The 72,089-nt window shown below is 36.0% G+C and overlaps 2 protein-coding genes across 4 annotated transcripts; one reads left to right on the forward strand and one right to left on the reverse strand.

The window, feature by feature from the left end:
• Window positions 1-19,695: 19,695 nt before the first annotated feature.
• Window positions 19,696-24,315, forward strand: LOC110869239 (cyclic nucleotide-gated ion channel 1). Of its 3 annotated transcripts, XM_035975456.1 has the most exons (9): window positions 19,702-19,824; window positions 19,971-19,984; window positions 20,444-20,584; window positions 20,811-21,357; window positions 21,456-21,668; window positions 22,578-22,882; window positions 22,969-23,080; window positions 23,167-23,403; window positions 23,475-24,315. In XM_035975456.1, the coding sequence occupies exons 3-9, from the start codon at window positions 20,565-20,567 to the stop codon at window positions 24,168-24,170; spliced, it is 2,130 nt and encodes a 709-aa protein (XP_035831349.1). In that variant the 5' UTR covers window positions 19,702-19,824; window positions 19,971-19,984; window positions 20,444-20,564; the 3' UTR covers window positions 24,171-24,315. The 3 variants fall into 3 exon arrangements, with proteins under 3 accessions (XP_035831347.1, XP_035831349.1, XP_035831348.1); XM_035975454.1 differs by lacking the exon at window positions 19,971-19,984 and having other exon boundaries at window positions 19,696-19,824; XM_035975455.1 differs by lacking the exon at window positions 19,971-19,984 and having other exon boundaries at window positions 19,702-19,828.
• A 273-nt stretch (window positions 24,316-24,588) lies between these two features.
• Window positions 24,589-27,130, reverse strand: LOC110869238. Its single transcript, XM_022118527.2, has 4 exons — window positions 26,865-27,130; window positions 25,609-26,136; window positions 25,045-25,167; window positions 24,589-24,957 (listed from the first exon to the last, which is right to left on the reverse strand). Exons 1-4 carry the CDS (start codon window positions 26,967-26,969, stop codon window positions 24,868-24,870), a joined length of 846 nt encoding a protein of 281 aa, XP_021974219.1. The 5' UTR covers window positions 26,970-27,130; the 3' UTR covers window positions 24,589-24,867.
• Window positions 27,131-72,089: the final 44,959 nt, after the last annotated feature.

The following is a 72,089-nucleotide window of genomic DNA, read 5'->3' on the forward strand; positions in this document are numbered from 1 at the left end:
CTCTCAATACCCAATTTTCCAATGCTCGTTCATACCATTAACGAGTTCCATGCCCGTAACGGGATATTAACAAAACCCGATTTGTGCACTTCTAACAAAGTGTTTGAAATAGTGTCCTCAAATGTTAATAGTCAAGTCCTATTGTGAACAGACATTCAAAGACCAAAAGGCATATGGCCCAATGATATTGAAGTGTTGACATAGTGTCCATCTCAAATGGTATAGATCAAGGCCCATCGTGAACAAATGATATAAATTTAGATTGCTTAAAAAACATAATCTAATCTAATCTAATCTAATATTAATAAAAGAAAACATTTAATGTCACATGACATTCTTTTCATTCATTTAGAAATAATAATGCCACATATCATTTAATACTCCAATTTTAAAATTTTTATTTATATTTTTTAATTTAACCCTTTTATTAATATTAGATGTGGCATAGGATTCTTTTATTAATATTAGATATATATTATTGATTAGTTTTATTTAGATACTCAAAATATTTAAGATATTTGCAATGAACAAATAACAAAATATTCTAAATTAGTATTAGCGATAAAAACATTAATATAAATTATATTATTGTAAATGTAATATGTTTAAACATTATAAATATTAATTATATAGTTTTTCTTTCTTCGTATTTTTATGCGAATAGCATTCTCTCTTAATTAAATATAATATTAGTTAAATATAATTAATATAATAATTAGTTCTACAATAATTCTAATAGGTATCTAATATTATAATTAATAACCGTAGTTCATTTTTTTAAGATGTGTTATGAATTATAATAAGTTACTAATAATATTATTAATATATTATTTATTATATTAATATATTGTATTGTATTGTATTGTAAACAACTTCAATATTTAAATGATATAAAGATAAATAGGTTCTCAACGGGTTCGATCAATCTAATTGGAGAACATCTCCACGTTTGCATTTATGACTCTAATTTCTAGATCTATTATCAAAATGCATATCAGGATTTCAAAATTAAAAAATAAATAGTTAATCTCAAGCTATCTATGTTCATCTAAATGGCAATCTATAAACATCTATAAAAATACTATACTACCACTATTATTCTTCAATATTTCAAAAAAAAAAAATCTGAATATTTTCATAATAGAGTCATACTTGCTATGAACGAAGTTGTACAGTCAATATTTAAATGATATAAAGATAAATAGGTTCTCAACGGGTTCGATCAATCTAATTGGAGAATATCTCCACGTTTGCATTTATGACTCTAATTTATAGATCTATTATCAAAATGCATAGCAGGATTTCAAAATTAAAAAAAAAAATAGTTAATCTCAAGCTATCTATGTTCATCTAAATGGCAATATATAAACATCTATAAAAATATTATACTACAACTATTATTCTTCATTATTTCAAAAAACAAAATCTGAATATTTTCATAATAGAGTCATACTTGCTATGAACGAAGTTGTACATAAAGTAAATGATCACCTACTTTCATTGCTTCCTGACAGAGAAAAAGAATAACAAAGTTATGTAAATTGGTGCACGTATAAAAATAATTCACTTGTGTAAATTTGTGCAGATATTGTAAAGTTACATGATTTCTATCTTTAGATTTGTGTAATACACAGGCTTATAATCAATAATTTAATGCAAGTCTATACTCACCAGATGTCCTAAATGGAGTTATATTTTTAGGCTTGCCAAACCATTGATAATTACTAAAGGTCAGTGTTTTAGTGACGTTATCAAGAAATACTGATGGAAATAGCGGTTTATGTAATGGAACATGACTTTAGATCCTATCACTGTTTGATCAGGTTATTGAGGCATCATATTATCCGGAAGTAATACTGGTACTTGAACATTTATCCCTAGATTTCGTTTAATACCGCCAAATATAAGGATTCCGTCTAAATTGAAAAGAAAACACTTTCCTCTCGCCCCTTGTTTTGCCATGTAAAGTTGGTTTGTTTCTAAAAGAATCGGTTTTTACCAATGACCAACTGTTGTGTCATCTATGGTAATATAAATCACATATGTAAATTTATGAAGACAGTATAAAAATAAATAATTTATAATTTTATATCCTTAAACCCGTGTAGTACACGGGTCTAATAATCTAGTTGTAACGCCTAGTATTTCTGTATTCTTTTCTTTTTATATACTCGTAGGAATTACAGGCCCCTTAAACACGGGGATTGAGCTTGTGGGCCTTGGGCCCAAGCCCAAAACCCACTAAACAAACCCTATGAATTAAAGACTAGTATTTATACCCATTTTGATTGAAAACCCTAATTCTTTTTACCTCACTTCAGTCGCTCACACACTCAAAACTCCTACCCCATCTTCTTTTTCATTTAGATCATAACACAGATAAGAGGCAATGGAGTTCATCTTCATCAAACTCAACCACTGCCATCATCTTCCCTCACTCTCTCGTGTACACCTGCATATCACAGAGAACAAACCCTCATCTCTCCCTCTCGATCAATACATCAGACAATCATACATCAACCAGGGCTTCACCTTCATCAACACATCACACATACTCACCTGGACCTCTGCTCCATCGTGATACTCCTAGCCGACGACGACCGGAGCAGTTGACCGGCAAACCGTCGACGGCGTTACTAGCCGACAACACAACCTCAACAGCTGTAGATTGAACGGCCGACCACCACCATTTTGGTGGTGGTGTACGACGGCTGTACACTGACGAGAGAGAGAGAGAGCCGCGACGGCGGCGACGTCGTCGGCGTCACTCCAGCCGGCGGTTCAGGTTAGTTTTGGGTTCAGGTTTGTTTTGAGTTTATTCGATTTAACTTCCGCTCAGCGTCAATTCAGTCGTTTTTGTTTGATTCGAACAGACTCGGTACAATGGTTAGCTCGAGTTGTGTCAACTTGGTTCGGTCTCGGGTCTGCCGATTCAGTTCTGCCGGGTTTGTTTCGGTTCAGGATGCGTTCGGGTTCAAGATTGGATCGGACAACTCAGATTCGTTTTGGGTCTCGTTTGGTTTAAGTCGCGTGTCAATGGCTTAGTCAACCAGGACAGACTTCATGTTCAGTTTCAATACGAGTCTCGATTCAGGTCAAAACTGGTCAAACCAGTCAACTGACGGGTCAACGATTAACCCGATACTTGGTACAATTTTTAAACAGCGCTAAGTTTATTTATTATTATTTTTATATATATGTATACATTGTTTAAACGGTGAACCGATACATATCGATTATTTACATCTTAGTATTCGATAAGAAATTTGATATATTGTTATTGAATTGATTGAGTTTTGAGACGACAACTTGCGTTGTCGGGATCGTCCAAAAATAGAGGAAACTCTGCCCGTTTTTTGTAAAATTTCGTGAAACAAAACGTGTTAATTTTATAAAACGAAACCTATAAAATGCGACTAATTTTTATAAAATAAATATAAATGTGTAATTATTTTTATTTTGGACAATATTTCAACAATACCTTTTGAGGATTTATTTTAGAAATATTTCTTAAACTATATAAAATATATACGTATGTATTTTTTTCTATATATACCTTTATATCAACTAGTTATGCTTCATATTCTACTTCAAATCCTCCGTCATAATCTCGTTTACTCATGCACCCTCGTTTGGCCATATAGGGTGACCTCGGTGTTCCATCCTCCCAAACTTGTCAACTCGTCATACTTGGATAATCGGAAGACTTAGCAAATTCTGTGAGTATACTTACCCATTTTACCGTTTTCACACTTTTGGGTGTAACATGTTATTATATACAAAACACACTTACTATACATATTCTTATGCAAATGTACAACAAACAATCCAATACATGCTTACTATTTGTTATGCTTGATTCGTGTTTTCTGGACCATACTTATGTGATGAACTTGTCATTAGCTTCGTACGAGCCTCCATTTAAGATGTATAACGCTATAGGAGTAACACACCGCCCGTAGACTAGTGGACATGTTAAATTTCATTCATACTTGCGTAAACAGAGGGTTGACTTATAAATCGCATGCCAGTTTATACGTTAATCTTGATAATTAGGTTTGCCATGTGGATTGTTCCTTATTATTTTATACTTATATACTACGCAGTAAACTTGTATGCTCGCCAATACTTTTGTATTGAACTACACTTTTAAAACATGTTGCAGGTTTAGCGATGACGTTGATGATGCATGGAATCTAATAGAATGCCTAGATACACACTTTGAATTGTATTCTTATTGTATTATATTTCATTATTCATGATGTTGTATTCACTTCAAATTCTTGTAATTGATTCTTAGAAATGAAATGAAATCTACTATTTAAATACTTGTCACAATTATTAGTGTTATGATGTCTCGAGCAATCTATTTCGTCTCACTCCGATGTTTCCGCCATCGGTTGGGGTGTGTCAGATTGGTATCAGAGCCATAACTATAGGGAATTAGGAAAAATAGCCATGCTTTTGACCTAGTCTATAGTTAAGCACCAGATTCGACCAAATTTGCTTCACATGCTACTTGTATGAAACATCTTTACGTGCTATTCTTGAAATGTTGCTTATGAGTTGACTTATTGAAAACGTATCCTAGGTGTTAATTTCTTGAAATGCATTATGTGTTATACTTGATTTAGTATTTCAAACATACGCCTTCCTAAGGCATTTTACTCGTCTATACTAAACTCAAAACCACTCGTGATACACAAACGAGACGACTTCACCAAAATAGGCGTGAAACCCACAATTTGGTGAACGACTCTCAATCCATCTATTCTTTTTATGTGAAATTAGCCACCAAGTTAGGAGTGAAACCCTCACCTTGATGGAGAATTTCCATTTCAAATTCCAGTGGACCCTCGCCAAAGTGTCGAAATTAAATTTTGACTCGACAAGTGCCAACCACACTTAGGGTACGAAATCGTCAAGTGAGGGGTGAAACCCGCACCTTGTCGACTAGTACCGCTCCTTGATTTTCAAAAATCCCGCCAAGTCTTGAATTTTTGATGGATTGGGAACATGTAGTAACTGGAAGGGTGAATACCGTTAACCGAGATATCGGCGAGAGTATTCCACCTATTAGGCCAAAGCATGTTTCTCAATTTCAAAAGATCTTTCGACCACTTTGGTTAGTCAATGTTTCGTTTGAAACCATCCAAGCTTTATTCGAGCTTACGCTTTATTATTTTAGATCTTTTGTCAATTTTGAACAATTTTTTGAGATTTCATTTTGCGCACACATCATACTCTTACTTTTCATACGATTATACACTATTAGCATGCATGATTTCACGTAATTTTATTCACACTTTTGTAACGAGTGGAGACATACCATCAAGATAGGAGTGATTTCCTTACCTTGACGATTAACTCCGCTTTTTTTCCCATCTGACAACGATCTCACCAACGGATTAGGGGTGATTCCCTTACCTAGGTGATCGTTACCAATGCTTTCTTTTAAAAGACTATATTATGTAAATACAATCATGTTTATATCTAAATCATTTATCATTAGTCAAGTCCCTAATTATTTCAAAATGCATTGTTATATAAACGAATTTCCTATCCTACAATCTATTTTCATACAGCTCCCACACACAAAATTCTTAACTTATGCCCTAAACGCTTATTCCTCAAATTTTCAGAATTTCACGAAATGCTACTTATCAACCTAGTCGGCCTAATAAATTCACTACCCATGAAGTTGTATTCAACGTAACTATCGAGACAAGCTCATCACATATCATTAAACTAAAGATTTTCTATCTTTGATTGAGAATCAAACCAACTTTTCGCACACCTATATGAAATATTACAAAAATTATCCAATCATTTACTAAAACTTATTTCAAAATCAATAAAACATTTTATTAAAAGACGCTTTTCAACAAACACTAAGTCCATATACCAAATCCCTTTTCTAAGGATCAATTTTTTTTCCACAAGAATCTGTAAACTTCGAAGTTTCTAATACAAATTTCTTAAAACGATGCAAACTTATTAATCTCTAGAACTTTCCAAAACCTCACTCGATACGTCAGTTAAATTTAAACACGTGGGCAAGGAAACTTCATAGGAACCAAGAATTTTCAACTATATCAATTCTTCAAAAACCATAGTAGCATTTCCATTCCTCTACAAAGTAACTTTTCACATAACCAATAGACGCATTATACTCTCTTTACATTCGCAAACTAAAGTCTATACTTCGTGACAACTCAATCTATTTTAACTTCACGTTTTGCGCAAACAACTATATATGCATATCATTTTACACGTTTTAGTCACAACAATCTCACACGCATCACTTGTTCCTTTTTCTTTCATACTCAAAACTTTTGGTCTTTTACGCGTATAAACTCGTGTATTTCGATTTATACTATGAACAAAATCATTATTTCCTACATCCATACTTATGCATTTTATGCCTTCACGTATGTTCATGCTTACACACTTATGTTATACTCATGATTCAAAATTCATACGTTTTACGTTCATACATACACTTAAAATTATACATTTACGTTGTACTTACATTCATGTTTATACTACATTCATATTCATGTTCACACATTTTATGTTTTCAAATACACTTATACAACTTTGTTTACACTTATATTCATACACATATATTTGATTCATACTTAAACCTTTATGTTTTACACCTATATTCATGTTCATATCTACGCTCATACATCTTACGTTCACACTCATACTCGTATTCATACTCATACGCTTTGTGTTTATACTTATATTCATGTTGTACACATGTTTTATACTCACTTTCATACACGTTATGCTTATACTTGTGCTCACACTCTTGTCATGCGTTTAGCGATTATGCTTACATGCGTATTCATATTTAAACTTATACTATGCTCATGCTTTTTACTCAAAATTTATACTTTTGCACCTATACGCGAGCGAAACTCGAGGGATTCGCTTATGATTGGTCTTATACTATTTGGAACACAAACATGATTATATGTTACATTGATCTTATACACACGCAATGCGGATTCGCTTATGATTGGTCTTATACACACGCAATCTTATTTTCATAACTTATGTATACCTTGATTCATATGCGACTAGTACAAGCTATGCGGATCATGCGTCGATTGGTATAATCACGGGTGCACACGGGATTATAGTAATGGGCGTATGAGAATCATAGAGTGTACTACTGCGTATAGAAAGACACGGGACGTAACATGACCCCGAATACGAGACAGACGTAATATGGTCAAAACATGGTGGATACGCCGCTGGTACTTCCTATATATAAGTGTTTTCACCATGTTACCAAACTTTCGTAAAAAGTGCCATGGGAAATTCAGTGTTTTGTAGACTTTTGGACCTAATTCGAACTTTAAACAACTTACAAACGCATTATATCCGATTATCTATGACGAGAATTCATTCTTAACACGCTACTTTTGTCTATCCGATACTTATGCTATTCTTATACTCATGATCGTTATTAGACCAATCGTTCACCATATACCCCAATTATTCTCTGCTGTCTCAAACTCCAAAGCCTCAATTTTAAACAATCCTCTTTTGTTTGCCAAAACCCTTTCAAGTCTTCCTTCTGAATAAATTTCGGGACGAAATTTCCTAAAGAAGGGGAGACTGTAACGCCTCGTATTTCCGCATTCTTTTCTTTTTATAGACTCGTAGGAATTACGGGCCCCTTAAACACGGGGATTGAGCTTGTGGGCGTTGGGCCCAAGCCCAAAACCCACTAAACAAACCCTATGAATTAAAGACTAGTATTTATACCCATTTTGATTGAAAACCCTAATTCTTTTTACCTCACTTCAGCCGCTCACACACTCAAAACCCCTACCCCATCTTCTTTTTCATTTAGATCATAACACAGACACGAGGCAATGGAGTTCATCTTCATCAAACTCACCCACTGCCATCATCTTCCCTCACTCTCTCGTGTACACCTGCATATCACAGAGAACAAACCCTCATCTCTCCCTCTCGATCAATACATCAGACAATCCTACATCAACCAGGGCTTCACCTTCATCAACACATCACACATACTCACCTGCACCCCTGTTCCATCGTGATACTCCTAGCCGACGACAACCGGAGCAGTTGACCGGCAAACCGTCGACGGCGTTACTAGCCGACAACACAACCTCCACAGCTGTAGATTGAACGGCCGACCACCACCATTTTGGTGGTGGTGTACGATGGTTGTACACCGACGAGAGAGAGAGAGAGAGAGAGCCGCGACGGCGGCGACGTCGCCAGCGTCACTCCAGCCGGCGGTTCAGGTTAGTTTTGGGTTCAGGTTTGTTTTGAGTTTATTCGATTCAACTTCCGCTCAGCGTCGATTCAGTCGTTTTTGTTTGATTCGAACAGACTCGGTACAGTGGTTAGCTCAAGTTGTGTCAACTTGGTTCGGTCTCGGGTCTGCCGATTCAGTTCTGCCGGGTTTGTTTCGGTTCAGGATGCGTTCGGGTTCAAGATTGGATCGGACAACTCAGATTCGTTTCGGGTCTCGTATGGTTCAAGTCGCGGGTCAACGGCTCAGTCAACCAGGACAGACTTCACGTTCAGTTTCAATACGAGTCTCGATTCAGGTCAAAACTGGTCAAACCAGTCAACTGACGGGTCAACGATTAACCCGATACTTGGTATAATTTTTAAACAACGCTAAGTTTATTTATTATTATTATTATTATTATTATATATATGTATACATTGTTTAAACGTTGAACCGATACATATCGATTATTTACATCTTAGTATTCGATAAGAAATTTGATATGTCACTTATTGCAAACTGTGTCCTTTATCTTCAATAATTACAGAATACGTACTCGATGTTTGCAAACCGTTGCAAGTTATGTCCTTTAGCCCTAACTCAGTTAATTTTTTTAGTTAAATCTGACTAAATGCACACACATAAGGGTATCTTGGTCATTTTACTTAAATACTAAAATAAATAATAAATAAAAGAATTATCTTTAAAATTATATGTACATATTTGCAGACATCATATACACATCCCCCTTTTTTCCTTCTCTCTAACAATCCTAACACCACCACAATCCACCTACCGCCGCCGCCACCACCACCGCCACCCACCTGCCACCACCACCACTTCACTGCAACACTCATCAGTAGTGTCAAGAACTCGTGCTGACGGATGGCGCCTATGGTATTCCCAAATCTGTACAAAAATGAAGTGTTACTTTACGCAAACGGTGACTCTTCGTCTTAATCACTCCACTCAATCTCTGCATAATACAACTCACCCAACACCATATCAAATCAAAAAGGTTTGCAAACCGTTGCAAGTTATGTCCTTTAGCCCTAACTCAGTTAATTTTTTTAGTTAAATCTGACTAAATGCACACACATAAGGGTATCTTGGTCATTTTACTTAAATACTAAAATAAATAATAAATAAAAGAATTATCTTTAAAATTATATGTACATATTTGCAGACATCATATACACATCCCCCTTTTTTCCTTCTCTCTAACAATCCTAACACCACCACAATCCACCTACCGCCGCCGCCACCACCACCACCGCCACCCACCTGCCACCACCACCACTTCACTGCAACACTCATCAGTAGTGTCAAGAACTCGTGCTGACGGATGGCGCCTATGGTATTCCCAAATCTGTACAAAAATGAAGTGTTACTTTACGCAAACGGTGACTCTTCGTCTTAATCACTCCACTCAATTTCTGCATAATACAACTCACCCAACACCATATCAAATCAAAAAGATTGCTAATTGAAAGTTGTATCTCATCTTGTATAAGCCCCCCCCCTCCCCCAATTAGGCCTTGTTTCCAGATTCAACAAAAGCAAAAGCCCAAGATTCTGAACAACGAAAGATAGTGGCTCTTGCTCTGTCCATTTCTTTACAAAGAAATTGGATTTTAATATTAAACTGGTTCTGGTGCTCTGTTTTTGGTACTCCAAAATTTCCAATTTTGTTCATGTGGGTGGTCTCTTTTTTTCACAGGAAATGCTTGAATTCAACCATATCATCTACAAAGTGTGTTAAAGTTAATGTCTTGATACCATTTTGAGGTGGGTTTATGAGTTTTTTGTGTGATCATAACTTCCGATCTGAATACGAGCCCTTGTAGGTTGGGTTAGCGGATGGCGGTGCTGGGGGTTGTGTAGCGGCGGTCGGCCGCCGGTGTTGGATGTGCAGCGGTGGTGGGGTTGTGCAGCAGGGGACCAGGGGTGGAGGTACAGTGGTGGTGGTATGGTGTGATGGGTGAGAGAAAGAGACAAGGATGACAGAGATATGAGGGAGAGGGAGAGAGAGAAAGTTATTAGTATATATATTCTGAATGTTTTAAATTTTTTTGTTTTATTTATTAAATATATTTAAATAAATGAGTGAAATTACCAATAGGGGATGGTTCAAATGAAAACCACTTTTATTGTGAAAACTCGAAAACTAACTAAAAAAAGCCTAAAAAACACACAAAATTTTTTTTTTTCAATTTTTTTTTCAATTTTTTTTTATAAAAATCGCTAGTTTTTATATATAAAAAAAAACTTTTTTCAAAAAAAAAAAAAAATTGTGTAGTGCACATGTGTAATAATACACATGTGTAGTACACATACATATGTGCAGTATTACACATGTGCACTACACAATTTTTTTTTTATATTAAAAAACCTGCGAAATTTTGATTGCAAAAAAAAAAAAATATTTTTGTATGTTTTTTTGGCTTTTTTTAATTAGTTTTCGAGTTTTCACAATAACTAGTGGTTTTCATTTGAACCTTCCCCATTACCAATATGCCCTGATTTAACATTAAAATTTAACTAAGTTAGGGTTAAAGGACATAGTGTGTAAGGTTTTGCTAATATAAAGTATGAATCCCGTCAACTTTAAAGATAAAGGACATACTTTGTAATCCAGTGTAAACATAAAGGACGATTTTTGTAATTTACTCATTTGATATATTGTTATTGAATTGATTGAGTTTTGAGATGACAACTTGCGTTGTCGGGATCGTCCAAAAACAGAGGAAACTTTGCCCGTTTTTTTTTGTAAAATTCCGTGAAACAAAACGTGTTAATTTTATAAAACGATACCTATAAAATGCGACTAATTTTTATAAAATAAATATAAATGTGTAATTATTTTTATTTTGGAAAATATTTCAACAATACCTTTTGAGGATTTATTTTAGAAATATTTCTTAAACTATATAAAATATATACATATGTATTTTTTTCTATATATACCTTTATATCAACTAGTTATACTTCATATTCTACTTCAAATCCTCCGTCATAATCTCGTTTACTCATGCACCCTCGTTTGCCCATATAGGGTGACCTCGGTGTTCCATCCTCCTAAACTCGTCATACTTGGATAATCGGAAGACTTAGCAAATTCTGTGAGTATACTTGACCCATTTTACCGTTTTCACACTTTTGGGTGTAACATGTTATTATATACAAAACACACTTACCATACATATTCTTATGCAAATGTACAACAAACAATCCAATACATGCTTACTATTTGTTATGCTTGATTCGTGTTTTCTGGACCATACTTATGTGATGAACTTGTCATTAGCTTCGTACGAGCCTCCATTTAACTTGTATAGCGCTATAGGAGTAACGCACCGCCCGTAGACTAGTGGTCATGTTAAATTTCATTCATACTTGCGTAAACAGAGGGTTGACTTGTAAATCGCATGCCAGTTTATACGTTAATCTTGATAACTAGGTTTGCCATGTGGATTGTTCCTTATTATTTTATACTTATATACTACGCACCAAACTTGTATGCTCGCCAATACTTTTGTATTGAACTACACTTTTAAAACATGTTGCAGGTTTAGCGATGACGTTGATGATGCATGGAATCTAATAGAATGCCTAGATACACACTTTAAATTGTATTCTTATTGTATTGTATTTCATTATTCATGATGTTGTATTACTTCAAATTCTTGTAATTGATTCTTAGAAATGAAATGAAATCTACTATTTAAATACTTGTCACAGTTATTAGCGTTATGATGTCTGAAGTAGCAACGTTTTTATATTTTGTTATTATGGATCTCTAAATATACACAAATTAGATTCTCCTATCTCAGCAATATGTTATCATTGGTTACATATTCTCATTTTTTATAATCTAAATTCATCTACACATTATGTGTTCTTAATATTTTAGTTATCGGTCGGCCTTGTTTGTAACTTATTTTCCCATCATTTGAAACTGCCATAAAATATCACTATATTGTGTTGTTAAAATAAGTTGGTATGCACATTGTTATTCTGATCAAGTTTGTTTATGGGTAAAATAATTTCTAACCACGCCATGGTGTACGTTACTCTAATGTGCCAACTTAGCTCCACCTCATCAATAGACCCTCCTCCCTCCTTAACTTGGAGGATATGTGTAAAGCATCCTTTTCTTTAATGCCACCCTCCCCCCTCACACACAGACACCCCATTATTGCTCGTTATTCCATTCACAAACCAACAATAGCGTCCCCATGATGACGCCCCTGGTATGGTCATGAGGGCGCTATTGTTCCTTTTCAGCTAAGGTGACATGGACATTGCGCCCTATACCACGTAGCCTAATAAAACATTTTTAATATATATATATATAGGGAGGGGCTCATGCGAGAACTCCATTTATTGCGAGAACCAATGTGAACACAACCTAAAATAGCTAAAAAAAACCTAAAAAAACCTAACCCCCCCCCCCAAACCTAAACCCCCTCCCCCACCCCTCCAAAAACCTAACCCCCCCCCACCCCCCACCCCAAGCTAAAATGCTAAAAACTAAACCCCCCAAAAAACCTAAAAAAATCTAAAAAAAATCTAATTTTTTTTTTAATATTTTTTATGCTCAAATTGCTACTTTTAGTGGCCAAAATTTTTTTTTTGGCTTCGAAAAGTAGCGATTTTTATATAAAAATAGTAAAAAAAAAATTTGTGTGATTTTTAGCTATTTTTAGGCATTTTTGGTTGTGTTCACATTGGTTCTCGTGGTTCTCGCATTAAGATGTGGTTCTCGCATGATCTTCTCCCTATATATATGTATGTATATATATATAGTTTATTGAAAATAAAACTCCTTTTTATTTAGGTAACTTTTATAGCCACTTTTCCAAGCCTTCAGTGCTCTCCAGCTGGCTTCTATTAGCTTCACATTAAGTTACCTGAAACACGTTTTTAAAAAGGTTTTATCAGCAAGAAATACTGGCGAGTGCATCCCAGTTTAATCAAAACAACTTTTTTAATTTCACAGTATTGAGAGCGATTACAATGTTTATATCTACACAGTTACTCATTCAATACTGTCAATCTTGACTTGTGGGTCATGCTACTTATTCTTATTGGCTAACTCTTTGTCTAATAGACTCAATCACTGTGAAGTATAGTTGAAAACATTTGAGGTTTTGGTAAAAAGGTGACAAAAAGTAAGATGTACTCACATTGTTTACTTAGGTAAAACTAAAGCTTCATGGTGAATCTCCTGTTTATTATCTATTAATAATTAAACAATGCACACGTGTTAGTAAGATAATCCAAATCACATTATCCGTACAACTCGAGACAGAACTCTAATGACTGAGTCAGGCAGAGCCTTGACATGCATTACGGAGTCCTAGATCAATTGGGTGTAACACGAGACAGAACTCCAACGATTGAGTCAGGCAGAGCCTTGACATGCGTTACGGAGCCCTAATCAATCGGGTAGGGTAACTGATATGTGATTGCGAGTTATAATACTTACAACGAGGCAGAGCTTCGCTTTATAGGGGTATAATACCCCGAGCAATATTACTATAACTTTGAGAGAGAAAGAAAAAGAAATGAACGACGAATTCTGAGGCTTGCGCCTCCTTTTATAGGGCTGGAGGATGGCGGCTCGCGCCCCGCAACGCCCCATTCCTCATCTTTCGCGGCCCGCGAGGCTGCTAGGGTAGGTCCTAGCCTTGTCGACTCACTTATCTAGCTTCAACACGTAATGGGACATGTGGCGGATCAGGGTGTCGACTGGTGACCCGTTGTCGTGGCCCGCACTCGCACTCTCAAGGGGGTCGCACCCCGCGAGAGACTTATAATATTTGTTTTTATTTGATTTTTATAAATATTAAGGTATTTTAGGCTCGTTATTCGTATACGGGGTATATTAGGAACGTCAGGGGTGTGGTAAGGATTTTAGGAGGGTTGTAATATTTGTTTTTATTTGATTTTTATAAATATTAAGGTATTTTAGGCTCGTTATTCGTATACGGGGTATATTAGGAACGTTAGGGGTGTGGTAAGGATTTTAGGAGGGTTGTTATAGGAAGTAGCCAAGAAGAGAATCAACACTTTGAAAATAAAAATAAAAAAAACCGCTTACCGAGAAATAGAAAGGAAGGACAGGTTGGTTTGAGGACCCGTTGGTCAAAGGAAAGGGGGGTCCTGATTCCTTATGTGCATTGATTAGGACTTGTATCATTTGGAACGAATGATAGAAATTTGAGTTGTTTATAGTTGTACTTTAGTAGTAGAAAGTTGTACAAAAGTATGTTGGGCATAAACACTCGCTATAGCAAACGAAAAAGAAAACCTAAATAACATAGTCATGATTTGCTCAAAACGTGTTCGATTGTTTTTTTAATTTTAGTTAGATAATACATGGGAAAACACGTTAAATCTATTAAAAGTTATTTAGTAATGTTATAGTGAAGATAAACAAATTGTGTTAGTACATTTATATAATTTCATGTGTTGCTTATGCATGTGTTTGTTTTGTAAAGCCACTAATCTTTGTCGGGTTATGATAAAAAAATATATATATACAATTTGTAGTAGTAGCATTTAACATGTTAATAAACATCCGCTAGTGACCACACATGTGCAAACTTATGATGAGCATCAGTAAGAAAGTATGAAAAGCTATACAAACAACATTTTGTTTATACATTAAAACTGCCTTTATCATAGGTAAAAACAAGGCCGAAGCAGGTTAGTTTTATTACGTTGCTGGATATAACTGTTGTTTGAGATAATGAATTTAAGTTGGATTATGCCAAATTGTAAATTTAAGATTGGATGACAAAACCACTAAAACAATCTTTTACAAGGGTCAGTAAGGTCCCACCAGTCAAACAAGTCAAAGGTATCATAGAATGTGTACCCATCAAAAAAACATGTAATAATCCAAGTGAGAAAGGTTCAGCGGCAAGGCTCCTCAAAATCACTAAAATATCATAAATCCAACGCTCTCCTTTCTCAAGTACGTACCGGAGGAAAGATGCGGTGAATGGTTAAAAGTTCAGTTCCAGCACAAAATTGCCATTTAGAAACCTAGACCAAGCTGATTTGCAGGTGTAAAATATGATGCCGCCTAATTGAAGTGTTATTTTGAAAGAAAAAAAGTTGAGAGAGAAGCCCATATTGAAGTTCATAGCATAATCTATATAGCTACCAAACACTATTGAAGTTCATATAGTGCTTTGACACTCCTTAGTGAAATGAAACTCCAAGTGTATTCCGTTCAGTGGATGACAAATGCCTTCAAAATACTGAAATTTGTATACTTTACTTCTTGACCCGAGAAAGCATAAGAACACAACCCACCGGAAAAAGAATACACACCACTTAAAAAACACACGAGGGACAATTTCTACCACAAACCACATTAACACTCGATGTATATAACCCGATTATGACTCCCATCCAGCTGCGTATGGATGAGAATGACCAAACCTTAAAGACCCATCTAAGGATTTTGCCAGGGTCTAGTCTGAGATGATTGCCAATAAATCAAAAGAACTAATTTCAGTATACATCCCCACATGTGAGTGCAATGAAGCCACCCTCTTGGAAAAAGAAGACCCTCACCACTTGAAGGAAAGAAACACAAAAGGATGTGCAATTGTGCACTACCACAAACCAATATTGAACACTATATTAACATAATCCCAAACGCACACCAAACTCACACTATTCCCCCACCCCTCGTCCCGTTTGTGGTAAATGTACTATCCAAAACTAACCCGCACCAAAGTGCCAACTCAAATGGACAATGTTGTGGAGAAACAGGCTTTAAGGAGCCTTTTTTATATAACATATCACAATTCATCATTGTAGCTAAACATATTTCCATGTTCGCTGAAATTATGTAATAATTGGCTTATATTTCTTATAATAAAGATAATAATGTTATGATCTATAGATCCCATCTGAAATAGTGTATAATTTTATTTAAAATTTATTGTTAATGTCTAAAAAGATATGAAATGTAACAAGTTATTGCCACATGAAGGCTATACCCAGGACTAAACGAGCAAATATTTGCTTTCATGTCAATGTTAAGACACTCTCCTCTTGTCATGTAATCCATATATTCACCTGTTGGATAAATAATAAGTGTGAAATATGATTACATCACAAAAAAATACATAACTTCAATAATAGTATAAGTTATTTGAAAAGAAACGCTTTACAAAGCTTGGTTGCAATCTCTTGGAATACCTTAGGCTGGAATGCATGGTATAATAACCAATTAGAATGTTAACGGGTTTTATTCAAGTCATAGACTTGGACCGGTTAACTTAAATTAATGAAAACGATACGATACACTAGATTAAGTGATGACCGGATAGACTGTAGTTTAATCCCCACAAGTACTAAGATTTGTATAATATGGGTAAACAATATACATTTTGGAATTTGTAATGAATATGAAAAGATTTGACCCGTTTTGGTAAACTTACGTAAACTAGTTACATAAGCTACCCGTACGCGCATAGGCGGTAGTAGGTGATCGGATGATCTATAAACAAGTTCAATATGCCAAAATATTTTAATTATGTTATAATATCAGTAGGTAATCCATTTTATGTGATCATTATGGTCTAAAACCAGTTTATGCACCATAAGTTATAAAAACTCAAGTTATAAACAAGTTCATTATGCCAAAACATGTTAATTATATTACCATATCAGTAGGTTATCCATTTCATAAGTTTACTATTAATTAAAATCAAATTATGCACAAAAAGGCATTTTGGTCATTATTAGGGATATTAGAAGAACTTGCAAAAAAACTCAAGAACTGATTTAGATCAGGTAGTATAACCACAGAGGGTTATTCTACACTATAATATGATCATAATGCAACTTAGAATCAGTAGCTAAAGTTGCTAAATCGGGTCAGAATCGAAAGTCAAAGCAGAAGTCAAACTGCTTGACTTTCGGTTGCGACCCGACACATAAACTGGAAATGACGGGCTGAACATGTTTATACATGTTCTAATATTAGTTACCAACTGATTTAGTGTTAAAAACATGAGTTAAAACATTTACAAGTTCATTTTATAAGTTTTCCAAAAATCTATCGTTTGACTTTTTATTGAACTTAACTTGACCCGTCATTTGACCAACTTAACATGATTTCCAGGAGGCGCCCTTTTGAGGGATTAACAACTACCTTATTACGATCACGTAGCCATGTTTGATTCGAACAATGGCTGAATCATAATGGTCTAAATCGAAAGTCAAAGCAAAAGTCAATTTGCTTGACTTTCGGCTAATAAAAGCCTATAAAAATGAAAAGAGCTGGAAAGGAGCACTTACTTATGATACTTAGAGAAAATAGAACTCAGTTAGGAGGTCCTTTTTGATCAGGAGCTCCAGATAAAGAGAAAAAAGGAAGAATGATGAAAGGTGCAAGGAATGAGTTCAACATATGGTGCCTATTTATAGTGCAAGAGGTTGAATGGAGATCAAGATAAGTGTTAGAGCCCATCTAAGATCATTCCAGGTGTTATTGGACCTGTCTCCTACTGAGGATGGGTGGCACATTGCAAGAGAGGTGGCAAAGTGGCAAAGTTTCTTGGCCTTCAAACAAAACTGCCACTGGCAGTAGCTTACGGACCGTATAGGTCCGGGTCTTACGGTCCGTAAGCCCATAAAGCGCACACAAAATTTGAATTCCTTACGGACCGTAAGGGATTAGCCTTTGCGATCAGTAAGAGACCTCTAGAAAATCATAATTTTGGTATTTTTCATATTTAGTCCCTCCACATTCATATTTTCCAATCTTTACACAATTAGCCCCTCTCGTCCAAATTATTAGGCATATATGAGAGTGGACACGTGTAATTATATTATTCGACGATATTTCCCTTCGGCTATCCACTTCCAATCACCACCGCACTCATGATTCCACCTACCCTAAAGTCGGCACTGCCGAATGAAGACGCTACAGGCCACCCAACCAGTAAAGCAAAGCAGGAGATGGGTTGGTATTGGTGTTACAGGCTGCTACAATGTTGGGGTTGAAATAAATAAGTAGCAGATACTTTATTAATATGTATGTTGGTGGTATCATCCTTGATGCATATGTTACAACCATGGTGGAATTAGGGTTGTGGGGTTTTAAAACTGAAGAAGCAGGGATCGATGCACAATTTTTTTTTTCTTTTGCTTTGTTATTTAAGGGTTTTAAGTGGGTATGTGCAATGACATAAATGCCCCCCCCCCAACCATGTGATGGACATATGACCACCTTTTAACAATTTAATTGGATGGAGTTGGTGACGAGGGCCAAAAAGGTTATAAGAAATGACGTCAGAGGCTCAGATGTCAAAAGATTCATTTTTGGTCTTATAAGGTTAAAATGAATTAGGCACAGAGGCTAAAATCGTAATTTACTCTTTAATTTACATGATAATAATCTAGTTAATTTTGAACTAGTTTTTCTCTACCAAAAAACTACTATGTTTATTTAAAAAGCACCAAAGTTAAAAGATAACTTTCAGTTATCTGTTATTAAACAATTCTTGATGATCTAGTAAATATTCACACAAAGTTGTTATTGATGTGGGTGAATTCCAAAGAATCATCCTAAATGTTCAAATACCAAGTTTTCTTCCTCAAAAGGCCATCATTCTCCTCTAAAACATACGAAATAGACCTCTTTTCACTACATTATTTAACAATGAAAATAAAATTTAAATGAACAACTCAAAATAGCATAATTTCAAACCCCAAATCAAGCCCACCACTTCAAACTTTTGAAAATCCTAAAACTATCTAACCTCACTATCTTATATGTTTGTTAGACAGTTGATGCTTCTTACATGATCACACAAGCTTCTTCACATGATCATACCATACCCATTGTAGTTTGCGTTTTCTTGCTCCATTTCTTCTGATTCCGGCCATATATGTGTATAACACTATCATGACTCAAGGTAACTCAATCAACCTAAAAGCGACCCAGTTAGGATATATTTATGCGATTCAATCCCCATCCTTGGGATATTGCATGTTCATTCCTAGGATTCAATTTGGGATAATGCGACTACAATATGGAATACATAAGACAATAAAAGCCTAAATTTTTAGGCATAGATTGAAGACCTATTTTTCCAAACTTTAGGAGTGTGATGATTGAGTAAATGAAATATTTTGTTATCTAACTTGTGTTTAGTAAAACTTACTTAGAAGTTACCTTAAAAAAATATGAAAGATTACGGTTAACAAGAAGTAGAAGACAAAGATATGGAATTCATTTGTCATTCGGGGACTAATATAAAGAAAAAAAAGGGTGAGGGTGTAAAAGTAAAAGAAAAAGAAAAAGGGGACGCGGGGCCCAAGAACCCTAAATTGTACTGCCGTATACTTTTACTAAGTTATTTTGTGTTGTGTGTGTCCGACCCATTTCTCCCGCTGTCTGTCTCTCTCTCATCGTGACTTGGTAAACTGCAAGAAATATCCAAGAAACTTCCCTTCCTTCATTATTTCATCATCGCAGTCTTCACACATCTAATCTTCTTGTATGTACGTTTTATTATTATTATTTTATCATTTATTTCACTTTCTCTGTTCAAACTCGTTTGATTTTCATCTCTACACCCAATTTGACTTGGGTGTTGTTGTTGATTTTGGGTCTTTTGTTTGTGGATTGGATTATACGAAACAGGCATCAAACAAATTGTAAGTCTTTTTGTTGTTTGTTTGACTTTGAAATGATCTATTGTATTGTTTTGTTTTGGTAATTCCTATGTAGATTGACTTTCTTAGATCATAGGGTTTTTTGATCATCAAGAATAACGATGGTAATTGTAACATCTTATTTTGTAATAGTTAATCTCTACTAGGACTAATGTTTGTTTATGCAAGTCTGGATGGATATATGTAAACAAGAGAATTTTGTATCAGTTGGGGTTATCAACTTTTAACTAACAAACACACAACTAGCAAATGGTTATTTTGATCAGTATTAAAAGTAAATTGAAGAGGGTCTATACTGAAACACAGATTCAGTGCTACTTGTTTTTTAGAATTATTCGTGTTTCCAACTGTATGCCCAGCCCAAGGGAAGTTAAAAGTGCTTGTGATGTTAGTTTATATAATACACTTGTGATCTAAATGAGGTTTTTTATGTGTCTTCAGTCGTTCGCTTTCACAATTCAAGGCAACCCTTTTATTTATGGAGTTGAAGGCCCCTTTATTGATTTGAGCGTATAGCTATTTATGCTGCAGTTGGAACTCTTTCCAGGCATTATTTACAGCAATGAATGAGAAGTTTGTGAGGTTAGCCTTTGTTTTGTTTAGATCTTCAGTTTGAGTATGTAAATTTTCATAAACTGTTAGCGGACGTGCCAAGGCGCATACCCTTGAAAAAGATTTTATTGTGAAAAAACTTGCAGTTGTATTACGATTAAAAATCCTTGATCCACAATTCAAAGCACGGCCTATAGTTTTATTACGACTGTGGTCTGTTGTGTATTATATATGATATTTATAATAATCTGAGCAGGTTTGAGGACTGGAAGTCAGAAAGAAGCAGCAATGGAGGTTCTCCAAAGAGATTTAAAACAGCCTTAGGTTCTGTTTCTAGTATGTTCCGGAAAAGCTTCGAACATGGTTCCGGAGGGGTTAAAAGCTTGAAAAGAACAATGGGAACCCATCCATTGAATAGGATTTTAAGCAGAGGTCTTGGTTCTGGGAAGAAAACGCTTAATCCACAAGGGAAATTCCTCCAAAAGTGGAACAAAATATTTGTGTTGTCGTGTTTGATTGCTGTTTCTGTGGACCCATTATTCTTCTATATTCCAATAGTCAAAGAAGACAACAAGTGCCTTGATTTAGACAGCAAGTTGCAGATAACAGCTAGTGTTTTGCGTTCGTTCACAGATATTTTCTACATAGTTCACATCATCTTTCAGTTCCGTACTGGTTTTATACCTCCATCTTCGAGAGTATTTGGTAGGGGTGTTCTCGTTGAGGATGCCTGGGAGATTGCAAAGAGATATCTGTCCTCATACTTTCTAGTTGACATTCTTGCGGTTCTTCCATTGCCTCAGGTCAGAGCCAAACTTAATATATATATAATATGTACATGTTACAAGTTATATAGTCTCTTAGGATTAAACATCTTGATCATCTTGCTTTATTATCTCAGGTTGTGATTTGGATCATTATACCGAAGTTGCGTGGCTCAAAGTCCTTGAACACAAAAAACTTGTTGAAATTCATTGTATTTTTTCAGTACATCCCGAGAATGCTTCGAATCTATCCTCTGTATAAGGAGGTCACAAGAACATCTGGCATACTTACTGAAACTGCATGGGCTGGGGCTGCTTTCAATCTCTTTCTTTACATGTTGGCTAGTCATGTAAGAGGTGGCACAAGTTTTTTTATAGATTATCTAGGGGTGTGTATATATATATATGGTTAGGTTCAAGAGAACCATTTAAATCTTAAAAACCTAGAAAACCACTATCAACCAATCAATTTTTTTTTCGTTCTTTTTTAAATTAAAAGTTTAGTATTGTAAACAAAAATATATGTAGCTTGTGAAGGTACATATATGTATCTTGCGAATTACATAATGTTTTTTTCTCCCTCAAAAGATCAATAACATAAAAAAAGAATGAAATAAAATCTAGGTTGATTGTAGTTTTCTTGCGGTTATCTTTTAGGTTTTCTATGACCCCCCTCTCTCTCCATATATATATATAGGGGTGCTAAATTGGTCGTGTTCGCAACTTGGCGGGTTCAACTCGACACAATGTCGAACACTACACCACACGAATACTCGTGTGTTGAACTAAACACGACCCGTTTGACTTGAATTTGTTTGTTTTTTCCCTATATTAATACTCTAAAGTCTAAAGTTACATTTTTACAAGAAAAAAATACAAATGTATATAAAGCAATAACATTTTAGTTATAAACTTCTATGTCAGTTTCTATTAAAAAGTTTTAGTTTTTGGCATAAAATACCCAAGCAATTTAGTTTATGACATAAAACACATATTAAGAAACTAAATTAAAAATAAATGGGTCAAACGGGTCAACCCATGAATTTTGTGTTAGGTTTGTGTCGTGCTAGAAATTCACACCCCTAAAAAATACATGCCTCATTTTGCTCGATTTTTCTATCTTGAATATTTGTCAACTAGGGGTTATAGACGTTTTTGTCTTGATGTTGTGGGCGCTTTTTACGTTTTATGTTCTATCATCTCAGACATATATATTATACACATGTTATTGAGTGCTTCATCATCTTTTGGGATTGTAGGTATTCGGAGCCTTTTGGTACTTGTCTTCTATCGAACGTGAAACCACTTGCTGGCGAAAGGCATGCGGGAATATAACCGCAACTTTTAATGCAAATGTTTCAGAATGTGTGCATTCTTCATTTTATTGTGATAGCACGCCACAGCATGTTGCATATTTGAATGCAAGCTGCCCTATCATAGAAATGGAGAATCCTCCTTATGATTTTGGAATCTTTCTTCCTGCCCTTGCATCTGGTGTGGTCAACTCGACTGATTTTCCACAAAAGTTCTTTTACTGTTTCTGGTGGGGCCTACAAAATCTGAGGTTTGTTTGAACACAATTACTTCCAAGTCGTTGAATTTACGTTGATGTGTAGAATTTAGATATTGATTTATTTGTCAATTTTGCAGTTCCTTGGGTCAAAACCTGAAAACAAGCACCTTTGTGTGGGAAATTTGCTTTGCGGTGTTTATTTCTATATCTGGTTTGGTTTTATTCTCATTTCTCATTGGAAATATGCAGGTTGGTAATTGAGCTCTAAATATAATATGTGATATAACTGATACGTTAAGTTCTAATGGCACAATTCTTTTTTTTTTTTACAACAGACATACCTGCAGTCGACAACCATAAGATTGGAGGAAATGCGGGTGAAAAGACGAGATGCAGAGCAGTGGATGTCCCACCGTTTGCTCCCAGAACATCTTAAGGAGCGAATTAGAAGGTATGAACAATATAAATGGCAGGAAACTCGAGGTGTTGATGAAGATAATTTGATCCGGAACCTTCCTAAGGACCTCAGAAGGGATATAAAACGTCATCTTTGTTTGAAACTTCTAAAGAGGGTAAGTAGTTCTTTTCATTGCGTTACAGATGCATAAATAGTGGATATACTATATCTGTTGTTGGTTTTTAGGTGCCCATGTTTGAGAAGATGGATGATCAACTAATGGATGCAATGTGTGACCGTTTGAAACCTGTTCTTTATACGGAGAAGAGCTATATTGTGAGGGAAGGGGACCCGGTCGATGAGATGCATTTTGTAATGCGAGGCAAGTTATTAACCGTTACAACCAATGGTGGCCGAACCGGTTTCTTCAACTCTGAGGAGCTGAAAGCAGGCGACTTTTGTGGGGAAGAGCTTCTTACATGGGCCTTGGACCCACATACATCATCCAATCTCCCCATCTCCACACGAACGGTTCAAGCACTTGAAGAAGTCGAGGCGTTTGCATTGATGGCGGATGATCTGAAATTTGTGGCATCTCAGTTCAGAAGGCTTCATAGCAAGCAGCTACGCCACACTTTCAGGTTCTACTCACAGCAGTGGAGGACATGGGCGGCTTGTTTCATACAGGCGGCATGGCGGCGGCATTGTAGGAAGAAACTGGAAGACTCGCTTCGGGAAGAAGAAGATAGGCTGCAAAGTGCTTTAACTGGAGCGGGTGGGAGCTCACCTAGTTTGGGTGCTACGATTTATGCATCACGGTTTGCAGCGAATGCGCTTCGTGCTTTGAGGCGAAACGGTGCAAGGAAAGGTAGAATTCCTGAGAAAATACCGCCGTTGATGCTTCAGAAGCCAGCAGAGCCTGATTTTACTGCTGAAGATTGATGAAATTTAATTGGTTGTTTATACATATATATATTATTATGTATGTTGTGCAAGTACAAGAAGCTCTTGATAGTTTTTTTGGAATGTTGTAAAAGTATAGTTTTGTGATTTTTTCTAGTTAATGCTTCTTGTAATTGTAGATAAATCCCAAGTCCTATAACCAACTTACTTCTAAGAAAATAACAAATTAAATCCAGTCAAACATAACTTCTCTAAGAACCTGGATATAATAGACCTTACATTATTACCAAGTATACATTTCATAGAAACAGGATGATATCAAAGCTTAGAAAGCTGGATTTCATTATTATTAATATTATTTCAAGATTTAGTTTTATGAACAGGAAACCTCAAGTTCCTTTGAATGTACCATTGACAGACAGGGGCCAAAAAAAAAGTCATTCAAAACAAGAGTCTGTTAAGTAAGTAAGTAGCACACCACACATACATATAACAATTTAGTGGTCATTATTCAACAAATACTTTATGTACATTAATACGACTCCTCCGACATTCATGGATCTACAAAGCTAGAATGATAGTATTATTTATTTATTACACTTGATTAATAACCGATGATAAAAGGTTTTGCTGGTATACCAAGCCTCCAAGCTTATTTAGCAAAACCTGCTTTGACCCCTCTTGTCAGATTAACAACCATATTTTCTCTGCTTCATCAGCTCTATCTACCTCTAGATTACTTTCTCAACATGTCAGATTCCTCTGTCTTTGCAAACCTTCCTCTGATCCTAGGCTGACTGTCTGCCAACGCCTTCCTGCAAGCATACTGAAAACCATAAACAACAAACCATTAGAAGATCATACCATCCTTTATATATTTCTTCTACATTTAATTATTCTATCAACAAATCACCTTGATTTTTCTGCCAAAATTCCTCTTTGTTTTCTTATTCCTGTATCTTGAGAGCTTTTGCAATCGGTCTTCACTGATGCGCTGCCCAAGGGGAGGATAATAACTGTTGCCATCCGATAGTGTCTGTCATAACAGAAAAACAATGATTGGCACGTGTCAAGCTTCTTCGAGTATAAATGCATAAATAAACATATGCACATGAATACATGATTGTGGCCACACATAACGGATTCAAGTCGACATACCATCACCTGATGAATCATACCTATGATACTAGATAATTTAGTCTTTTTCTTTATTGTATAATAATTCTTGAAAATGAGATACTCACACAACCTACCAATCATGTTCCCTCAGTTTTTGTTGTTAACATGGGTATTTAAACATTATAATAGTTTGGATATTCGTATCGTATTCCATGCCTTCTTTATAGTACACACACACATACATATAGATATGTATGATCTAATGGGCTCAGATTTGATATAGCAAGATTGAAACATGACAAAAAAACTCAACCATCATATGCATACACAAGACAGAAATTAGCAATTTGAATTCGACCTTTATGTCTCCCTCACTGAAAGCCCTTCGCATACCATAAGCATTCCCAAAATCTATTTCACTGAAGTTGAGAAAACTGGATTTAACTTGAGCCCCTTGAATCCAATCCATAGAGTTTAGACTATCCGAGCTCATGCTTTTTGGTATTTGACATGATGGATCAACATTCTCCTTTGCAACAAGGTTTTCATCGCTTTTAACTGGGAAACTGAAGTTTATAACTTCAGATAACGGTGATGATTCAGTTCCAGTTCCGGTTCCAGTTGTTGCTTCTTTAGCCAATAAGCTTTTGCATTCATAGAAAACATCATTCAGAAACTCTTCTTTTTGAAACGATTCGATATCTGTAACTTTAAGTTCTTGTGGGGAAATCGTATCTTCTCCACAAGAAATCATTGACATGGCAGATGTCATGGGATCAAGGGTGATCAAAGGTTGTTGGATTATCGGTTCTGGCGCTTTAAACAGATCCCCTTCACCTCCAAGATCATATTCTGATACAGTGGAGGAGGTCTGAATTAGGTTATCCTGAATATTTAACAAGAAATAAAAAACAATCAGAAACAGAAAACGTCACATGAACAAATAGTGATGTAACCATGATGTGTGAATCAACTTAACAAGTAAAATTTGGAAATTTCAAAGCATAATGAAAGAATAACCAGGCTCCACTATGACCATAAATAAATATCCAATTGCTGATTTTATGTTTAAACTACAACATTAGCTACAATGACTTATAAAGCTAAATACTTTTTGCTCCCTTGCTACAATTTCAAACAAACAAGAATCTGGGGTTGGCTTGTAACAGTAGAGGAATGAAAAAAAAGCAACTTTAGGAGGTCAATTGGCTTTTCCCAGATTAGAAAACCATTGGAGCAAATTACAAAGTAAGTGGCACCTTTTTTTTTATTGTTGATTGTAAGTGGGATAGAAAGGTGAATCTTTAATCTTTAATATACAAGTCGACATCAGATATTAACCAAAGTGGAACATATAGAGGGATGGGAACACAAAAGGCATACTCCATATGTTTATTCCATTCAACAACACTTTCACAATGGCAAAAAAAAAAAAAAAAAAAAAAAAAAAAATTAAAACAGTTTTGTTTGATTGACAAGAGGGAGAACCAAAATAAATCATAGATTTATGAAGAAAGGCCCTAATACAGCAGCAGTTATTTTAAAGACAACATTGAAGATGATGTTTAAGAGTCAAAGAAGATTAAAGAGTTTAGAAGAAGAAGAATGAATTACCAGGCAAGTAATGAATTTCTGTGAGTGACAGAAATCATCAAATTGTTGAACATCAGATGAGAAGTTTTGAAAATAAGGGAACATGAGGCCAGTTTCAGCATACATTTCTCAAGAAACTTCAACTTCTTTTTTCACATCCAAAATACAAGTTGAGGCAGGCAGCAAGTAGCAAGTAAAAGTTCAACAGCCACACACAAAAGAACAAACAGAGACTCTGTTCTCTCTCTCTCTCTCTATGATGGTTTGGTTTTAGTTTTGGTTTTTTTGTATGCCCATACCTGCTTCATTGATTTATACGGGGTTTGTGATTACAAGACGACAAACACTTGTGGGTCCCATGCATTTTTGTCCATCTCACCATGTTACAAATATATAAATTTGTATTGACATATGATAACTATTGGTAATAATGCAACTAGTTTGTATTTGTTTTCCCAATATAGTACTTGATTTATCATCACTTTTTGTGCCATTCTTATGCTAATCATTTCTATTACAATAGGGTGTCTCATGGTGTATTTATTTTTTGTGTAATCATTAAATTTTACTTTACAACTTTAATATTTTGTAAATACTTATAACAATCAATGATCTTTGTCCGCATTTTAACTAAGGGTACATGGGTTGGTCATCAGTCATCACACACCATGCCAAGTCACCATTTGACACCATGCTCTATCATATTTTACTCTATTGCACTTGGGATAGTCGTCACACTCCATCATTCACTTTTATTTGTTTTTTAATAAATACTACACAAACATTCATTTATCACGCACACGATGAACATCATTGATTCAAGCACCATCATGTGTGATAAGTGCTAGCGGCAATGTTCCATCATTGACCATCTCGAGTACCCTAAAGATGGCAAAAAAAAAAAAAAAAAATCCCAGCCGACTGGAATGCCCGAAACCTAAACTTCCGAACCGGGTATGAGATTAAGTGATACCCAACCCGATTACCCAAAACTATATATCCGTCAACTGAAACCATATACCCAAATCATATATCTGAAATTTGTTCACTTGTATTTTCTCTTAACTCTTGTTTAGTAATACTTCATTCCAATAATTTCGTTACACGGAAAATAAAACTTTCTTTTGAGATGTATATTTTGATTTAATTATCTATATGTGTATGCTATAAATTACAAAAATTATACTTTTAGATTTATTTCATCATGATATTTTCATATTATAGATATTTCAAATATTTTACGTCAGATTTCTATTTATTATAGATTAAACATAAAACTATATTATAAATGAAAGAAAACATATACTTGAAAATCCCAAAGGGATTTTTTTAGAAAACTAATGGTTATGTCAGATACCCATGGATCTGCCCAGTACGTGACAAGTAGTTACGTGACATATAGTCTACGGGTATTGGCCAGATATGCGACTAGGATTAGCCGTACCCGATCATTGCCAACCCTACTTTTATCATTTCTTTTTGTTTTTGATGTTTTTTTGCTTGATCTAGTTACCACATACCTTTGTTGAGTTACCAAATTTATACGTTTGCCTTATATCTCAAATTTATTTGCAATTACATTACTCATGCACAAATTGTACTTTTTTTTTAAGTATCTCACAATTCCCATCCATCTATAACAAGAAATAATTCCTAAACTAGATGGTTTTATCATGTGAGTGACAATAAATTACAAAGTGGGTTCACTATAACTTTGGGGAAAAATTATTATATGACTGACACATGTTAATGTTATTACAATAATATTCTCAAATAGTTTGATCCCTTTACATTTTGTTTTTTTTCATTCAATGCAAGTGAAAGTGAAATCATATATTTGCGTACAACACATCCTTTAAATACGTTAACTTATAGGCATGTGTAGAGTCTTCCAAAGTGAACATTTTACTTCTCCCGTTAAATGGGAATTTAAAACTACATACAATGTTTCCTAGTTAAGATATGGTAGTTATCTCTTTTTAAATTAATCGATTTCAACGGGATTATTAGTATTATTTTATTTAAGATATTATCAAATAACTATGAGCTTTTTTTTTTTTTAAATCGAAGATTCATTTTATTGTAGTTAGCATCGAGTGAACGAATAGAATGGAATGTTAAGTGGAAAACACATAAACTTATACGTACTATCAAAAGTTGTTAAAAAGTGAACTTGCCCCGCTCACATCCGACCTTCGTTCTCCGCTTGACACGAATATATGACAATATATATTCGAGGGAGTAAATTTGGCTAAACTCTAAAGTCATCTTTTTGGTCCCCAACATAATTTCCATAAACATTGATTACAAGAAGTACTCCCACCAAGAGTAGATTGTACCAAAACCACAACCCTTTTATCACATATGCATGTTTCTGCATTAAATGACTGGTAATGTACTACTCCCATTGCCTTTACAATTGTTGGTTCCTCCACTTACAATTAATTCACTGTATTTAGACAACACAACACAAGGAAGGGCAATTTGATTAACTCATCTATATTTTCTTATTTAAATATACTTTTTGGATTCTTCTCAGAATTGATTTGTAATATGAAAATTAGCTTATATATGCTCAAAGAAAAAGCAAAGCTTGATCTTTGTATGGATGTTTACTAAAAATTTATATCTCATAAAACAAAACAACTAATATAAGATGTCATCTTTGTTAAAATCAATTATATATGTGACACAATTATATTAAGTTAAATCAATCAATGTTTATGTAGGTTTAAAATATTTTGAACAAAATCATTAAATTAATCTCCACGTAAATATATTTATTGATACCAGTAAACAATAAAGAACACACACACGTCATTTTTATACTAATATAGTATATAACCAATGTTTTAAGCTCTCGCTTTTTTAACAATATATAATCATGATGTATCATTTTCTTTCAAGAAAGCATGATCTCTCGTTGTAAAAGATTTTTGGAAAAAAATTCATTTCATTTAATTTCCAAAGGAAAGCCGTGCATATATATCTCATAATAATTACACTTGTCACAAGATTTTGGTTATATAAATTCATCTTAATTTTTAATTATATTATCAATATATGTGATTTAATTTATGATTTTGAATCTGTAAAACATAATTAAATAACTACCGACTCTCCTTAAGGGGGGCTCCTGGTTATTAAGTGATGTGCTTAACTAGGAGTTTAATTCTACAAGATTGGTAGGTATTATTGACGTATTTATCATTTTATCGTAAAAAAATCTAAGAATTACAGTTAAAAAGAAAAAAATAATTACAGACTTAAACTTATATGAGATTATATTAAACTAAACATCATCGCTATCATGAAATTTAGAATTTAATGATGACAATGGAGATTAAGAAAGGATTTGGACTCTTGCCTCCATGGTATTTTGTCATCAACCTCTCCAAGAAAAACATAAATCCAATAAAAACAAAATGTCCAATCAGTATCATATTCATGTATTAAATAATAAGGAGCTCAAGTCATTCGTTTATGTCCACCAAATCTTTTTGTATTTTTTTTCTCTTGTTGTTTCTCTTGTTAAATAAAGAACAATTAAATTTAAAGGTGCTGCATTATAAACATATATTTTATACACTTACAAAACCATATTTTGAACTTAAATTTTAATAATATATAAAGTTTATTAAGTTGTAATTAATCACAAGCAAACAAAAAAGTATGAGTTTCGTGGTTGTCAACTGCTTATGCTAGTGACATAACAAAAAGTGTAACGCGTATAGGTAATATTCAGTTTGCATTATATATTGAGGAATTTACAGTAAATGCAAATATTAGCTGTAAAATTAGTATGAAAAGGAGGTATGAGAAGGGTATAATTCCATTCCTTTTCATTTCTGAATGGCCGGGGAGGGGAGAAGGTCAATATCTCCACATTTAAATAATAATAATGCATCTCGTTCCTTTATGTCAGTATCTAGTGTTCAATGTGGAAAGTGGAGTGCCTCTTTAAAGATGCACAAATAAATAAATTAATAAAATTATAATAATAATAATAATAATAATAATAATAATAATAATAATAATAATAATCAAAGGGAAGAAATTTATTAGTCGCACACAACATCCAAGATTTCAAGGACGACCCTGCTCAGAAAATAACTTCTTGCAAAATCCCTTGTTAAATTCATTGCTTAGCGATTGTTTATTCTTTTGCAAACAAGGCAACTAGCGACAACACCATTTGTATTGGCCAAACGTCACAAAGGCCTTTAGCGGCAAATTAACGTTTTGGACTTTGGTTGCGGTTAAAGGCCTGTAGTGTGTTAAAAAAAAAAACCTACTGAAAATTTATAAACAGTTGCTTCTCCCTTTTTTTTTTGTTCCTCTTTGTTATTAGAATCTTAAAATAATAAAAATAAAAATAAAAATATATATATAGAACGCATGCAGACAAATCCTTTGGTTTATCTAGCGGAGCTGACCTTTAAAAAGTGGGAATTAAACAAAGAGTAACTTTGCTTATAAGCATATTAAATGATGGCTTGACTTCAATTAAATAATTTTTTCAATTGCAGGATGCAAAATTCCATTCCATTCCATGCACTAGAAGAATATGTATGTAGCTGGCTAGTTTTTCTTTAAAGTTAACTTGATGGCTAATACATACATACATAGAAGAAAAAACGTCTGGTCTCATCATGTGACAAACACGTGCACGAAATACACCTTCACGAGGTTCTCTTTCGATGTTGTTTTTCCCTTTCAGACATCAAGTGAAAAAGAGTTATGCCGATTCTTGATCATTTTTAACAAGTGCAAGACAGATGCAAAGGCAAAAGGGCACAACGTACGTACAGCTAGCTGGGATGTAAACAAACAAAAGTGCTATTAACCAGGTCCCTCATGTTGCCATCTTAACTTGCCTTTCCTCAACTTCAACTTCTAGCTTTAATTATTATTATTATTATTATTATTATTATTATTATTATTATTATTATTATTATTATTATTATTATTATTATTATTATTATTATTACTATTATTATTATTATTATTATTATTATTATTATTATTATTATTATTATTATTATTATTATTATTATTATTATTAACACACTTCTTCTTCTTCTTCTTGTATATCTATTTTTTTGGGATGATATGACACAAGGATACAAAAGCTTTCAAACATATATGCTGTCAAAATATTAAACTGTTAAAAAGGCGCTTGTAACATCCCATTGTTTACATTAAGTTACAAATTAATTAGAATAATTAAAATTTGAGAAACAAATATTTTACAATATGCATGATGTATAGTTGAAAGTTGAAGTTTAAAAACAACTTTCATGGTGCATGATATTGCTATTAGAGATCCCGGGGCGGTGCGTTAAACTATCACGGGAACAAGTATAACGCGTTAATCTTCCACCGCCGCTCCAAAGTATAACGCGTGATAGTTTAACGAAATCAGATTTTCGTGATTTTTTCAACGCGTTATGGTTTTTTTTTTGTGAGTGTAATTGTTGGTTGGGAGGAAATTGTTGGGTGTGGTGATGAGTGATGACCACCCCCACTAAAAAAAAGTTGTGAGTGATGGAAAAATGGTTGCTGACATGGCGAAACTTGATTGGTGCTTGTGAGAATTCTATCACTAATAACCACCCCCCTCCCCTTAGGGTGAAGGGAGTAGTTACCTATTTGAAATAGGTAAACTCCTAACTCACCCAATCAGACAGTGCCACGTCAATTCACCTAAATTGTTTACCTAATGCTCAAAAACGTTGGCGGTGGTTTCCTAATGGGGTTTAGGTAAACTATTTAAAAAAGAGAAAAACGTGTGATTAGTTGAGAAGGAATAGACCATATACCCATCTCTCTCCCCCTTCCCTCCCTCTCACCGAATCGGTGAGCACTCACCGAAAACGCCCCCCAATTTGGTAACATGTGCTCGGTAAAAATGGTTGGCGGTGGAGTTGGGATCGGTACCGCGTGAGTTTACCGACCCACTCCGTTCACCCTTACAATATGGCAAAAAAATAAAGTATACTTGTGAGTTGTAACTTAACGTAAATAATTAATAAAATCAACAAAATGTAAGATTAAATATTTTATATTATATTTAATCTAGTAGCCATTATAATCATTTACATTATATGGATCAAAATATATAACAATCCATTAAATAATTAGTTGGTAATTGTTGATGGGCCTAATTACCCTTATTAACTAATTAGGGTTTCCTCCTGGGTGCATATATAAGGAGACTTATGTAGAGGTTTTAGGGTTAGACACATAACCTAATTACTCATAACATCAATCAACCTCTCTCTCCCAACCGATTACCCTTTATCGGTTTCTCTTATCACCATCATTAGATTGCACCCTAAGGAGGAACCAGATCAAGCTGACAATCATGTCGAACCTAATGCTGCAACTACATCTGGATTCTCTGCTGGCCTGTACTGATGCAATCAGGTATGTTTTCATGTTTTCCTTCATGTATAAACAGAACTGAACCAACATGTGGTATCAGAGCATATGTTGATTAGTCAGTTCTGTTTTTCGTATCCATTAATTCTGGTATTGAAATCTGGAAAACAGAAATTTTAAAAGCCTAATATAATCAATCAGCATGGTTTCGAGTCCCTCATGAAGTCATCGATATCACTGTTTCGGAAATTTAATTGGTTTATTACATTACTCGAGACCAATATGGTTAAAGTTCATGTCCGAAATCTGTTTAGAAGCCTTAATTTTCAGATTTCGGGTTCCAGAATTATTATTTTATTTTTTAGGGTTCATCATGTGTTCTTAGAAAATTCGAAAATTCCTTTATGTTTTGGAATGTAATCAGGATTATTGAGTGTTTTTCCTGTTTTGATCCAATTTTATCATCTAAGTTTATTCGAAAACTGTTAATTGATAATCAGATAAAATTTTCGAAATATTTTGACAAAATTAGATCATCATTAAAACAGGAAAACATATCTCAAAATCCCTTAGAATTCGATTTTTCAGTTATTATCACTAACAGCTGTAACAGGAAGTTTCGAGATCCCTTTAACGAGCCGAGACCAAGATCTCGACTCGAGACCATAAGGTCTCTACTCGAAATCATAAGTGTTCTCAAATCTTCATAACTCGAGACAACGATTTCGACTCGAGACCACAGGGACTTGACTCGAGACCACTGAGGTTTCGACTAAGGGCTTAAATTTGTACAACTCGAGACAAAGGTCTCGACTCGAGACCATAAGGTCATAACTCGAGACCATAAGGTTGCGACTCGAGACCATAAAGGTCACAACTCGAGACCATGGTTGCGACTCGAAATCTCATCAAGCACTCGAGATTTCATAAAACACAGTAGTCGAGACCATGATTACGACTCGAGACCGTGGTTGCGACTCGAGACCTCATCATGACTCGAGATCTTATAAGATATAGTAGTCGAGACCATGGTTTCGACTCGAGACAACAAGGTTACGACTCGAGACCTCATAACTAACTCGAGATCTCATAACTCAGTCGAGACTTGACTCGAAACCTCATTATTTTAGGCTGTTTAATGTGAACTAAGATTTAGCTCGGGGCTCCGCCCCGAACCCCGTGCGGGGGCACGCTGTCCCCTGCAACCCCCAGCGAACTCACCGCGGAGTTCGATCCGCGCTAACGGGTGGTTTGCTATTAAATGATTGGTTTTTTAATTAATTAGTTAATTAATGAGGATCAAATAATGTTTTACAAAACCAAAATGGCTTAACTTGAATGAGTTTTTTGATATATCATTTCTGGCCAAAGCTGACTTGATACATCTACTTATCGTTCAAGTATTACGAAAGCTATGTTAAGTGTGCATCATAAGCATGAATGTTTTAATATCTGGCCAAAGCTGATTTAATTCCTTCATAGATGGCATACTTAACAAGTGCATAACTAAAGTGATTGTCTCAATTTCTGGCCAAAGCTGATTTGTTAGAACCACTTTGCACACATGCTTAAATGATTACACTTCTGGCCAAAGCTGTTTTGTCTTCGTTTAAGTAGAACTTTAAGTAGTCTATTATTTTGATGTTAGTAATAGACGTATCACAATCTCTTCACATAATGATCCTTATATTAATGATCCTCAATTAATTTTTTTGTGATCATTTTGTCTGCGTTATTCTTAGTATCCATAATTTTTGCTCACTATATTTTTCTTCTATAAGTCTATATCTCATCCACTCTAATTCCTAAGCCTAAAATGTTTTGCTTTATTTAAAGTTTCTATAAGAATTAGCTCTTAAATTAAATCCTTGATTATCTCTTAAGACACGATAACCCTATTGCTATCTTCTGATAAGGCACTACAGAAGAAAAGTAGAGCATGATGATTAGGATAAATCGAACATGATGTCTCTTATGATAATCAAGAACTCTCTAACATAATTGCTATCACTAAAGTTATTCCAGATTAAGTTTTTCCTAAGACTAATCTATAATTGTGGAATAATCACTAGAACTCCTAAGGTGCATGTCTTCATTTAAAATTATAAATTATAAGGTTAAGTGGTATATGTGAATATATTATAATGTACAATACCATGACCCATAAAGTTAAGGGCTTACGCATGGAAATAAGTACATTTTCCAGTACATTACATACTAAGTTTTCATTTGTACAATTTGATGCATTATAAATCAGCTATAACACTCAAAAGTACCAAAGTATAACGAGTGTGTTGATAAGCAACATATGTACATAGAAATAAATGTTTGAAACTGGAAAATAAGATGTTATTCACCTTACAACCACTAAAACCTTAAGAGAGGATTGTTCTAAGGTCCATAGACAAATTACAAGTGCTAATCCCAACGTTAAGGTTCTTTAAGGGAAAAATCTCACTGCATAATTATGCCATTAGACTAGGCATAAGCAACGAGACTATCCATTATTCTAAAGAACAGTTGGGCAAATTAATTAGATAGTCACTTACTAATGATATTTAAGTCTGCTAATTTTAATATTCCAATTAACAAATGATTAGTTGACTCTAGTTCCATACGTTTCCTTACCAGAACTCGACAAATAACTAACATGAGAGTTAGTGACAAAATTAAATGTTAAGACTATAAGAACCATAATGAACAGTCTTCCAACAACGCTTTTCGATACCTTATATATTCTGAAGATTAATCAGAATATAGTATCATAATTAAGCAATGTTATGAAGGTTGTGAGGTTTGCATAGTCAACATAAAGTCACACTTATCTTAAACTCTCCTCTTATTTGTTCTAAATATCTGGATAGAAACATTACTAAGATGAAACTAGATGATACCTTACTTTTTCACAACTTTTGTCATCATGCTAATGAGAATTTGACAAAAGGTAAATGAGACTTGTAAATTTCATCCATTAGAACCAAAATTCATGAGAAATCATGACATAGTTAATGAGGATGATTTTTTTTCATCTAATCTCATTTTAAGTGATTTTAAATCATGACGTTAAAGCCCTAAAATATGACTTGGCTTAAGGAATAAGCATGGGTCCATCATAAGTCATTCATTGACATTCGTGGAACTTATTCCAAATGGAATATTCAGACATAATTCATTTATCATTTAACAGACTATCAACTTGTATCTAAATTTTGTCACATATGGCCCACGGTCTTAGAAGAAATCTATTCATATATATACTTAATAAGATTTCTATTAGAAATGTCCCTAAAGTTTTTTATGATATCTGGACATTAAAGAAATCAAATAAAGTCTAACATATATGTGATAGGTTCCTACGTCACGTAGCTCATTGAAACTTCTCTTGTAGCATTCTAGAGATATTAAAGATCAGTGGGAGCATTAAGTGTCTTAATAATAACTTGCAATAGTTGCAAGAGGTGGGGGAGTGAAAATTTTACATTACCTTATAAGTTTGCACCTCTTGTACAAGACACCGCTCCATCATGACACTGTTCTATCATCACCTGTCTCCTTAAAATCTAATGCTACTCTAACAAAAGTTTCATTGTTGCCTAATTGTGGGCGCACTTAGATTTCTTACCTAAAATAATATAATCCTCAACAAGAGAAATCACAACGACTAACGTCATTAATTAGTTTTCTCTATTAGAATTTGCTGGTCGTTAAATATTGACCCTAAGCATGCTGAGTTCCTAAAGATTTCTAAGGTCGTTGGGAGCAGTCAAAGTCCTTATCATGATTTGCAAGGAATACAAGAGGCGGGGGGAAGAGTGTCATTAAATTTCACTCCGAATTTAACTCCGATTACACCTCTTGTACACCACACTGCACCAACTCTTACAAAACTTAGATGATAGCAACCTAACCAAGAGCTAATCCATAAAGCTGAAACTTTTAAAACCCAATAATCAACTCAGGAGGTCATCTAGGTTTAAAACCTACTAACTTTGATGATTACGTAACCTTCCTAACTGAAGTTGAAATGGATTTTGAAAATGTTTACTGATCCTATCTCTTCTAATTAAGCCATTAGTGTCAGTCAATCTTCTAAATGGAATAAAACAGTTTTCTAGTAAAACTGATTTTATGTGTTCATGTAACGTTTGGGATTTGATTGAATTACCTAAGAGTGTTCATAACTAAACCAAATCCTGAAATAAGCGTTAAGACACTAAGAAGCATGATTGATTGTCAAAGGTTATACTTAGGAAGAGATAAATTATCAAAGATTTCTTTGAGGATCATTACTGTTCTAGTAGCTTATAATAGTTTAAAGCTACATTAGATGAACATTAAAAACAATTTTCCCTAACAAATGGCTGACATATTTACATGTTCATAAAACAACCTGAAAGTTCCAAACTGAAGGTTAAAGAACATTTTATTTCTAAGCCAATAAAATCCATGTATGGGTTAATGCAAACATCATAATGTGATGAAATCTTAATGTAATTATTTTCATCAACAACCAAGTGGATTAATGTACCTACCTCAAAATGAGTGGGAGCAACTAAGATAAACTTGTCTATATAGATGATATTCTTTTGACAAGTGTATGTTACATAAGTCAAAGCATTGTTAACACAAACTTTGATATAATAGATCTCAGAGATATCTCTTATGTATTAGATATCATAACATGCCCAATGGGACATTAGTTTTGTTCTATAAGTTTAACATTAAATGGGTCCTTACATATGTAACAATATTGCTCTCCTTCAGAGGATAATATGGTAAATGAGATTATTTATCTATGCTTCATTAATTAGAAGCCTTATGTAAGTTTAAGTCTATACTCGTTTAGATATTACTCACATTGCAACACACTAGATATGTCTAGATTAATGTGAAGCATCTAATGGAGTATTACAATATCTTTAAAGAAACGAGAGGCTAAAATTTGAAGGAAAAGTGAGAACTAAAAACCGGTTGATTACTTTAACTTTGTGATATTCAAAGATGACAAAAATGTAATTTCGGGTATATCCTTATGTCAGCAGACAAAATCTAACTCATGGAGGAGTCATAATAAACTGATAATAACAACCTAAGTTATAACGACATAATATAGTCACTAAATGTTGTTGGAAATTTATCAGTGGACTCATAAGTTTATTAACTTCATATAATGTTTTTGAAGACTTAGTGTGATAAAGTCAGCTACCATAACTCCTTGAACAGTAACAGTTCAAGAGGTGCTGCATTAAGTTTCGATACGCAATTAATTATTCGTTTATGAACGAATTGAGGAAACTAAGTTTTGTATCGAATACATTCATGATATGCTTAAGGATCCTATAACTGAAGGGCTATTACCCATAAGTCTTATTAAGAGAGCTCATAGACGGGTATTAATTAATGGCCATGCGCAATTGCATATCGTACTATGAATGTCTAAGTATTAGTTAATTTTCCTCACCAGTTTGATTTTGTACGTCTCTAAGAATATGTTAAGTCGACATAATGGCATATAGACAAATATAGTTACAAATCAAACAAAGGGCTTATGCGTATTTTGATCATGACGATTAGGTTTTAAATTAAGGCTATAGTATGATTAATGGGGGTCCTGAGTCGCATAATGATTCAACGGCTGTATTTCTCTGCTATAGTACTTGTTTAAGGCTAAAATGAGTGTTAACTCCTGATCAGGCTTATCTAACACTCATAGTAAATGATTACTCGGCTAAGTGGGAGAATGTAAGATTAAATATTTTATATTATATTTAATCTAGTAGCCATTATAATCATTTACATTATATGGATCAAAATATATAACAATCCATTAAATAATTAGTTGGTAATTGTTGATGGGCCTAATTACCCTTATTAACTAATTAGGGTTTCCTCCTGGGTGCATATATAAGGAGACTTATGTAGAGGTTTTAGGGTTAGACACATAACCTAATTACTCATAACATCAATCAACCTCTCTCTCCCAACCGATTACCCTTTATCGGTTTCTCTTATCACCATCATTAGATTGCACCCTAAGGAGGAACCAGATCAAGCTGACAATCATGTCGAACCTAATGCTGCAACTACATCTGGATTCTCTGCTGGCCTGTACTGATGCAATCAGGTATGTTTTCATGTTTTCCTTCATGTATAAACAGAACTGAACCAACACAAAAAGCCTTTGTTATCATGTCCAATATTAACTTTAGATTTTCCGTTATCCGTGAATGTTCCCTCACAACCATGCCAAGTGAATACAATTACTTCAAACAAAATATACAATAGCTCATAGATTGTAAACTATAATTAAGCTACTATGAAATTTGATAATCACACGTCTCTCCATCTTCATAAAACACATGACTATGTAATTTTCTTCACATAACCTTGTTCTTTGAATATTGAAGTCTTCCATAAATAACATATCTTGACATATTTTATGTAAATGTATATATCCATATAGCCGTAGATTTAACCAAATGAAGTTTTTAACTTCAAATACAAACTTTATTAAATAAAACTTAAATTACTTTTTACACCAAGTATGACTATAATTTACATTTTGACCCGCTTGGTAATAACGTTTGTCCAACTTTTTACCATTATACCTATATAACCAATTCCGGCCTGAATGAATAAAATTGTATAGATCAAACTAGTGGCGGAGCTTGAACGAAAAAATCAGTAGGGGATCGGACTCTCAAAATTCAAATCAATAGGTACCGAACTCTTAAAAATTCAATATTTTACACTATAAATAAATTTTCGATAAAATTAACATTACGAGCAAAAAACCAGTGAGGACTCAGACACCCTGAGCCACAAGAAAATTGGGCCCCTGGATCAAACTGAACTCATTTACCATACGATCGATTCTGTGTGTGTGTTCCAGTATGTATAAGTAGTTCACGTGAGTCATGGAAAATATGATGCACATGTTACTTTACAATCAAACTAGCACGAGCATGTTACTTTACAATCAAACTAGCACCTCGTGCGTGCATCCCAATATATACAAGTGATAAATGAGATGAGCACAATACTTTATAATCAAATTAGCTTTCTTTACATTCACCCCGTCACTACTAAAAAATCAACTCTTTTCTCACAATGTATTTTGTTGCAAATTTGTGGAAAACAGTTTCCACAAATGTTTTTGGTGGGAAAAAACATAGTCACACTTTATAGTTTATACACATGGCCAATAAAAGGACTTATTGGACTGTTTGATGATGATATTCAAAGTTACAAATACCACCTTTATACACACATACATATATACATATACGCAGGGGCAGACCTGGCTTATATCCAGCCGTAGCACGGGCTACACTCAACTTTTTACCGGTAGTGTAATTTTTTTTTTCGATTTTTATACAAAGGACACCCCTAAACAACTACGAGGTCACCCCTAAAAAATTGTTTACAAACCAATAATAAGCCCAGCGGCCTAGATTGTTTACAAACCAATAATAAGCCTAATTAGAAACTAAATAATAAGCCCAGATAACTAAATAATAGCCCAGCCTTTGAAGTTTGATTAATGGGCGGCACATTAGATTAGCAGCTGCAGGGGATATCAAACGTCGACCAAAGGGATTCGCTGCTTGCTGATGATCATCTTCGAACAGAGACAGAAGAGTCACAGACGAACAGAACAGATTGGCAACACTTCGAACAGAGTCACAGACGGTCATATCGTAGGTTTAATGTGTTCATCAATGTTTATACATACATGATTAGATTGTAGGTTTAATGTGTTCAATAATCTTTACCTTTTGTTTTTTTTCCGGTTAAAGAACAGGTCCAAGTGTCCAACAACAATCATCGAACAGGTTGATTATTGGCTGTGAGTATTCTTTATTTCTTTTCTTGTTTGATTAATTGATTGTTTGATTAGTTTGATAGTTGTATTCTTGGTAGTTGATAATTTGGTACGTTTATACTTTTATTTTTTTCGTTGTTAAACTAGGGATTGTTTGATTAAATGAGAACGCTAAGTATTGCGAGAACCATGAGAATGAATGAAAAAACCAATCAAAACCAATTTTTTTAATACAACCCTCATTGTAATTAAAATATAACAATAAAAAAAGAATTTACAACATTAAATAATTCATTTCTCCTCTCAAAATCACCCTGATGTGTGTAAAATGCAACATATAAATTACATCAAATGATGCATTAAACTAACTTTTTTTAAGTACTAATGTTGGAAAAAGAGTGTTTTTGTCTTCTTTTTGTATTTTCAGGATTAAAAGAGCTCAAATTCACAAAAGAAGCAAAAAGACAGCTAAATCTAACATAAATACAAGAAAAGGAACATAAGTGGATTGCCCGACCCCTCAACAGCATCCTCCCAAGCAAAATAGAGAAGCCAGAAGACTGAACACGCCCCGTGCTCAGCCAGCACGGGGCCGTGCCCAAGAAGCAGCAGAAAAGACAAACCTATAGAAACTTCTATTGCCCACCACGGGGCCGTGCCCAGTGAACACGGGGGCGTGGCGAAAGTACAGCAGGCGCATTAATTGCAATTGCGAATTACAATTAATGAAGAGAGAGAGTGTCAGACAGGCACGGGGCCGTGCCCAGCCTTCTGTTCAGCCTATAAATAGGAGTGTTTGGTTTCATTGCAACTCATCCCTTGGCACACCACCTCTCTCACACTTCATCCACCACCCACCATCACCATAACACCATCATCCACCACCATCATCCATTGTCCATCATAGAGTGTGTGAGTCGTCTCGGGACCCAAGATTGATCGTAAGAGTTCTTGACAATCAAGGCCATGTTTGCCTAAGTCTCTTACATTACTTGGTGAAGACAAGTGTTTAGTATAATACTTTTTATTTTCAATCTTTTGCACTTTTTATTTGGTTTTGTATTAATGACTTTAATAACTAGTTGCTTATGTTGAAGGTGATCTTTCCTTATCGTTTGTCCGTGGTGTCTTGGCATTATTTTACTGTCTATATAAAATAAAAGATTTTCACCATTCATATCTCCACGGTCTATATGGAGGTATGTTGGCTACCTGGTCGGGGGTTAAGGGAACGGTTTGGTAAGGGTCTTGGCCTTGTTCAGCGTTTAGAGGTCCTGCAAGGGACCTGGGTCAAATTTAGTAGGATCCCCTTCAATGCCCATAGGTATTGGATGACGGGGATCCAAACTCTTTGACCCCCTCATGAGTTAACTACTATTAATACTATAACCCGGCTATTTAGGACTGTATCCCTGCTGACTCAGACTACTTAGTGGAGGGTAACGTCACCTCCAAAAGAGGGGCCTACCATAATTTGCATTAATAATTTAATTCATTATCTTTCAATAATCCGACCCTTTAGGATTGTATCCTTGCTGACTCAAACTATTGGGTTGAGGGTAACGTCGCCTTCAAAAGAGGGGCCTACTACAATAACTAAGATAATCTCTTAAACAAGTGCAAAAGTGCGAAAATAATCAAAGGTTATACTAATACACGAGTCGGATCCAAGTGATTCATCTTGTCTATCTGTTTTTATTTTTATTTTATTTTCAGCATTTAGTTAGTTTTTATTTTCTTAGTTTAAAAATCTTTTCTAACATTTTGATTTGGTTAGACGTTGAGGATAAACCGGTACTAAAAGCTCTTGTGTCCTTGGACGACCTCGGTATCTTACCAACACTATACTACGTCCACGATGGGTGCACTTGCCCATATGTGTGTTTAGTGTTAGTGAATATCGTTTTTTATAAATTTAAAACTTGGCTAAAAGTGTAAAAAGGGCTTAAATATACATCTAAAACATATTACACTACACACGCATCACACCCTTATTAGTTTTTTTTACACATGCGTAAGTATAACAAATTTACACATGTGTAAATGACAAACTTACACATGTATAAATTTTCTTTATTTACGAATTCACATAAATTTAAACGTGTAGAGTAAATTTCTAACATTGTAATCGAATAATAATGATAAGTGTAATTTTTTTTTTTTGAATTTGAATTGTTTTTGACGAAGTTCTCGTAGTTTTTTAATTCGTTCTCACGGTCCTCACAATATTTAATATTCTCCTTTAAACCATATATATATATATATATATATATATAGGGAGGGGCTCATGCGAGAACCACCCTTATTGTGAGAACCGCGAGAACCAATGTGAACATGGGGCAATTTTGTAAATACCCAAACAATTTTTAAAACGCGCACCTGATGTCGGACTAGCTTGTGGAGTATTCACCGCCAGGCAGTATTGGGACGGTACTAGCTTGTGGAGTGGGATCACTCCAATGGCCGGGAGGTCCGTGCAATACCCCCCCCCACCTGATGTCGGACTTCAATCATATATTTAATTATAATCAATATAGCCTTTCACGTCCGAACTATCCACAGGCTCTACACATTCTCTCCGTCTCTCCACTCCATCTATCTGCATTTCATTCTGATTACATACGAATCTCTCAACATTTCACCATCACCAGTTCGTCGATTACAATCGATTCACCATATCGAAGCATTTGGATTGACATTTTATCGGAGATTTGAGATTTTACAAGCATATATTTCAGATTTCGTCATACAATCGAGGTTAGTTCCCAAAATTTTGAACAAAATTAGTCGTATAAACTTTGTTACGAACATAATCACAGATCGTACTTGTTTTCTTACATTCGCAATTAGGGCAACGTGATTGTAAACACTGTGGATTTATAATCCGTTCGCAATTAGGGCTAATTAGGGCAACGTGATTACAATAATAGTCAATATGAAAGTATATTAAGGAATAACCATTTGAATCGTAATACAATCGCCAAAATATGTGGTGTATCATTGATAATGTGCATTGTAACATAGATATTGTGCAATGTAACATATATACTTTGTGCATTATAACATTTATATTGTCATCTAAATCGAGCACGTTTGCAAGTTTATACAAATCGTTTGTGCTTTTTTTATATGATATATATTACGTCGTTTGCATATTGTTGATTCGGAATTCGTGTTGTACTGTGTGATATATTGGTATGCACATGTCATATGTTGACATCATAAGTTTATCACAGAATATGTTATTAAGGTAATGTTTGGTATTATATATGCACATGTGCATAAATTGTAATAATAAGTCAATATGCACATGTGCATAGTTTGCAATAACATGTGAATAATGTATTTTAGCTTTATTTTGATGTAATGTATGGTTATGCACATGTGGATTTCATGTTAAATTATGTTAATAAGATGTTGTTGTGTGATATATGCATATATACATATATGCACATGTGCATAGTTATGTACATCTGCAAACTTTGACAGAATGGGTTATTAAGGTCATTCATGCTGATGTACATGTGCATAATTACGCAATATGCACATGTGCATAATTTGCCAGAATATGTTAATAAGGTCGTTTATGTTGATGCACATGTGCATAATGTATATAGTGATAATAAACTTAAAGTTAATGCACATATTCATTGATAATTTATGTTTATTGATCCTACGTTTTATTTTATTTTGTTTATTATTGTAGATCAACAATGGAAAAAAATTGAAGAAAGCATCTTTTTTTTTGAAATCAAGGGATGAAAGGTCAATTAAAATGCCGGATGGAATGGAATATGATTACACGACGGTTAAACAAAAAAGGTAAAAAAGGTTGATTAATGTTTGATGATCCAGATGGGAGTTTATGCACATGTGCATCCCTTTATTAAATTCATGTTAAATGATATCACTTATGTAAACACATTAAATATATCGTGCAGGTGCGCAAGAAGAAAAAAACACAAAAAAAGGCGGGCAATTAAGCGAACTCGTGATGAAACCTCAAGAAAAGGAGGTTACGTGTTGAAACATAAAAAAGGAGGTGACGGAGTGCGTGCGGTAAATAACAAGAAGTTGGCAAGATCAACGGTAACGGCGACAGTTGATACTGATGACCATATGGTTGTATTCAGATTCAACATAGGGTATCCAATATAGCATGCCATTAGGTGTAGAATGTACAATATTTGTAATTGTTCCTGTAGTGTAGAATGTACAACACTTGTAATTGTTCATGTATACATAAAAAGTAAAACATATAACATTCTAATTAAGAAGGTATATGGCGTGTGCACGCACGTGTTCAACATTTATTCGGTGATGATTACGGGGCGTTGGTAATGTGATGCACATGTGCATAACATTATGTACTGATGGTTAACAGTTTATTTGTGATGATCATGGATCGTTATCAATATAATGCACATGTGCATGATTATGTAATATATGAAAATAAAAGTAATGAATGTAAGAAATAACAGTTATTTGTTTAATGTTTATTAGTGATGATTATTGGGTGTTAATAATGTGATGCACATGTGCATAATTATGTACTGTTGGTTAACAGTTTATTTTTTTGATGATTACAGATGGTTGTCAACATAATGCACATGTGCAGGATTACATGATGTATGAAAATATAAGTAACTTATGTAATAAACCAATTGTTTGTTTAATGTTTAATGATAAAAAAGAAAAGGGTTGATAATTAAACATGGATTATGGTGTAAAATTACAAATTAAAGCCTTGAAATAAACTTGGAAATCTTAACTGAAAAAAAAAACAGAAAAAAGAAACAATCGAAAGCAAATTAAAGCAATAGGGGATCATGTATCCATAGATTCATAACATCATTTCTTTCTACAACTCCTCTTTTTATTCTTCATGCCCTTCCCTTTTACTTCCTGAGTGTTACAATCTGCATTTTGATTCTCGACCACAACTAGATCGTCACCCGTTAGAGCTGCTGCTTGCATTCTCATTTCCATGACCTGCAGCTTGACCCTGTCCACCACCATCATCTTTCTCAATCTCCACATGTGGGAAGCTGCTCTCCAGCATCTCATCGCCAATATCGACATCTTCTTCCCCTGCTTCCTTCTTGTTTTTCTTCATCCCCTCAACCTGAATTCAACACAACCATTCAAATAAAACAACAAGCAAGTCTTCCAGTTTTCCAACAATTGAAAAGCTTACATCATCAATGTCGACCGTTGCGCTGTTTACTAAAAGTGCTTGCCTTTTCGTCTTGCTCACTAGTTTCTTCCAGTTGGTGACAAACCGATCGAGCTCCCAGAGCGTTTCTGTGTCTAAAGCCTCTATGTCAAGCTCTATTTCATTACCCTCTTGCGCCAACTAATCGTTCCTCTTACGCACGATCTGCAACAACTGTGGCATCTTCTCTGGTGGCATACTTTGCAGCCCTAACCCCAATTTCTGTTTCTCTTCCATGTTTATGTCACTCTTGTTTGGATCCTTGGCTCTGGGCTTGGGCAACTTCGGCACAGTTCCTCGTGTCGCTGTTGATGACGGTTTGATCTGTTCTGGTTCTGCAGCCTTCATTGGCGATGGCATCCGCATAGGCGGCTGAACAACAGGTGGGATGATCGGTTTAGATGCAATCGAGTGATTTTGCTTGTTTAAAACAGGAGCAATCGGGTCACTAAATTTCGGCTTCTTGTATCTCTCAGGCATCTGTATATCGTCCCACGAACTTCAATCAAATTCATATACAGCAGAAAACTCATTCACACGCTGATTAGTAGGCAATTTCGCCTGAATCAGTCTAAAAAGCATCTCGAAATAGAACAGCAGCTGATGAGCCATTCCATGAACCTCATCCATCTTGGGGTTATAAAGCATCGCATTCTCAAACACCAACCGAACATCGGGAGGCAAAATCAAGTGGACTAGAATACATATTCTTGGACAAATCCAACTTAACCAAACCCAAGTCCAGTAGTATAGGTTTATCTGTAAAAGTCGACTTATTTTCCGAGTGCCAACCCCACCCATATTCTTCATTCTGGTGTCTCTCAGCAGTGCCAAAAGCTGCATAAACTCCACCCATGCCTCCCCGGTTGTCGGCTTGTTCTTCCATTTGCAATCCCACATAGTCAAATTTTTTGTAGTTGTCCGCCACCCAAGACCCTTTGTTTGCTGCCATTCTGTACATAATTGGATAGTTATGCATAAGATTCAATACCACTTGAGGAAGACGACTCGCCACTGCTTGAACTGCTCGATCCGCTAAAGCTGCTGCTTGCATTCTCATTTCCATGACCTGCAGCTTAACCCTGTCCACCACCATCATCTTTCTCAATCTCCACATGTGGGAAGCTGCTTTCCAGCATCTCATCGCCAATATCAACTCCCCTATTTTTTTGTAGTTGTCCGCCACCCAAGACCCTTTGTTTGCTGCCATTCTATACATAATTGGATAGTTATCCATAAGGCACTTGTTCATAATCCATAAATCAACGACATATTCTAATTTTCAACATAATGCACATGTGCATATAATTTAATACAATATCATTTGCAATCAACATAATGCACATGTGCATATAATTTAATACAACATCATTTACAGTAAATATAATGCACATGTGCATATCATTTAATACAATATCATTTACAAAGTATATACATCATTTACAGTCAACATAATACCTTTTAGTCACAAATCGAATGAATTGCAACTCTTGATGTTCTGTATTTATAGGTGTATTGTGTCTGTCAACTGTATTATCGGAAGATGGACCAACAATGTCACCAACAATGTCTGCATCAGATGTATGAGAAGGAAGGATTATCAGAAAATGTATGAGGAAGAACATCAGATGTAAATGCTGATGTAGAGGATGATGTAAACACCGTTTCCGGCTGCCACCGCTGTGAAATCCGGTGTGTTACGTGATTGCCGTCGTAAACACCGTGCCAACTGCATCCACCGTGAAATACATGAACACCGACTATATATATGCGGTGAAAACCACCGTGTACGACTCTCCGCCACCGTGAAACCGCCGTGAATGCCTCTCAGCCGATTGTGGAGACTATGAACTATTGAGCTGCTGAAACCCTAAAATGGAGACAACAGTGACATAAGGAAAAAAAGAACGCGTGTATTTTTGTATAAAGAATATAATTACAAAAATGCCATGTGTTCACACTGGTTCTCGCGGTTCTCGCAATAAGAGGTGGTTCTCGCATGATCTTCTCCCTATATATATATATATATATATATATATATATATATATATATATATATATATATATATATATATATATATATATATATAGGGGACCGCTAAAATGAAAACCACCTCCAGTTGTAAGAACCGCGAGAACCAGTTCCTAGCCATTAGATCTTCAAGATCAATGGATGAGATTAAAAGTAACTAAAAATAATATTAAATACTTTTTGTCTTATTATGTTTTTAATATTTTAATCAAAAAGGGTAATTTAGTAAAATGACTCTATTTTGTCCTTTTCTCTTTATTGTTTTTTCTTAGTTTTTTGTATTATTATATTAGTTTTTATTTTTTAAACATAATTTTTTATTTTGAAAGCATTTTTAAATTTAGATTTTTTAAAAGATTTTTTTTTATACTTTTTACATTTTCCGTTTTGCGTTAAACTTTTTACAATTTACGTTTTTACGTTAACGTTTTTACGTTTTACGCGCCGGTTTTTGCACGCCGGGCTTTTTCAATCATCGTTTTTACATTTTGCGTTTTACGTAAAACTTTTTACGTTTTACTAAAAAAAATTTACGTTTTACCTAAAACTTTTTACGTTTTACGTTAAACTTTTTACGTTTTTAGTTTTTACGTTTTTACGTTTTACGTTAAAAAGTTTACGTTTTACGTTAAAAGGTTTACGTTTTAAGTTAAAAAGTTTACGGTTTAACTTTTTTTTTTTACAAAAACTTTTTTACGCAAAAACGAACGCACTCAGAAATCGTACACTCGGGAGGTGTCTCAGATATATCGTTATCATCATCGACTAGGGGGAAAAATAAAAAAACAACAACATCAAAACAAAGTGTTTCTCGAAAAAAAACGGGGTTTGCCTCAGATTATCCGATAATCAAAAGGCTGCAATGTAACACCCCGTGTTTTCGAATGTCAAAGTCCAAGTCAGCTTTGACTTTCTTTGACTGTAGATAGTCGATTTTTTTTTTTGTGTTTCAGATGTATTATGTGGAGTAAGTGTTGTAATCAGCAAGAACCGAAGTAATCGAACGTGTTTCAATGCAAACCGATCTACGACTGTGAATGATAGGAAGTAACAATGCGATAAAGTTAACCAATCAGTAATCAAAACGATCTAACAATCAATCAAACTCGAGACTCGAATTATTGAATTGTGTTATTGAAATACGTGTGTGTGTGCCTTATGTGTTGCTTGTGCGTGCTTACTTTATGTTTGGTGTGGTATTCAAGCAAATCAATCGAAAATCGAATCGAAACTCGAAAGGCAATCAAACTCAAATCGAAACCGACATCGAAACGTGACTTAACGAAGATTGTATGTTAGATATAGTGGTTGGGATTAAAAGTAATTTGACTAGGAACTCTATCGAAATCATAACATCATACGTCGGAATCGAAACGTCGAAAATCGTCGCAAAATACTCGAAGTGCGCAGCGGATCGAACAGGAAACATCCTGATCGAACAGGCCAGCCGATCGGCTAAGCACCTTGCCAGCCGATCGAGCTACCCACTCGATCGGAGTTCCCAGCCGATCGGCTGCCACTTTCCTCTTTTGGAAGCCTATAAATAGGGCTGTCATTGTTATACTTTCCATTTTTGGAAAGCTCTGACCGAACCAGCTATCTTCTTCACCTTTTTCTCAGATTTCTCTCAATCCCGGTAAGTTTTCACTCTAATTCTTGTACGATCTTGATCATTACTTGATTCTACACCTTTCTATCTTTCAAAACTTGGATTCTAACTGTGAAATCACCAAGATCTAAGTGTTCTTGGGTGATGTCATCATGGTGTTCTTGAAGAACATCATGTTTTGGCCTCATCCCACTATGATTAGCTTAAATCTAACCGATTTCCACATAAACAAGCTAAGATCCATCATGGATCTAAACATTTTCATAATGTAAAGGATTGAAAGAAGGATTTCCAACTTTCTTTCAACTCTTTTACACTCAATGCTTTCAAACCGGTAGAAACGGAGCTTGAACCGGCTAACCAATCATTCAAATGGTTTAGAAGGTTCAAGATTCGGGTTCTATGAACAAGGTTCACCGATACCGGTTAAACTCGAAACCGACGTTCCAAACCGTTCAACCGGCCGGACTTGGGTGATTCCTGTTCGAGCCAAGGGAACAGGTGGGAACGAAGGTTATCATAGTTCAACACGTTGTCAAGACACCTTGAAAGAATGACAAAGAAACAAACAACAAAGTGTTAGACGGAGAGCCAACCAGGTCAGAAACGCTGGCCGAACGGCTAGGCTGTTCGAACAGCCCAGCCGATCGGACATGCCAGCCGATCGACCGGGCCAGCCGATCGGCTAGCACATGGTCATACTTTTCCAAACTTTTGAAGTATAGTATTGACGAAGTAATGTTCGAACGAATAGGTCACCCGATTGGTAAATATTACTGTTCGGATCATGAGATACTATGGTTCAACACTTAATCGTTTTCACAACTTGTTCGTAGTAGAGAATGCCAGCCGATCGAACAGACTATTCGATCGAGTGACATTCAGTTGAGGGCTAACTTTGAAGCTCCTAGCCGATCGAGTGAGCTAGCCGATCGAGCGAGCTAGCCGATCGAACGAACCGTTCGATCGAACGACTTGAAAAGGTAGGAACACTTCAGTGTTCTCAAATACTGCAACAAAAACTTCAAAAGTTCAAATCCTCTAACACAAACACACTAGTGGAAGAAACAATCCACTCGAATGGTTCAGGCGATCGAGCCAACCGGCCGATCGAACAGGACTGTCCAATCGGATATACCAGCCGATCGAACAGGCCGTCCGATCGAACCTGTCGTTCGATCGACCAGCCCATTCGATCCATCCATACTTGTTTACTTTTCCGCGTTACTCATCGTTATGCTATCGAACTATTCAGGCTAATCTTACTCTCAGCGCTCCCTTCAATCCACAATCAATCACTGTGAGTATACTCGATCCCTTTTTGCTTTTAGCACTTTTGGGTGTTACATACGTTACCTATCAAATCACAATCAAACACAAACTATTTGAACGCTAACCAACTTGCATGTGCTATTTGACTAAATGAATGGTGTTTATTATGTTTACACGTGGAGTGCTATCTACCTGCCTTAGCAACATAGTACTATAGTTTGGACTCAGCACCCGTTCATACGGGGGTTTTTAAGGACAAATACTTGCATGGATTACGGTGGTAATCATGTATTGCGAACCGTCTCGGACGGTCAACCCGCAGTCGTTGGTACCGATGGTCCCATGTCGATAATTAACATGCATCGTTTTCCTCTGTGTACGTGCCGGGTTATGCGTAAACTATTCGAACTCTATATGCTACTATCAAACTTGTGTGCTCACCTTTACATTTTTTTATGTATTGACTTTATTTTAACGTATGTGACAGGTAATTAGGATGCTTACTTGCTAGGAAAGCGAGGCAATAATAAAGCTTTAGAGCCCATCTAGCAGTTGTAGGTCGTAGCCTACCTAGGGGTCTCTAGAAGTGAATAAACTATAGCCATGGAGCCGTTGGAGTTGTTCGATCAAGCATCTATGGCATTAGTTGTCTGTAGATCTTGTCCGGACGAGTCTTAATGACTCTGGGCCATACTTTTAAACATTTGGTTTGTAATAAATTAAATCTGAGTTGTCGAAACAGTACTATTTGTTTAGTAGTATTCTATGATAACTTGTTTATTTATTTGGGATACGGTATGGGACGTATCACTTAACTGAATTTGTAATAATAGTTGTTGTGGAAACTTCTGGACAATCTGTTTCGCTCAGTGCCGCGCCCCGATGATTCCGCCATCGGCTGGGGTGTGACATGCAAAAATGGGGTTGCAGGTTCAAAAAACCTACCCTCCGCCGTCCTTGCCGCGCCATCGTCATCTAAATGTACGTTTTTTTTTCTTTCATCATCGCCACCCAAAAATCGACCATATCATAACCCACAGATTCAAAAGAACACAAATCAAAATCCACTACATACCAAATCAAAACAGAGATCAAAATAACACATATCAAAACCCCCAGCATAGCAAAAACCCAACAGATTCAAGACACACAAAAATAAAAAACCCAACATTCCAAAATACCATCGGTATCATCATCATCATCATTCAAGAACACAGGCCAAAGAATCACCAGAAAATCAACTAAACCCAGAATAATCAAGAACACATGCCAAAAAATACCAGAGAAATCAAGAGCACAGGCACCAACTGTCGGGAGGAGACCAGGACCTCCGCCGCTCACGGCGGCGCTGCCGTCGGCCCGTTCAGAGCCAGTGGCGGTGACGGTGGGGGTGGCAGCTTGAGAAACCCACTTTATGCACCACAAAACCCACCATTTCTACCATCTTCTTTATCTTTTCTCCGGTTACCATAACTCTCCGACAACCTGCACCGTCTCCCCACCAACCACCTGCTCACCACCTTCAAGGCCTCTATGAAAACCGGCTTCGATAGTCACAAAAACCCAGGCCTCCACTCTCTAATCTTCCATCAAAGCTATATAACCAGCCAATAAATCCCATCAGACACCATTAAACGGTGATGTGATACAAACAAAAGGATTTATAATAGCCATAAACGAAAATCAGAGGAGAGATTGCCATGTTTAACGAGTTTTAAAGAAAGAAACCTCAGATCTAGGTTAGAGAAGGGGTGACGACCATAGGAAGAGGTAGAGAAAGTTTCTCTCACACCTTAAATGTGTGTAGCAAAAAATGGACAAATGATTTTCCTTTCAAATGAGGAGAGAGACACAAAATAAAAGAAAACAAAAATGATCTGACATTTTAAAAGCTGGTGGCATTAAATGTTGAGAGAGGAGAGATTTGACATTTGGGGTAAATGACTAAACTACCCTTTTGGTTGGCAAAATATGATTGGCGGAGAGTGGTTCTCATGGTTCTTACAACTGGGGGTGGTTTTCATTTTAGCGGCTCCCGATATATATATATATATATATATATATATATATATATATATATATATATATATATATATATAGGAGAAGGATCCGTTAGGAACCGCCTTTTATTGCGAGAACCGCGAGAACCAATGTGAACACAACCAAAAATACCTAAAAAAATCTAAAGAACACCCAATTTTTTTTTTTTTGCTATTATTTTTGGAAAAATCGCTATATTTCGTCAATAAAAAAAATTCAAAAAAAAAAAAATCGAGTAACAGTTATCCATGCACATGTGCATATGCATCATTTCTTTGACAAATTCCGTAATTCATTACAAATATTAGACAATTTCACTTTCATTTATACTAGCATATGTAATACCTTACTTTTTACATTACCAATATTAGAAATGCACATGTGCATCTATATGTTTTGGTACACTACTTTAAATACACTTTCTCTTTCATCTATTATACCATCCATAATACACAAACATTACCTCCTACCATCCATAATACAATACCATTACCAATATTTTCACTTTATTACATGTATATCAACACCATTTATACCATCCAATCAATATATTACATCATAAAGTGACAACTATAACCAAACATCAACCACTAGATATAACTAACCAAAAAACATGTATATGGGCCTACTTCTCCATTTAAAATCATAATTTTTTTGTACCAAAACACGTTATATCATGGTAATACATAATGATGCACATGTGCATTTTGAATATTGGTAATGTAAAAAGTAATGTATTACGAATGGTATTGTAAATTAAAGTGCAATTGTCTATTAGTGATAATGTATTATGGAATTTGTCGAACTAATGCTACATATGCACATGTGCATGGATAACTGTTACTCGAAAAAAAAAGTTTTTTTTTTTTTTTTTTTTTTTTTTTTTTTTTTTTTTGTAACGAAATATAGCGATTTTAGAAAAAAAATATATTAAAAAAAATTTTGATTGCTTTTTTGATTTTTTTTTTTTAGATTTTATTTTGTGTTCACATTGGTTCTCGCGGTTCTCAAATGAACCTTACCCTATATACATATACAAAAAATCGTCGGGAGAGGATTGCCTATCGAGACAGTGTTGCCGTCTATGACGACGACCAAAGAAACCTATGACGTCAAACATTTTGGTCCGACATGTATTGTGACGATAAGTCGTCGCTATAGGTCTTTTATTTCATGATTATAAATCTTTTTTCTTGTAGTGCTATATCCTTAGTAGACGAGCACCCTGTTCCAAACTATAATCCAGTAATAAGTAGGACGTATATACATGAGATCTGAACAACCACAAACTCAACTTGAAAATATCATAGGAACGTACTAATGCCTTAATGGGTTGAAATAAGTACTACACTACCATGGCACTCATGTCTTAATTAATGGGTTGGCATTGGTTCATAATTCATATACATCAAGAACCAAAAGTTCACCCACACCACTGTCACTAATCCCTAATCATACAAAATTAATAAAGAGTCATTCATAGCATAATTAATCAAATCAACGATACTACAAAATCAAACCTAAAATTGTGACTTATAACACTTACAACGTACCTTTTTCTCCTCCGAGATTTGGGTGTAGATAAAAAACATTAATTAAGAGAACTTGTCAAGTACTCATGCAGTTAAACTTTTACCGGGTGATGATTAGAAACTTTATTACTACATATAAAGACAATTAATTTAGGTTAAAGTTAAATGTACCAAAAAGATAATGAAACAGTTGTCACCTCCCCAGTTGGAATATGGGGGTTGATGTGTGAAGGTCACCTTGGAGTCTTTTGTTTGTTAGATGGGATAATAATAATGATTGTATGCCCCCACTTGTCATCTTTAACCTTTGTCCTCTTCTTACCATCTTTCAAAACCTGTTAGCTTCTTTTTTTCATGTTCCAAATGATCGATCAATTTTACACCTATAATAGCCCGCGGGCTAACACCACTCCATCTGCAGCTAGCTCGTAACTGCTTCCTTCACATGTAAAAAGAAAACAAAAACAAATGAAACAAAAGAAAATTAATGTAGATGAAGAGGAGACAGATATATATATATATATATATATAGTGTTAGTGCATGGTCCATGGAGCCGTATTATGCATGTTGTGGGGTTTCGCTCCCTTGTTGGGGACAGGTACTTTTGAAATGGACATATCTTTTGTTAGATTATAGATATACGTAGGTTAGCTAGGTGTCTCTAAGTTAGAGGCTGTTACAAGTATGGATTTTGTTAAGGGACAACGACCCTCCAATTAGCTCACACGTATACTTTTACTTTTATGTGCAAGACAGGCATGAATCCAGCCAAGTGTACGTACGTAGCTAGCATTTGTAGGATATATAGGTCATGTTTTTAACTAGAACTATGGCAACATCTGATCGAACATACCTCGTCGCTCTCCGGTACAAACCACGTCGTCGTCAAGTGTTATTGACGCCGGCGAGAAGGTTGTAACACCGGCGGAACCATCGTCATCGACCTCTCTGTCTGTATCTCAGCGCTCTCTCTCTCTCTCTCTGACACAGCTTTCTGGCTGGTTCACCTTTTAAACTGATTTGATAAAGAATTTACAAAAGTAGCCCTCTACTGTTCAATACGTTTAGTTTTTAAGATATGTATAATTCAACGTAAGCCAACAGTAAACATTAATTTTGTTATCATCTCACATGCAATAATGCAATGATCTATCCATGTCAAACTTTATATGTAGTACATGCAAAACCACATTCATTTACACCACAGCCGAAATTCGGTTGGTACCAGTTTGGTTCGTTACAGTCACGACACTAGCTATTGTAATCAAAACAGAAAACCTCACGTCGATCGTAAACAACAAAAATGAATATCAATACTAATACTAATGTTATTCAATTTATAAGGGGACCCGGGGTGGAGTACAATTCCCCCATGATAGAAATTTATAACGCGTGGACATCGACAAAACATCGCCGCCACCCACTCCCCATCACGCGTTAAACTTAAAACGCGTTATGTTTTTGACGCGTTGAAGTTTTAAAAATCCGACCGTTTGCATGTGTTTTGAATGTTTTTTAACGTTATGTTTAATAAAAAAAAAACCCTTTAAACACTCTATATATACTTCACAAATTTTATAACATTTCACCCACACCAAAACACAAACACATATCACACATTCTACATATTTCACAAATGGATTTTTCTACGGATTCGACGTTTCCGATGGACAGCGATAGCGAAAGCCAATCGTCTTCCGACAATGAGACGCTTGAATTTTTCGTGTCGGTGTATAACGAACTTGAAGGAAGTTCGAACCGTCCAAAGCATAAAATGGTGGATCGTGATCCTATACATGCCAACGAAGTGTTAATGAAGGATTATTTTGTGGAGAATCCGGTCTACAATGACGAAACGTTTAGAGATCGGTTTCGTTTACCAAAAGAATTATTTTTAAAGATTGTTGGAGACATCGAAGCAACTGAAGAACGGTTTCAAGAAGGTTACGACGCGAGGGGCAAACCAAGTTTCATGCCGATACAAAAATGCACATCCGCCATTCGCCAACTAGCGACAGGTAACCCTCCCGATCAATTTGATGAATACCTAGCTATGTCGGACAGAACTTCACGTGAATGTCTGCAATTTTTTTGTAACGCGGTCATTAAATTGTATGGTAAAGAGTTTTTACGTAAACCGACAAGACACGACATCTCACGTATTTACGTTGCACATGATGCTAGATGGCATTTTCCAGGGATGCTCGATAACATCGATTGTACGCATATCGAGTGGAGAAATTATCCAAGAGAGTTGCGAGGGGCGTATGTTAGGGGTGACGTCAAAAGACCAACCATCATACTTGAAGCGGTGACGTCGAATGATTTATGGGTTTGGCATTCATATTTTGGTGTTCCAGGTTCAAACAACGACATCAATGTTTTGCACATGTCGCCGTTGTTCCAAACTGTAACCGATGGTACCGCACCCTTCTGTCCATTCTATGTAACGGACGATATTACAGACGAGGCTTTCTTCTTGTGGATGGTATCTACCCATCATGTAACACCTCGAAATTTTGTGTCCAATAATGTGTTGACACGTGTCATGAGTTTACACGTGGTATTAAATACTAAATAAAGGACTAAAGTTGACAAACCTTGAAAGTATGTAAATTCGAGGGTTAAAAATGTCAACGAGTGGTAAAGATAGTGTATAGTAACCCTAAATGATGCTCGTACCTTCGAACGAATAAATCATGGATCGTACGGAGCGAAATGCGGAAGAAAGTGAGAGATTACAAACTACAGGGATCAAATGTGTCAACATGTTTAATTTATACCTCTGAGTGACCCTTTAACGAACCCGAGACTTTGTAACAGTACAATACGCTCACTAGAATATACGATATAAATTTCGCGAAGTTCCGTTTTAAAACGAGAAAGTTATGATCAAATTCGTATGTGAGGGGTTAAAAGCGTCAACACTAAAAGTTAAGGCTTTTCGGATAGTAATTAAACTAACCGGGGACTTAACAATGCGGTTAAAAGTCACGAGGCCCTTAATTGTAAATAATCGAGGGCCAAATCGCAAAGTTACCCCTTCGAAACCGAAAGGTCAGGTTAATGATTACAAAAGATATGAAAATCTTGGAAATCAAGCCTAATGCGGGCCGCGTGAAGGATATGAGTGATTTAATGCGGGCCGCGCGCCACCTACAGATTTGTTTTCTGACTTAAGGATCCAGGCGGCCCGCGTCTGTGTTGCTTGAATCCTAATGCGGGCCGAGTGACAGTCCCAGATGCAGAAAGTTTGGACAGATTCAATGTTTGAGCTTGTAAACGATCATTGATGCATTAATTGAAGCATGGGCGCCCTCTACATGTCCCCTAGCACCCAGGGACACCTGCTGAACATCCATGAACCATTGTAGGTTGAGTTGTAATGATCTTGAGCTAAATTTTTCACTATAAAAGGCAAGGTAGTGTTCCATTGTTCAACACACCTCAAACCTGCCATCTTGATCATTTCTGAAGCTCTCAAGCATTCTTCTAACATCACTAGTCGTGCACCAAGCTTCTGTAAGTATGCCAACCCTTTTGTGGCTTAGTTTTTGCTTAGTTTAGCTTAAAAGTCAATCCATCGTAATTAACGATTGACTTTACGATAAATCACAAATGGTCCAGTGGTTTGTCGAATCAAAGATAGTTATATGTTGGTAATCATGTGGGCTTTAAACCCCTAAAAGGGCACCCTCTGATTCCCACTCTAACTAGTCCGAATGTCGAGTCAAACGTGCTTAGAAAAAGTCAACAGAAATGCTATTTTGCGATTTCATGCATAACCAGTAATATAGATGGTGTGTAACCTGTTTTAACACTCATAAAACATGATAATAAGTATATTAACTAGTCTAAGCTTGTTTGATCCGACCATTTACTGTTTTGACCCGGTTCGGAGCCGAAAGTCGCAAAACTTTGACTTTTGCTTTCACTTCAGTTCTGACCTGTCAAAGTATGATTTAGATATGCCTTAGGACTCTCTTAGGACCAGGTTACATGATGGTATAACCCTCTGTGACCGGTTCGTTGTTTGTCCGAGTCTTTTACACCTTTCCGTTAAATGCTTAAAAGTTGACCGTAACGCCCTTTTCAATTTAAAACGAGAATTTCGGACATGTGAAAGGACCATAACCTTAGTTACTGATTTCTAAACATGTCCCTAAATTTTCACGTCAATCCGAGGTCCAGAATAGGAGTTATGCTAAATAGCGCAAATTACGGAAACTTTAGTAATTAAATAGCGCAATTAGCATAACGCCTATCTAAACCCAGATTTCGACATCAAACCTTTTACACACTGATGTAAAATAATATTTTGGGATTTTTAAAGATTTTTAATTATTTTTAACCTGCTCATAACCTGCGGTTATGACAACGGTTCGGTAAATACCGAATATACCCTTTTCAGACATAACTTGAGTTCTACGAGGTCTTTTGACCCGATTTCAGTTGCTACTGATTTTAAATAATAAATAAAGTATTTTGGACTTTATAAACTGTTCGGGAAACTCAGATTTCCTGTAGAACCCAGAAACCTCTTTATTAATCTTTAAAAAGACCGAAATACCCCTACGGGGCATAAAATGAATTTAAACTCATTACGGGCATTATGGAAGGTATCCTACGGATACCACAACCTCTTTAAAGCATATTTACTTAAGAAATCAGTGTAGGACTCTTACGGTTACCCGTTGCGCCTTTTTGCGCGCACGGTTCGGCTTATGTAACTAGTTTACATAAACTAGCCGAAACGGGTCAAACCATATTGTTTTGACCCCAAAATCCAGAGTGTGGTCATTATACCCATATAAAACAAGTCTTCGAACTTGTCAGGTCTAAATCACATTCCATTCCCGGTTTTCGCCTTTCACGCGATTAAACCGTAACTATCCTTTGAAACTGACCGGTCTAAGCTACGGCTAAATTAAAGACCCGTTAGGATTCTAATAGGTTATTTTAAACCTTTGTTCCAGAATAGGAGACCAGTAAAAGCTATTTGCAATTTATTCGATTAAGGATTTATACTTGCAAAGGTAAATACTTTTAACTTATTTTCCGTTATACGGGCTTGGGTTACGGTATATAGCATACCGCTTGATCGGGCATCAAATTATCCACCGTTGAGTGGGTAATTGAATAAATTTGATCGGCTCGTTTAAACAGTCTTGTTACTTAAAGCCTTTAGGGGGTTAATGACCATGTCCCGGATATCCCTGGCAGCATTTTACGAAATGGCCACGACCTAAGCGCGGAGTGTAGGCGTACACTTGGCAGTGCATAAATAGTTGATGTGGTGTGTCTATTGATTTTTAACCCGGACAAGATCCGGGCTACTGAACACATAAGGAACATGTAATCCGTTCACAAGATTATAAATTTAAGTAATTCTCCCAAGTTATAAAAGAGTTTGTGCCTTGTGCATTCAAATCAATTTTAATAAACATTTTTACAAAAGTGTCGGTTGAATGTATTTACCAGTGTAAACTTACGTATTTTTCCAAAAAGATTAAATGCAGGTACTAAGCGTAATTGGCTGGCTATTTCTCCTTAGCATCAATAAAGAGTCTCGCAAGCTTAAGATGCCTACGTCTGTTGAACAATTATTTTTATCTTATTATTGATCCCCTGTGGATTTTATTTCAACAATGGTGATACTTTGATATTACAATCAATGTTGAAATATATTTATCTTTATGCTTCCGCTGTGCATTCATATAATTGTGTGGTTTGACTATATTGTTGCCAACTACGTCACGGTAATCCCCCACCGGGCCCACCGGTGAGACACGTGGAAATCGGGGTGTGACAGGTTGGTATCAGAGCCAACATTGAGTGAATTAAACACTATCCTTAAGTGTTTAATCTCAATGACACAATTGCACATACTTGAGTCTAGACAAGAACATAGGACAAATTCGAAATTTTATTCCAGTTTTGTCGTTTATTGTTTATTGTGATTTAAAGTTTTGAAAGCAGGAAATATGCCACCAGCAATTAGAAGAGGAAGAAGAGGAAGAGGCAAAGGGCCGATCACTCACAATGATCACGAGGCCGGACCTTCGAACATGCGAGCTCCTTCCAGTACAAGAAGTGAGGAACCACAGAGACGAAGAAGGAACCACTTCGAACCTGCAAGACATTCCACCTCGCACAGTTCGACACCTTCATACCGTCATTCTTTTGGTCCAAACTCAGAAAATGAACCTAATAACCCTCAACCATCCTTTATACCTCTCCAGCGATCTGCTTCGCACCGTTCTTATGGCGATCCTTCTCCTTTCTTCGTAGGACAGTTCAACCCGGCTGATTATGTCCAAGAGCCAATAGGGTATAACCCTTTAGGACCAGAGGATCACTTTTCTGAAGATAATGCAGTGGATATGGATGAGGATACAGATCCCGTCGAGCCTGCAAGGGGTACTCCCAATCATCCAATCGAGATCTCTGATGGGTCATCCTTCCATGGAACACCCTATCAAGGTCCCGACAGCTAGCAGGCGAGGTTTGACCAATGTAATTGGTACTTTACACCATCTCATCATTTCTCGCCTCATGACCAACAGCAACAACAGGATCCTTCTGAGGATTCGCGGTTTGTGGCAGTTACGCCACCGCCTCCACCGCCACCAGTTCAACCAGTAATTCCAGATCCGCCAAGGCGTAGAAGATCAGGCGCGCGGATGTCCACCCGAGGAGGGGAATTCCATTTCAGCACCCCTCGCCACTCGAGTGCGGGTCACTTTCCGTCAGTGCCTGAGGAACCATAATTAGGGGAACCTTCGAGTCACCCTGCAGAGGTGAATTCTGCACCAGTTGCACCACCTCCGCCACCTTTCGGCTATGATAACCCTATACCAGCATATGGCGGTTCCACCGCATACAATCCGTTTGAGCAGCCGACTCACACGCATTACAACTATAACTATGATGCCGATCCATACGTGGTAGCGGCTAATTACAATGCCCTCCACGGAACCTCTTGGAGACCTGATTACTCAGCTCATGGGTATCCAATACCTCCTAAACCTCCGGTTCAGCAACCGTCGCAGCAGGCACGTTTTTCTCCACCGGAGCAAGAAGAAATCCTACACCGTTTAAACCGTGTGGAACGAGACTTCGAACAAGAACGTAAGAGTAATCGTGGATTCCTCAAGGGCCTAGCAAACCTACTAAAAGGGAGGAAGAAACGAGATCATTAGTCTCCTTATTTATTATTGTATTTACTATTGCAATCAAGTCCCTGCGTGGACAATTGTATTTTAGTCCCTGCGTGGACAATTGCATTTCAGTCCCTGCGTGGACTTATCTTTTTAGTCCCTGTGCGGACACCTATCTATGTATTTGGTCTCTGCGTGGACTTGTTTTCCGTAAGCCTCTGCGTAGGTATTTGAGTATTTAAAAAGTCCCGTTTAGGGCAGTGTGTAACCATTATCATGATTAATGAAATATATGTTATAAATTTCATTTTGATATTATATAGGAAATAAATCATTCTTTTTAATTAATCTGCCTAAATAAAGAATCTTAAGAGTGAAACCTAGCCAGGTGTCATTATAAGACCCGACCAAGATGGTAAGACCTGATTAAAAGATTCAGATTTCCTGTTAACCTCTGTAAACATGTTAACGTTCTTGGCAGATGTGATTCGTTAAAAATCGCACGCGTCATTCCTATATTAGAATCCTTCTAAGGATTCCAAAGCCCAAATTAATGATTTATAAATCATGGGTTAAGTCATCAATGAAGATGATCATTTATTAAACATCCACTAGCGATGTAGTGCCTACGGGCCAAACTTATTAAACATCCATTAGCGATTTATAAATCATGGGTTAAGTCATCAATGAAGTTGATCATTTATTAAACATCCACTAGCGATGTAGTGCCTACGGGCCAAACTTATTAAACATCCATTAGCGATGTAGTGCCTACGGGCCAAACTTATTAAACATCCATTAGAGATGTAGTGCCTACGGGCCATATTTATTGTCATATAAGACAAAAGGCAGTTGTAGCCTATGACTCCCTGTCAGAAAAGGTAAAAGGACTACGGTTCAAACCTTCATGCCTTGATTCTCTGAAATCCCGGCTTATATTATAAAAACGTCCTTGTGACTAGGCTTTTTATGCCACTAACAATATTGTTTGTAATTAGGATAAGTTATGTTCAAATCCTAAATAAAAGTGAGTAACAAATTAACCAGATATGGTCTCTATTACCATGGTTAATGAATTGCCATAAAAGACAATTCCATAATAAACTCCTAAATAAAACTTTGTCATTATCTTTTGTAGCAGATTCAAGTTACAATGGCTGATCCTAATGAAGTGAATAGTCATTCGAAAGAAGATGAAAATGATAACGCCCAGATTCATCTAACGGGCGCGGAGTTGAAAGCTCTTGTAGACGGTGCTGTTAAGGCAGCCTTGGATCGACAGTATGAAGAGTACACCGAGTCCCGGAGCAGAACCATATCTAAACCACACTCAAAGCCAAAAACCCACTCAAAATCTCACAGCAAACCACCCTCTAAGCCAAAAGGGGGCGATGATAAACACTCATCCGATGAAAACAATGTTCGTCCTAAGGAAAAAGTGTTTAATGATGCCTCTCGCGCCAGGGGTTGCACCTACAAGTATTTCGTATCTTGCAAACCCCGAGATTTCACTAGGGAGAAAGGCGCGGTAGATTGTATGACTTGGTTAGATGAGATGGACACCGTGGTGGACATCAGTGGTTGTGCAGAAAGAGACGTGGTAAAGTTTGTTTCGCAATCATTCAAGGGCGAAGCCCTGGCTTGGTGGAGGTCGTTGGTTCAGGCCTCAGGGAAGGCTGTTTTGTACAGCATGACGTGGGAGGAATTCATTTCTCTCATCAAGGAAAATTACTGCCCTCAACATGAGGTTGAAAAGATCGAGTCCGACTTCCTATCGTTGGTTATGACGAACCTTGACTGTCAAGCTTACCTCACGAGCTTCAACACAATGTCCCGGTTGGTTCCGTATCTGGTAACCCCAGAACCAAAGAGAATAGCTCGTTTTATCGGTGGTTTAGCCCCCGAGATAAAGGCAAGTGTAAAGGCCTCTCGGCCAGCGACTTTTAGATCTGTAGCTGTAACACCTCGAAAAATTTCGTCCAATAATGTATTGACACGTGTCATAAGGTTCCGGTATGTAAAAACAAACTTTAGAGGGACTAAAGTTGACAAACGGTGAAAACTATGGAACGTAAGGGTCCAAAGTGTCAACAATGGATAAATAGACTCTATAATAACCCTACATAATGTTTATAACCTTAAACGGATGGATCATGGATCATACGAAGCGGAAATTGCACAAAAGTGAGGAATTACAAACTATAGGGGCTAAAAGTGTCAACATGTTGAATTTATACCTCTGAGTGAACTTTTGGCAGACCCGAAGCTTTGTGATGCTAAAATATACTCACTAGAATATGTGGTAAAAATTTCATAAAGTTTCGTTATCGTATGAGAAAGTTATGGCCAAAACCGTACTTGAGGGGTTAAAAGCGTCAACGTCGAATTTCATGGCTTTTCGGGTGAGCGCAAAGTTATCCGAGGACATTACCATGTTGGTAAATGTCCCAAGGTACTTAAAAACCAGATTTGAGGTTTTACGAGTCAAAATAAATAGCCGAAACCTCGCGTGCAAAGACAGGGACCAAAGCTGCCATTTTTAATCCAAGTTTGGCAGCCCAGGTGCAGCTTTTTGCGAATCAGGGGCTGTTTAGTCCATTTTTTTTGTGGGAAACAGCTGGGATCACCTCCTAAATGCACCAATGGATGGACATGCAAGTATAGGCACCTGTAGACTCCTTTACAACATCTGATTTCCTTTATAAATCAGCTCATTTCTCCATTTTTGAGGCACTTGTGATAGTAACAAGAACACCCACAACTTGCAAGAACTCTCAAGGCTTTCCAGGAGCAATCTGATCGACAAGGCAGCCTCCAAGTGTTTTCTAGGCTTCATTAGGACCTTTGTAAGCATTCATATCATCCTCAAATCCGTTCTAGCATAGATTATTAGTTAAGAGTCAAACCGTTGTTCATAAAGTTTGACTTTTCGATTAAACGAAATTGGCTCTGTCATTTCTCAAATTGAAACCACTTATAAGTTGGTATTTATGTGGAGAACAAACCCTCAAAAGGGTATTCTCTGATTCCCACTCTAAGCATGCTATTTGTCGAGTCAAAGATGTTCTTAAAAAGTCAACAGAAATCGTTTTTGCGAAATATAGCATAAATGGTAATGTAGATGACATGCAATCAGTTTGATCATCAAAAATAACTAATAATAAATATAAGAATGTGTTTTATCATAATCAACTCGACAATCTTTAGTATAAACTCGGATCGGAACCGAAAGTCTTATAAAACGACTTTTTCGTAGACTATCGATTCGGATCCGTGCATGCATGTTTGAGATCTGTATTAGAGTGTATTTTTGACCGTTTTTATTTATGTATAACTTTCTGGAATTTTTACATCTTGAGTCTATGCTTAACCGATTCATATGCGTGTTTCCGATTATGCTTAAAAGTTGACTATTTTGCCCTTTTTGATATAAAACGTGATTTTTGGAAAAGTAAAAGAGTAGAAATCTTTATTATTAATTTATAAACTTGCACCGAAAATTTGAGATCAGTTGGTGGTCCAGATTTTGAGTTATGGCCGATAGCGTAAAACTATATCTTTATGTTAAATAAACGGCGCATTTAGCGTATAACCTATTTCAGTCCACTTTTCGATATAAAACTTTTTACCCACTGATGTTATATAATATTCTGGGATTTTTGAAGATTTTTATTTAATTTTTGGCTGATCGAATCATACGTCGCTAAGTCGATTCGGTTAATGCCGGTTTTGACCGTTTAAGCCATAAAATGAGTTTTATACATTATTTTGACCCCAAACCTTTTTCTACTGATTTTATTTGTTAAATAAATTATTTTGGGCATTCTGGAAATATAAAAATCTCAGCTTTCTTTTAAAAACCCGGATACGGCTCTAAATCGCATTTTTAGCGTTTTTAGCGCATTGTAAGCGTTATACTCATATTAAACATATAAGACTCATACCTACTGATGTATTTAGCATATTTTCATATAATAACAGTAAGTATAAGATTTTGAACTCAGATTTCCAGTTTTGTCGTTTTTAGCCCTTGTGAAATTACTAAAATACCCCTACGGTGCATAGTTTGATTTTAAATGATAAGTTTTGTCTACGGGTCATACCCTACTGTTATAATATGGCAAATTAAGTATATTTACTGTATAAATCAGACCTGTAACTCAGATTACCAAATTGACTCTTTCATAATCTTTTAAATGACCAAAATGCCCTTATGAGGCGTAAATTGAGTTTAAATACATTCGGGGCATAATAGGACATAACTTGCTGATATTATATCATATTTAAAGCATATTATCTCAGAGAACTTGCATATGACTCTTTTGGTTACCCGTAACGCCCTTTTTGCGTTCGGTTCGGTTTACTTAACTAGTTTGCGTAAATTGACCGAAACGGGTCAAACGTTATCATTTTTATCTCAAAATCCAGAATGTATTTAGTATACCCACATTATACAAGTATTCAAACTTGTCGGGTCTAAATCACATTCTATCCGGTCTTTCGCTTAATCATGCGTCTTAACCGTATATTTCTTTAAGACTAACCGGTCTAAGCTTAGGCTTAATTAAAGACCCGTTAGTAGTCTAATTGGTTATTTATACCATCGTTCCAGACTAGAGCTTTCCGGTAAATTGTACCTACGCTTACTTAGGAATACGGCTGAGTTATTATTCTTGCTATTTAAGACAGGAGCTAGCTCAGGTAAATACTTTTAACTTATTTTCCCTTATACGGGCTTGGGATACGGTATTATAAAAATACCGCTTGGTCGGGTGTAGAAACTGTTTAATCGGAGATGATTAAATTGCATAATCCCGTTTTAATCTGTGTTGATTGATAACAAATAACATTGGGGGTTAATGACCGTGTCCTGGATATCCTTGGCTCATTTTAAAAAGTGAATGGCCACGACGTAAGCACAAGGTGTAGGCAAAACACCTCCTGTTGCATATGTATAACGTATACTCACTCGTGAGAGTATCTTCTTGTGAGATTATATTTGTGGTGTGTCGATTAATCTTGCCCGGCTTGTATTGTATAATCACCGGCCCTAAATGTTGGACAACCATGTAAATCGGATACAAGATTTTTATTAATAAAATTGTCCCAAGTATAAAGATTAATTTGCCTCTGTGCATTTTAATCAATGTGTCAAGATGTTTTGTGCCGTTTGCACACGAATCACTTTTCAAACTCTTTTTCCAAAATGAGTCAGTTAATTGTATTTACCAGTGTAAAATGACGTATTTTCCAAAAGGTTGAGTGGCAGGTACTATGCGTAATTGGCTGGGAGCTCGGGGCGTCACTAGGGAATCTTGCAAGTTCTAGATGCCTAAAGCCTATTGAACAGTTTTCTTTTATTGATCCGCCTGTGGATCCTTTACCTTCCGTTGTAATACTTTGACATTACTTATATTCGGAATGTAATATATTTATCTTTTGCTTCCGCTGTGCATTTATATATTGTGTTGTTTGTCTATGATGATGCCAACTACGTCACTATACTCCCCACCGGGCCCACCGGTGACACGTGGAAAATTGGGGTGTGACAGGTTGGTATCAGAGCCAACATTGAGTGAATTAAACACTATCCTAATGTGTTTAATCTCAGTGACACAATTGCACATACTTGAGTCTAGACTTAACATAGGAATACTCCCGATTCTAATATGGAATTTACTGCTTCCGATTATTTTTATATTGAATACGTCGCCAAGCGAAGAAGCCGTAATAGGAGTTCTCCACACCGGAGCCCGAGATGCTGAGTCTCGTACCGCGGCTAAAATGGAACGAACATCCAAGGAGAAAGCATTCAGAAATAAGATGAAGAAGAAACTCCTTTTACTGAAAATCGTTTTCCTTATTAGTCCTTATAAGGACATAATTTATCTTTTAATGCCTACGGGCCAAACTTATTTAAAACATCCATTAGTGATGTAGTGCCTACGGGCCAAACTTATTAAACATCCAATAGTGATGTAGCGCCTACGGGCCATACTAATTGTCATATAAGACAAAAGGCAGTGGTGGTCTAAGACTCCCTGTCAAGAAAAGGTAATGAACTTTGATTCACACCTAATTGCCTCGATCCCAGACGATCATGGCTTATAAATTAAACTTGTCCACGTGACTAAGCCTTTTGTGCTATTACTAAATGCCTCGATCCCAGACGATCATGGCTTATAAATTAAACTTGTCCACGTGACTAAGCCTTTTGTGCTATTACTAAATGCCTCGATCCCAGACGATCATGGCTTATAAATTAAACTTGTCTACGCGACTAGGCCATTTGTGCTATTATTAACTTATAAATTAGGATTTATGATAAAATCCTGAATAAAATAAATATCCTTCCTTCCCTACCAGTAGGCATTTTTAAAAAGAATCTTAAAGGTGAAATCTAGCCTACGCGGCCAAGATGGTGAAACCTACCCAAGGGATTCAGATCCTTGTTAACGCCTAAGAACGTGTTAGCACTCCTGACAAATGTGATTCGATAAATCACAACAATCAAACTTATATTGGATTCTTCCAATTTTCTTATCTAGCCTAGTGATTTAGAAATCATGGCTTCTGTCATCCTATAAGATGATCACATTATAAACATCCGATAGTGATGAAGTGCCTCCGGGCTAAACTTGTTGTCCGATAAGACAACGACAGTGGTGGTCTTGACCTCCTGTCTAAAAGTGTTGGACCAGGTCCAAGCATAATAGTCGGTAGGATCCATACGATCTCGACTATTAACATCTGAGAAGATGATCATATTATAACCATCCCTCAGAAGGGGAACGCCCACGGGCTATGCCTATTGTCCTAAAGGACAAAAGACAGTTGAAGTCTACAACTCCCTGTCAAGAGAAGGTAATGAACGTGATTCGAACCTTAAATGCCTCGATTCTCTGAAATCATGGCTTACCAAAATTTAGAACTGTCCTTGTGACTAGGCCTTATGCGCCACTTTAATATCCTTAATGTTTTATAACTAGGATAAATTATAATGGAAAATACTAATTAAATATAACTAACAAGTTAACCAATATGGTTTATATTACCATGGTTGATAAATCGTCAAAGATGATGATTCCATGATAATCTCTGAATAAATCATTGTTAATAATTATGTAGCAATCAAGCTACATGGCTGGATTAGATGAAGTTAACAGTCGTTTGAAGGAGAGCAATGATACTACCGGAATTAGTGTAACTGGAGCAGAACTGCAGGCAATAATAGATTATGCTGTTACTCGAGCTCTTGATCGACAGTATGATGAATCAAATGATACCCACTCCAAGACTCTATCTATGGCTCGTAGTGAGCCCCCTCCTAAAACATATGAGTCAAGGGAGGACGATGTCCATAACTTGTCAAATCAAAGGAGTATTCCGTCTAGACAAGTTGTGTTTCATCAAGAGGCACCAGTTAAGACCTGTTCATATAAATATTTTATCTCCTGCAAGCCCAGAGACTTTACAGGAGAAAATGGGGCCATCGATTGCATGACATGGCTCGATGAGATGGACGCTGTTGTTGACATCAGCGGTTGTGCGGAGCAAGATGTTGTGAAGTTTGTTTCACAATCATTTAAAGGAGAAGCGTTGGCATGGTGGAGATCATTGCTCCAAGCCACGGGGAAAGTTCTACTCTACAACTTATCTTGGGGTCAATTTGTTGCTTTAGTCAAGGAAAACTATTGCCCTCAGCATGAAGTAGAAAAGATAGAATCGGACTTCTTGACTTTGGTCATGGAGAATTTGAATTGTCCGGCATATGTGACAAGTTTCAACACTATGTCCCGCCTAGTTCCTTATCTAGTCACCCCTGAACCTAAACGCATAGCGCGTTTCATTGGAGGCCTAGCACCAGAGATAAAAGGGAATGTTAAAGCATCTAGGCCAACCACATATAGGTCCGCGGTGGACTTATCCTTATCTCTCACCTTAGATGCAATCAGAATTAACTCTGTTAAGGCTTCTGGCGAGAGAAGAAGAGAAAGAGAGGAGGAAAACTCTCTTCAAACTAACAAGAAGAAGAAGGGAAGCTCGGAGCGTGGGAAAGATTCCGAGTTTAGGAAGAACTCGAGTCAGTCTGATAACAGACCCAAATGCAATAACTGCAAAAAGCAGCATTCTGGAAAATGTACAATAGACCCACGCGCTAAATTGTGTGGAATTTGCAAGACCAAAGGCCACAAAACCTTATATTGCAAGGGGTTAAAGAACGCCACATGCTACAACTGTAACGAGGAGGGGCACATCAAAACCAAATGCCCAAAGCTTATAAAGAAGCCTGAGAGGCCAGGAAAACAAATGCATGAGTCTTCCGGATGAATGCCAGGAAGGATAACTATATAGCAGGTACTTTTCCTTATCAAGCAGTTTATGCAGAAATTTAATTGATACTGACACATGTGATTCAATAATGAACGATCACTGTTGAGAACTGTTGTATCCGTCTTAGTAGGACTTCGGTCATTTTATACGAAGTAGAAATTGGCCGAGGATACTTTAGAAAATGCTCCAACAAACCTTAGATGGATATTTTATATCTAAATAGGAATCACTCTTTTCTGATATTCCTATGGCAAGCTTTCAAGCTACCTAAATTCTTTAATATAATAAAGACAGATATGACGTTTTGATTCTCTGTCAGAAAAGTAATGGACTAGGTCCAAATCTTTAATGCCATTGATGGTCTTTTGCGACCTAGGCTAAGTAATATTAATATATTTTAAACAACGTTCATTAATAATGTTAGTGCTATAATAGCCTGTATAGGTGATTGACACCATGGTTTGTATATATTAAGGCCATCAGGGTGAAAAATAGCAGTTGTTGGATTTCAACTAAGAAATTGTTTTATTGGTATTAGGAACCAATATCGAGTATGGCAAACTCGGGTAAGATAACAGTCAATCGCGCCATTGATGACGCGACGCATGCTAATGATGCTGAAATTGTAAACCTTAGAATTTCCAAAGATGTTCTTCAAAATATGATAGACGCAGCCGTTGGAAAAGCTATGAAGAAGGCTGTGAAAAAGTTAAAGGAGCCCCATGCTGCTCGGTCCAAGTTTTATCTAGGACCACATTTCCTTGCTCTTAAGGAGGATCTCATTCATGCCTCGGATGCAAAGGATGAACTAAAAAGGAAAAGGGAGGTAGATAACTCCCAGAGTTCTAAGAAAAAGAACAAACAAAAGTCTGACAAGAAACCAGTATGTGAGACCTGCAAGAAGCGCCATCATGGGAAATGCAGGTTCGAACCAAGATCCAAATCACAGCCCAGGGCTTGTGGGATCTGCAAGTCTAAGGGACATAAAACATTGGACTGTAAGGACATGAAGAATGCAGTTTGTTTTGGCTGTAATGAGAAAGGCCACATCAAGACTACGTGCCCTAAATATGTCAAAGGAAATACGGCGGAGGAAGTAAAGCCAAAAATTGAAAGCGCCTAAAATGCCTAAGCTGGCCCATAAATAATGACATCAGGTACAATTCCTTGTCGTTTTATCAGTAATTTAAATGCTAAGAGTTTTATTTTGGTTCGGATACCAGTAAATCCTTCGTAAACTATAAGTATATCAAATTTTTTAAAACTCTTCATAAGGACTATATATATATATATATTAAGTGTAAGGTAAAACTTACAAGTAGAAAATTTACCAGGACTATTTTTCCGTTCCTGTAAGGAATCGATAAGTCGCAAAAATGGTAGAACCGGCCGTCCCCGGAATCGAATCTGGGTCTAGGCCGCACCCTTCCGCGCGCATAGCCAACCGAGCTAGGCACCTAGTTTGTGAAAACTTCCATTTTGATTAAATATAAGCACTTGTATAATAATAAACCTTCATAAACCATAAGCCTAGTAAACTTTTATATTAGCCACAAGGTATAAATTACCAAGGAAACCTTAGTAACCGATTCTTCTAGTATCAGCAAGGGATCCTTCCGAAAGATCTAAGAGTACTCTTTCTTCGCATAGAATACGACAACATATGTTATTTAATTATTTTTTTTTCTATTTTTTTTCTTTCTCTTCTCAATGTTTTATATCGCCTGCGAATACCAAACTATGTTTGATAAAAGTACCATATGAGGATTGGCGTATTTTAGCGTGTCCCATGGATTATTTCCATGCCTGATCAGTATGGAGGTTTAATACATGGAACCCCTA

The sequence above is a fragment of the Helianthus annuus genome, chromosome 7 (assembly GCF_002127325.2).
Source record: "Helianthus annuus cultivar XRQ/B chromosome 7, HanXRQr2.0-SUNRISE, whole genome shotgun sequence".
In the NCBI taxonomy this organism is placed as follows: Eukaryota; Viridiplantae; Streptophyta; class Magnoliopsida; order Asterales; family Asteraceae; genus Helianthus; species Helianthus annuus.

Coding starts and splice junctions, on each gene's coding strand:
- LOC110869238 (XM_022118527.2), bottom strand. CDS start 26,969: ATGTATGCTGAAACTGGCCTCATGTTCCCTTATTTTCAAAACTTCTCA. Junction 26,137..26,864: donor AGAAATTCATTACTTGCCTG/GTAATTCATTCT, acceptor TTAAATATTCAG/GATAACCTAATTCAGACCTC. Junction 25,168..25,608: donor TCAGTGAGGGAGACATAAAG/GTCGAATTCAAA, acceptor CTGTTATGACAG/ACACTATCGGATGGCAACAG.
- LOC110869239 (XM_035975454.1), top strand. CDS start 20,565: ATGAATGAGAAGTTTGTGAG. Junction 21,358..21,455: donor CGGTTCTTCCATTGCCTCAG/GTCAGAGCCAAA, acceptor TTATTATCTCAG/GTTGTGATTTGGATCATTAT. Junction 23,081..23,166: donor TTCTCATTGGAAATATGCAG/GTTGGTAATTGA, acceptor TTTTTACAACAG/ACATACCTGCAGTCGACAAC.